The 72,089-nt window shown below is 33.4% G+C and overlaps 2 protein-coding genes and 2 long non-coding RNA genes across 4 annotated transcripts; 3 read left to right on the top strand and 1 right to left on the bottom strand.

Annotated features, from left to right (window-relative positions):
* Positions 1-18,948: 18,948 nt before the first annotated feature.
* LOC143071425 (uncharacterized) lies at positions 18,949-20,470 on the top strand. The gene is made up of 2 exons (XR_012976898.1): positions 18,949-19,634; positions 20,063-20,470. It is a non-coding gene; the product is annotated as an uncharacterized LOC143071425 (long non-coding RNA).
* Positions 20,471-32,549: 12,079 nt separating this feature from the next.
* On the bottom strand, positions 32,550-44,847 carry LOC143071424 (DDB1- and CUL4-associated factor 10-like). The gene is made up of 6 exons (XM_076245691.1): positions 44,516-44,847; positions 41,292-41,405; positions 39,953-40,150; positions 39,099-39,402; positions 36,731-36,790; positions 32,550-35,806 (listed from the first exon to the last, which is right to left on the bottom strand). The coding sequence occupies exons 1-6, from the start codon at positions 44,722-44,724 to the stop codon at positions 35,015-35,017; spliced, it is 1,677 nt and encodes a 558-aa protein (XP_076101806.1). The 5' UTR covers positions 44,725-44,847; the 3' UTR covers positions 32,550-35,014.
* A 12,291-nt stretch (positions 44,848-57,138) lies between these two features.
* Positions 57,139-64,371, top strand: LOC143070979 (uncharacterized). Its single transcript, XM_076245076.1, has 5 exons — positions 57,139-58,069; positions 58,352-58,529; positions 58,982-59,133; positions 59,370-59,474; positions 64,363-64,371. Exons 1-5 carry the CDS (start codon positions 57,170-57,172, stop codon positions 64,369-64,371), a joined length of 1,344 nt encoding a protein of 447 aa, XP_076101191.1. The 5' UTR covers positions 57,139-57,169.
* Positions 64,372-68,169: 3,798 nt separating this feature from the next.
* Positions 68,170-68,649, top strand: LOC143071434 (uncharacterized). The gene is made up of 2 exons (XR_012976901.1): positions 68,170-68,387; positions 68,599-68,649. It is a non-coding gene; the product is annotated as an uncharacterized LOC143071434 (long non-coding RNA).
* The last annotated feature ends 3,440 nt before the right edge of the window (positions 68,650-72,089 follow it).

Here is a 72,089-nt window from a genome sequence, read left to right as displayed (position 1 = left end):
AATGAACCCGTTAATAGTAAAAACTGGTCTAAAATGGTCAAATCGTTATTTGGAAGGCAACATAAAGAAATTCCTTTACTGAAAGTAAATGACGAATTAATAGATGATCATGAAAAAATGGCTGATATTTTTAATGTATATTTTAGTGATCAGTCCTATATCGATGATTCTAATGTCCAACTTCCAAATTTAGAAAAGTTTACTTCAGAATTAACCACAATAGAAATTACAGAAAAAGATGTTGAAGACATATTGTTAAATTTAGACACGTCGAAAGCTATTGGACCCGATTGCGTAAGTCCTCGGTTATTGAAAGAAGCGAGTAATATTGTTAAACGTCTTTTTTGTAAATTATTTACCATGTCTCTTTCTGTTGGTAGGTTTCCCAGTGACTGGAAACTTGCCAATGTTATTCCTGTTTTCAAAAAAAATTCTTCTACGGAAGTATCAAATTATAGACCGATTTCTTTGATAAGTGTTCTCGGTAAAGTTATGGAAAGATGTGTATATAAGCATATTTACAACTACTTACTTGAAAATAATATTTTGACGGACAACCAGTCAGGATTTACACCTGGTGACTCGGCTATCAATCAATTATTATATTTGACAAATGAATTTGGGAGGGCTTTGGATGAGGGTAAGGAAATTCGGGTTATATTTTGTGATATAAGTAAAGCTTTTGATAGAGTTTGGCATAAGGGGTTGATTGGTAAATTAGAAGCAATTGGCATATCAGGTCAGTTGCTTCACTGGGTCAAAGACTTAAGAGGCAGGAAGCAACGAGTGGTTATTAACAATAAAACGTCAGGATGGCGAGACAGTAATGCCGGTGTTCCTCAGCGATCAATCCTTGGTCCTCTATTCTTTTTAATATTTATTAATGATATTGTAGCTGAAATTCAGTCAGAAATAAAACTTTTTGCAGATGACACAAGCCTGTATCTTATAGTGGACAATCCAGTAAATGATGCATTAAAGTAAACTGAAGATTTAAAGAAAATTCACTACTGGTCTGAGAAGTGGTTGGTTAATTTTAATGAAAATAAAACTGAGACCATGACCATATCCCGGAAACTTAAAAAAACATTGCATCCACAGCTTTTCATGAATAATTTCCCCTTAAACTCTGTAAATGAACACAAGCATCTTGGTGTGATCTTGTCAAACGACGGTAATTAGCACAAACATATCGATATGATGGTTAAAAAAGCTTATTCCCGCTTAAATATACTTAGAAAATTTAAATTCCTTTTAAATAGAAAAACTTTAGAACAACTTTATTTTTCTTATATAAGGCCGGTTCTTGAATATGCTGATGTAGTTTGGGATACATCTACATTGATTTTAGTTCATAAAATAGAAAGCGTTCAAATAGAGGCTGCAAGGATTGTGACTGGAGGAACACGGTTAACATCTATTAACTTACTTTATAAGGAAACGGGATGGGAAAACTAAAGGATAGACGAGAGGCCCACAGACTTACATATTTGTACAAAATGTCTAACAATATTACTCCATCTTATCTTAATAATATTTTACCTGAACGGTTCCGTAATATACATGAATATAATACGTGTAATGCGAATGATTTTCAACCTATTGCAGCTAGAACATCATTATACTCTTAACTATTTTTTGTCATCAACAGTAACATCCTGGAACTCGCAGACAAATGAATTACAAAATAGTCCTTCCCTCCTCGCTTTCAAAAATAATTTTAGAAGTAACTGTGAAATTAAGCCGGTATTTTATTATTGTGATTCCAGATCCGGTCAAATATATCATGCGAGAATAAGAATGAACTGTAGTGGACTCAACAAACACCTCTATGACAGAAACTTGATACAATCCCCGAAGTGTGTTTGCGGAGACCCTGAAACAACGGATCACTACTTATTAAAATGCAAAATATTCAATGTACCTCGCCAAAGACACACTCACAACCTACAGATTCCAATCAAACTTTCTACTAATGTCTTACTTTTTGGCTCCGATAGACTCTCAGCAGAACAAAACATACTGATATTTAAAGCTGTGCAAAACTTTATTATAAGCAGCAATCGATTCACATCCACAATCAAATAATTCTAATTACTCACTCCTCCCCTATATAAATTTTTTTTTTCATTCTTTAATAACACTCATTTTTCTAAAAACACCTTTCACCCCCTTCCTTTGCTATATATTATTTTTCGTATGAATATTCCTTTTGTTATTGTAATCATTGACTGTATTTTGTTACATATTTATTTGTTTGCTATTCAGCATGTGTTCATAGCTTGTAATTTTATTTTCGAATTTAGGGAGACGGATTTATATAAGAGCATTGCTCTTGTTTCCTAATCCCAGTTATTGAATCTTTTGTATATTTCGTATTCATGTCTTTACCCTTGTAGCTATATATATAATGATTTCTTTAATAAAATATGTTTACAGTATTCGTAATTGGGTTAAACACGTCAGAAATATATACCCCCTATTTTCACAAATATTTTTCCTTTTCAACAATGTCATATGTGTTAATGTCAGAATCGTTAAAACGCCACCGAGGAAATATTTGTGCTGTTGAAGACATTGATAGGACTTATCTATTTAGATCAATACAATAGATTGTAAAAAGTTAATGCAAGTTCCCGCAATACAATAGATTGTAAAAAAATCATACATTTCGTTTATCAATCACTTGTTAGCCTTACTATGAAGTATTTTTATTAAGGAAAAAATAGTCAAAACAGTCAAAGCAGACCCATTTGCCATAAATACATTTTTGTGCTTTTCAAAGAAGTAACAAAACCTTGACTGCCAAACTGAAAAATAGATTTCATGTTCTAGGATCGTTACTTTATGTCTTTTAATTTTTTGTTTTTGTTTTTGTTTCTTTTTTTCTTTGTTTCTTTGTTTCTTTTGATATTCTAATGAGAGAAGTCCTTTCCTACTGTGTTGTAGCACAACGGTTCTAGTGGAGGATTGAGCGCTTTTACTCCGCCGTATATGAAAGGATATAAATTTGAAGAAACAAAGGGTCACCAGTTCGTGTTTCAAGACGTCCAAGGACACAGAACTAAAGAAAAACCATAGATTGCAGGCTGGACAAAGGCCAACAAATTTAAGTGTCATAACTTTACGGGTCACAGATCTGATATTTCACGCTTTCCTGATGCAGGACATATATTTGAAAAGGATATTCGAAAATATGCATCTATAATGATTTTAATTTGTACGAATTGAACCATCTGCTGTTGTTTTTTTGTATCTTCCTAAAACAAAATCCAACCGAATTAATGAAGTACAGTTTAAGCAAATTATAATGCATCATTAAGATAACACAAAAGTCTATCGTATACAATAATTGACTGCAAAACACAATTAAAATGTGCATCCTTTTGAATTAAAACTATAAGTATCTTTTTGAGACCTTTTAAAACGATTGGCATGTGTTATCCTGACTCAACTTATATAGTTAGCAAATTCACACAATAATACCGTCTGACGATAAATTCAGTTTCTTGCTTCATGCATACACACCATAAAACCATGACAAAACATCTTTTTTTAGCATCTCACAATTTATCTTCTAGATTCCATTTAAAGTTTATGATGAATTGTGTGTTCTATCTCATGTACATGTAGGGTCATTTTACAATACAGTTGTGAAAAGACATATATAACAAAACAATTTAAACATAGGATGTTGTTGCTTTACATCATCCTTTTTTGTCTTTACAATACAACGACACGGACATATATTACATGAAGCATATCTAGAATATAAGTCAATCATATAGTAAATATTAAGAAAATACGACCTGTGTTTCCGAGAACTTCATTAAGAAATTTAGTTATACGCAGCAAAGGTTACGATAACCATTATAACTGTGTTGATCTTTATAGTTTTTCACAATGTCAACATGACCAGATAATTTTACAGACGCCATCACGAGTTGGTTGACCGTTATTAACCGTTTCACAAATGATATCGGATATGTTCCTTATGTCGTAACTACTAGACCCTTCCATTTTCACGAATGTGACCTTTCGAATTAGACTATTTACCAGAGTTTTATTAACATAAGCAACACGACGGGTGCCACACAACGAGCAGGATCTGCTTACCCTTCCGGAGCACTTGAGATCACCCCCAGTATTTGGTGGGGTTCGTATTGCTTGGTCTTTAGTTTTCTATGCTGGGTCTTCTATACAATTATTTGTCTGTTTGTCTTTTCTGTTTTAGCAATGGCGTTGTCAGTTTATTTTCGATCTGTGAGTTTGACTGTCCCTCTGGATTCTGTTATCCCTCCTTTACTTTACCACAGAATCATTTGCTTATTTGTAGTATTTTTTTTTTTATCTCAACGTATCTTTAACAGGGGATGATAACCTCAGAACTTTGGATACCAGTAAAAATATGAAAACGACATGTTCCATTATTGCATACATCCGAAGCGCTTTTTCTGGATTAACTTTCATCAGGAACGATCAAAGCTAAATATTGGAAATCCTAGAATGTATAAGTACCGAGACAATTCTAGAAAGGTTTGTGAAAAATCATGTCAGTTCCAAAGTACAAACCACCATGTTGATGATACCGTCGGAGAGTGAGAGTCCACCAGCAGAGGTATCGAAGGTAAAAATCGTCTTTATCAGTTGTGTTCTTTTTCCGACTATGTCATTGTTGACTGAGTGATAATTTACATGGCGGGAGATGCATGTATAGCAGGAGCCACATGCCATGTCGACGAGTCATGTCTTGTTGCATTGTTACCCTGATTTATCTCATCCTAATCGGTTTAAAAGAATTTAACATCGGTAAAATGTGCTTTAATGTATCTTTTCAATGTATTTGATAGTCATGGTTTCATGTATTTTGAGTTCATGAAATTGTTGTCACTCTGATGTTTGTGTGTTATCACTTTCATGTGTGTCGAATTTGTCACCCTCGTGTTTGTCTGTTAATATTTGAAGTAAGTATACTCAAATACTAATTGTCAGTATACTACTTTCATATTCATCGAAATATTCCTTCTAACATATCTTTTTTTTTTACCAGCAGTAAACATCTTTTTATCACTAAAACTGCAGTTAACAGTGTATAACAATAAGGCTAGGATGAGTCAAATTGAAACTTATCTTTAAATGTATAGAATACAGAAAGAGTTTTTGTGATGACGAAAAATTGAAATATTTTACTTTCGTAGCTTTTTAATCAACGTCCTCCTACAAACAATTACAGATCAGTCAAATGACATTCCTTATTTTTTTGTTCTGGTATAACTTACAATTTTTGAAAAAAACGATTGTTCGTTGTTTTAAGGAAGTTCGCTACTTAGTTAACAAATAACAAGCTTTTCATAACACTTTTATGTATTGACAGGGGATTAATAAAGGAACCAAAAAGAGTAAAAATAAAATATAGGTCAAAATGCTTGTTTTCGAGATATAAAGCATTGAAAATTTGGCGGGAAAATGTTCTCTCTTGACTTTTCATAGCTTTATAGTTGACAAGTTTAAGTCCTCAAAAAGTATTAAAAATAACAACAATTTTATAAGACTTTAACAGATGGATTATAATGATACATGTAACAGATTTATGAATAGAAAAATGGGGGTCAAAATTTGTTAAGGCATTCAAATGTATAAAACCAGAGGATTCGGAAATCTGACAAAAATTCCAAAATACGACAAGCGAACTTCCTTAAAGTTCTGTGCATGTTACATTTGAAGTTCAACTTCATATTCTTGTTCCGGGTAACTTTGGATATTTAGAAGAAAAAAAATCTATTTGTATTTTTTGACTTCTTTTACTTTTAAATGAAGAAGCTGTGCATTTTCATTTTTGTTTTTCACAGATGATAGTCGATGATAGTAAACGGGGATAGAAGCGCATGAAAAAATAAAAACATTTTTTTACGATGAGATCACATTCACGACTGCGACCCGTAATATAGTATAACGTCGAACCATACTTTTGTTTAAAAAAAAAAGGTATAGCGATGTGATGTTGGTTGGGTCTTATCGAGATGAAATAGATTCTCGTTCGTCGCATGCTTTGAACTGTCGAGTCTAGAGTACCAGTCCTAAAAAAGATAGGAACATTACCACGACTTTGCAATCGAAGTAAATGTAATCAAAATAACTGCTGGACCAAATACGCCAGAATGCAAGATTGGTTCTATGACAACATTGAAACATCATGCAGTTCTAAAGGTTAGCAGCCTATATTCAGCTTCATCTTTCATCTTGGAAGTTGAAATTGCATTTATGTTCTGATTAAGGAATAGAGGCAACAGTAGTTAACCGATAGACAAATCCAATTAAGACTATACAAATGAAGGTAAAAGGTATATTGAATATGTGCGATCATTCTCTCATGTAAACAGATATCATAAGTTGTCCTTCACGTCACATAACAATACATACTTGGAAATAAATCTTATGTTAGCGTCAATTGTAGGTAATGTTAAGAAATCATGTCCATTCAGCGGTGATGTGAAAATTAGCATGTAATAATTAATTATTATGAACTAGTATAGATGAGCAAGTTTTCGATAATTCTTCATTTAATTCCTGAATTCAGAATGTCAAATGATAGAACTGATAATTAAGATGGGGTTTTTGTTCAAATTTTATAAAATATTAATGCATCTAATAAATCACAATTTTAAGCTTATCAAAATGATTATATAGACTCAGCACATTCCAGTGTAGAATGTTGTATTCCTGATGGGATACAAATAATACATTAAAAAATCATGAGATTACAAATTTCACAACTAACAATCTTAAGAAGACGAAAGATTCATATTAACCTTACTATATTCCTGCACATGGTTCATGAGGTGCTCATTTGTGTTTTCCATTTATCTACATTGCAAATGAAAGGGGAATGAACACGTTAACTGGCAAGTCACATATGAAATATGTTTAAAACTTCATAGCAGCTTCGTCTTCATGTGATAGAACAGGATGAATTAATGCGATTATCAGCAATGGTATAATTTTAGAAGGAAACAAGCGTAGTCTTAAGATTTAATCAATGTTTAGTTTTCAATTCACATATTTATTACAGTACCATTCAAACCATTCCCAGATGTATGAATGAAATATCATGATTTCCATTAACATATCTAGGTAATAAATATGTGCCTTTTTCAGTTTTAAGCAGTTCTTCTCTTGACCCCTTATATATAGCATTGTTAATTATGTTAAAAGAAGAATATTATTTCGTCTGTTTGACTTGTGTCTTTACGTTATCACATTTGTGTTTCTGCAAATAAAATATGTTTAAGCTTAGTAAAAAGTTAAATAACAAAAAAAAACCTGATCTACGAGGAAAATTCCAAATAGACAGTCCCTAATCAAATGGCAAAATCAATGGGTAAAAGTGTCAAATACCTGACTTGGTACATATTTAAAATTGAACACGGTATACGTTCAACGATGAACAATTTTAAGCGCCACACGAAAAGCCTATATACACACAAAGGAATTTATTGAGTTCAACTGAGACTTCAAAAAATCAACACATCTCTAAATAGACAAGAAACATTATTTAGGACAATCTGGACTTCTATTTTCTATTCGGTCAACTAATTGTCCTTTTTCCATTTATTGCTTCTAATTACACTCTTGGTATCATCAAACTAAATATTTTATTTATACCAATCCTATCTTGACTTCGTTACGTATGAAGGCAAATTCTGAGTCATTGAATCAAACAGTTTCGCAATTAAATTATTGAACATGAAATTAATGAAGGTCATTACAGATGAATTTGATCTACATATTGCTACTGTAGAGCTACAAGTAGTGGCTTTGAAATATCGATAACAACGGTTTATGACACAATAAATTGTTAACCAAATAGATATGAGATATTATGGTAGTTGAAGACAAACTCAGATAAAACTTTTACTTCTGGCATACGCAACATAGTTTTGCTGCTAGCGATATGAAAATAAGAAGATGTTGTATGATTGCCAATGAAACAACTCATCACCAGAGACCAAATGACGTACAAGTGAGCTTTTATTAGATGTCCATATCTGGATTAACTTTTACGTTTGTTGCTGAGAGCCTGATTTTGGGGCAGAAAAGCGAGATAAGTTTATAATTATTGAAACAGAACCAAGAAAGAAAAATCATTTTAAGAACTATTTTAACGTTAAGATAGGCTACACTATCAATACTATACTGGAAGTATACCTTTCTATCTTTATTTGATTGAATAAGTACTTTAAATGGATTTCATAGAAATGTCATGCTACACTTTCTGTTCATTACTGCTGATTCGAACATTTATATTGGACGGTTAGTTACTTATAATTTCAGTACTGATTTCAGTCATGTGAAACAGTGATGACTGCTGTACCCATATTTTAACTTTTGTTTATTATGTGTGTTTTGTTCACGCATCGGTGTAAATACGATGGAATTTGATGCGACTGTCATGCAAGTGAGAGGTTTAGCGCTATAAAACCAGATTCAATCCACAATTTTCTAAATTTGACGTCAGGATTATGACAGTTGTTGTCCATTCGTTTGATGTGTTTTATCATTTGATTTTGTCATTTGATTAGGGACTTTCCTTTTTGAATTTTCCTCGGAGTTCAGATTTTTGTGATTTTATTTTTTATAACTTTCAAGTTTCATTAATGATTAACGTTATTTCCTATCCAATGATAAAGTATTTAAAAACCGATTCAGCTGTGGCTTTTCAGTGCGTTTTCATTACTGATTTTTCATTTATTTATGTCTATGTAACGTTTATATCTGCGGCCTACTAATTATCTGCCAGAAACTATTTTACTTAGATTTTACTTATTATCCACAAAACTTATTATCCACAAAATAATATTAGTACTTGTTTGTCAATCTTAAATACAGCTTTTCGAAGATTGGAGTTCTTTTCACTTTGAATAAAAATGCATTCTGTGCTCTGAAAACAAACTCAAATAGGAGAATAAATGTTATACTAAATAGTAAGGCGTTGGCTTTGACATCAATTTGTTTGGTGAAATAACAGTTGATAATATAATTAAAAAGGTTGATTGTTGTTTAAGATTGATATATAGAAAAGAAAAATGATTGATATATAGGAAAGAAAAATGTTTAGTTTCCTTCTTGGTTGGTTTTATAACTATTTTGAATTTAGCGTCACTGATGAGTCTTATGTAGACGAAACGAGTGTCTGCCGTATTTAATTATAAGCCTGGTACCTAAATATTTAACTCATGAAACGGAAAATTTGAGAATGGCCCTTATTCAATGTCATTTTGATTATTTGTTCCTATTGTGAGCTGGTCTAGCTTGGAAGAAAAAAAAACAAATTTAAAGTGGCCCAAAACAAAACGGTCTTTTAAATTAAAATCATAGACCGATGAACTAGTAAAAAACACACTGACACATAATATCAGATTATTAGATTAGCGTCTGAATTCAGCTCACTCAGATCTTAAAAAAATACAGATCCATCTTATTCAAGTTATGATTTTATAACAATTAACGAATAATTCAAAGACGGTACAAGACCATGTTATCGTAATCATATAACGCCTTCATTTAGATGCATTGAATCAACAACACATTGCATTATCATAATTATAGTGCAAATCAGAATTATAATTTATTACATGATTCAATCAAATCAATAAAATCAATCAGACAGCTTCATATGTTAAAACGGTCAAATGTCATTTGAAATGTACCAGTTAAAAAATGTCATCTCTCAAACTCGGTTGTAATATTTGAAAAAAATTTCTTATTTCAAAATCCCTTTCTCCCACTTGTACTTATAACAGAGCCCATTGATATTTAATTGTATGGCTGTCATAAGATATCCTTTGTTTGAAAAATATTAAACATTGTATTAGAATATTAGAGATTCTGAGATCAATCAAAATTTTATGTTTTGATTTTAATTGAGTCATGAATTATTAATCATGTTGATATTTCTAACATAATACTAAATATATTTGACCTTTTTCTTTTTATCAAAACCGATACTTTTAGAAATGACCAGCCATATTCACCGATGCGTTAAGATTTTCCCTGAGTACATACGCTTGCGTGGAAATGTCAAAACATAATATTTAAGTTTGAGAGGTGGTCATTGGGGTTGGAATTAGCATGTTTTGTCTGTACTGAACTTTATTGTGCTTTAATATACTTTATCTTGCTTCATTTATGAAGTTACGCAAGGATATTTATCTTGATTAACAAATATATATATATATATATATATATATATATATATAACTGATAAGGTACTTTGTATTATATTAACGAGAGCAGTTTATTAACTGTTTGATAAACGAATTCGGTATTGACAATTCGCTTGGAAAACCAACATAAACCATCACGACACTTACTAAAGAGGAAATCCTTGATAATCATAGGTCTGTTCTATTTTCCTTTTTTGAATTTCAACTAAAGATGATGACCTGGATCTTCCATCACTGTATTGGATACCTAAACTGCATAAGTGTCCTTACAAACAACGGTATATTGCTGGGTCTTCCAAGTGCTCCACGAAACCTCTTCCTAATTTATCAACATTTATTTTATCAGGAATCTGATATACAGTAGTTGTCGTTTGTTTATGTAATCTATAAGTGTTTCTCGTTTCCCGTTTTTTTTATATAGATTAGACCGTTGGTTTTCCCGTTTGAATGGTTTTACACTAGTCATTTTGGGGCCCTTTATATCTTTTTATTCTTATTTTTATCTTTTTATCTTTTTATTCGATGTGAGCTAAGGCTCCGCGTTGAAGGCCGTACATTAACCTATAATGTTTTATTTTTATAAAATGTTATTTGGATGGAGAGTTGTCTCATTGGCACTCACACCGCATCTTCCTATATCTATTATATTGTAATATATTTCTATTTGCAATTGACTAAAAATTATTTGGATTTATAATTTATAAATGTATGTATTACAGACAAATTAAACTAACAAGTACTAACAAAATTGATTATATACTTCTAACAGTTAACAAGGCCGGGATAAGGTACCGGTATTTGATGTATCCACTAACAAATGTGAAAAACTATCAATAAAACATAATTTACTATAAAAAAAACAACATCTTTTTTATCAGTAATCAAAGACGGGCTTCAAAATTATTTTGAAACTGCATATTCTAGAGGTGGCGTGAATCAGATGTGGATACTTAAAAATTCCAAAGTTCTTTTAGAGTACATACCATCTAATTCTCTTTCATCTTGTAATAGTATTTAAACATTTGATTTTTCTACACTTTATACAAGTATTCCACATTCCAAACTAAACGACAAATTGAAAAAGTTGATATTGCTTTGTTTCATAAAAAAGAATGGACAACGAAGATACAAGTATCTTGTCTTAGGAAGGGATAAATCCTACCTTATAAAGGATCACTCTGATTCAAACAAAAAAATCTCTGAAACTGACATTATCAAGATGCTTGATTTCTTGATTGACAACATATTCGTTACGTTCGGAGGACGTGTTTTTCAACAGCCTATCGGCATTCCAATGGGAATGAATTGTGCCCCTCTTCTTGTCGACTTGTTTCTTTATTATCATGTGGCTGACTTCATACAGGAACTTTTTCTTTACGACAAAAGAAATGATTTCAGCTTTCCAATTGTGAACCTTCCATTTCTAAGTAGCAACATTCCAGCAGCACCTGCATACAGTGGATACGATATTCCCGTGCTTGCATTTCCTATCATGATTTTCTTGATAGAGGGTTGTTGCTCACAAGAAAGCTATTAAATCAAGAGTTCCAAGTGGTGAAGTTGAAATCATCTCTTCGGAAATTTTACGGACGCCATTTCGAGTTGGTTGACCGTTATGGAATAACCGTTTCACAAATGATATCGGTTAAGTTCCTTACGTCGTAACTACAATCCCCTTCCCTTTCATAAATGTGACCTACCGAATTAGACTATTTACCGGATTTGTTATCTCATAAGCATGTATTTTTAGTTGGGTTTCGTGTTGTTTATTCTTTAGTTTTTTATGTTATCTCATAAGCATAACGACAGGTGCCACATGTGGAGCAGGATCTGCTTACCCCTCCGGAGCACCTGAGATCACCCCTAGTTTTTGGTGGGGTTCGTGTTGTTTATTCCTTAGTTTTCTATGTTGTGTCATGTGTACTATTGTTTGTCTGTATGTCCTTTTCATTTTTAGCCATGGGCGTTGTGAGTTTATTTTCAATCTATGAGTTTGACTGTCCCTCTGGTATATTTCGTCCGTCTGTTATTGTTTTGTTTGAATGAGTACTAGTGTGAAATCGAGTATCGTACTGATTTTGATGTAATTCAATAAAGATGCATGACTGCACTCAGTCTTCATGGAAGTTATTTTACTTATTTCCCTAAATCTTATTAATAAATGTTATATTTTTGAAACACAAAATAACAACAACAAAAAAAAAATAGTTATTTTACATGATAAGTGAAACAAATTTTGTATCTTGATCAGTGTTTCTGTTGTTCCTCCTCTTATAGTTAATGTGTTTTCCTCGGTTTTAGTTTGTAAACCGGATTTGTTTTCTCTCAATCGATTTGTGATTGTTGAATACTACTGTTGCCTTTATTTGTATCTCGATCACTGTATAAAATACTATTTTTCTTTCGAAAAAGTGAATTTTATGTTTATCGTATAAAAGACCATAATAATACAAGGCAAACTAAAAATCTGAATATCATTTCCTACGCTAGTGTAGATTCCTAAACTAATGCGATTGTTTCTAAAACTACATCAGGAGAAAAGGGACAATAATTACAAACATTCCTCAATTTAATTTTCTAGCTTATTTTTTTCTTACAATATGCCTATCAACCGCATTATTAAACACATATAACACCGAAATACAAATTATTGAAAAAATTGACATTTGAATTGTACTAGTTTTTAACGTGAAAAAAAAAAGTATCTCTCAAACTTGATGTTAATGTTTCAAATTGAATAACTATTCTTAATTTTATAATTAAATGCTCCTGCTTATACTTATAAAGAACCACTTGTGGCTCTCATTAGTTATTCTCTCTTTTTTTTTTTTTTTTAAAGATATTGAGCATTGTATTATGATATTGATGTTTCTGTGATCAATTAAAAGTTTTATGTTTTACTTTTAATTGAGTCATGCATTTTTAATCAATGTTAATATTCCTAACCTTTATCAAATATATTTGACCTTTTACTTTTTATCATAAACTGTACTTTTAGAAATTACAAGTCATATTCACATGTTCACGATGCATCTATATTTTTTCCTTGAGCACATATGCTTGCATCGAAACGTCGAAACATAATATTTAAATTGACAGGTGGTCATTGGGGTTAGAATTAGCAAGCAGCATGTTTTGACGACTTGTCTGTACTGAACTTTATTATATTTTAATATACTCTATCTTCCTTCATTTATGAAGATACGCAAGAACCTTCATCTTGATTAACAAAAAATCTAATGAATTATTTATATATATAACTGTTAAAGTACTTTGTATTAACGGCAGCAGTTTCTTGTTTTGTGTGAATGAGTGTGAAATTGAGTATTGCAGTGATTTTTATGTAATTCAATATAGATGCATGACTGCACTCAGTCTTCAGAATTTGCTATTGCATGTGAATTTTATAAACACATGGAAGTTATTTTATCTATGTGTGTAAATCTTAATAATAAATGTTATAGGTTTTAAGCACAAGGATAGCAACAACAAAAAAAGTTATATATAATAAGTTAAACAAATTTTGTATCTTGATCAGTGTTTCTGTTGTTCCTCCTCTTATAGTTAATGTGTCTTCCTCGGTTTCAATTTGTAAACCGGATTTGTTTTCTCTCAATCGATTTATGATTGTTGAACAGCGGAATACTATAGCTGCCTGTATATGTATTTCGGTCACTGTATAAAATACTATTTTTATTTCGAAAAAGTGAATTTTATGTTTATCGTATAAAAGACCGTAATAATACAAGGCAAACCAAAAATCTGAATATTATTTCCTACGCTACTGTAGATTCCTAAACTAATGCGATGGTTTCTAAGAATGCACCAGGAGAAAAGGGACAATAATTACAAACTTTCCGAAATTTAATTTTTTGAAAATGTTTTTTTACAATATGCATATTTACTGCTTTATTAAACACATATACTGAAATACAAATTATTGAAAAATTGATAAATGTCAGTAGTTTATCACGCATTTCGTTATGAATAGTGCCTTAATTGCATAGTTAATTTAGCAAAGGCCAATCAAGTTAAGAGTAAAATACTAGAATAATTTAATAAAAAAATAGATAAAAAAAGACAGAAAGAAAAAAATATTTATTCAAAGTAACTTAGAATTGATATAATTGATTCGTATTTGTTATTAATTAATCTGCTGAGACGTAGATGTGTCTCCATTGCTTTGCATCATAATCAATAACAGTAATTTGATAATCTGCCATACAACTGCATCCCTTTGGGATGTGTTTTCTCTTTTAAAGTACAACTGAATCTGACGTGATCAGAACTGAACAATGAACATTTAATTACTTCAAATCAGAACAACATGATGGAAATGTTGGAACAAGTAATATTCTTGCAATACCTTGAAAATGCCTGTACCAAGTCAGGAAAGTGACAGTTGTTTTCCATTCGTTTGATGTGTTTGAGCTTTTGATTTTGTCATTTGATTAGGGACTTTCCTTTTATTAATTCTCCTTGGAGTTCAGTATTTTTGTGATTTTATTTTTGATTAGATGGTAACATTATGTTTGTATACCAAATATTATAATCGTCAATGCAAGTACTACAAATCCTAAAACAACAAATTTATACATTTAAAATGAACTTAATATATAAATCCAAAAGTCACTGCATCAAGCTAAGACAAAGGAGAAGCGTTTCACATTTTAAACGAAACCGAAGTACATGTTTGTTAAAGCAACAGTATGTAACGAACTTGAGAGTCAATGGTGCGTGACCAACAGGACATGGCAGCCATGTACTTGCTTGCGTACCGATTGAGCTGTTTCCAGTTGATATGATCTCTTTCTGGGCATATATAACCATAAAATTGTAATAGTAGGTGTTAATGACGATGGAAATAGTCATGATAGTTATAATATTAATAAATGCGCGAATTGCCAATCTTTTCTGAATCATTTCGAAACGAACAAAGAAATGTAACTCAAATGGATCGCACATATTTAGGTAAATAAATGCTACAGTAGTTAACCGATAATTAAAAGTCATAAATCGATAAAAAGTAAAACAAACCCGGGTTACGAACCAAAACAAAGGGAATCACATCAGTTATAATAGGAAAACAAAGGAACCACAGGAACACCGAAAATATTAACATACATTGTATAAACCATATTTGATTGTCAAAGTTTGTCAGGGGATAGTCAACTAAACTAATAGTAAACGAGAAACAATTTGAAAATTTTGTATGAAAAGTTTTTTATATAAAGAGGAGAAAATAAAAAAGATACACAATAATTGTACATACACAGGCCCGAAAACGTAGTTTTTAAAAGACCATTCAAATACATCAAGATGATCAACTTAGAATGAAAGACAGAAAAAAATGGAGATTTTATGAACTGTGCCTGTCAACTTGGACAGACAGCATCATACACAAAGGTTTTAATCGACTTAATCCAATAGCGGTAGCACACTATAGTAATAACAAACATTTCTTCTTTCTGCATTTAACTTATACCAATATCTATTGTAACTTGTGTCCAAAAATGGCTGTTTCTTTCGACGCTTTTATACACAAATGCATATATCTCAGAAATTGAGGTTTGTAATTATTCTTATTCATATCAACTGTTACGTCAACAGATGGTTATTGATTATTGTAGAGGCATCGTTTAACCATCTTACAGGACCAAATATTATGAAACCTGTCCATAACAGACGAATGATATTTTATCAGACGAACACTTCTGTGGTGACAAAAGATTATTATTGCGACGTCCTGATGATAATTGCTGTTTCGATGATAATTCGACCTTAATATTCATAAAGACTTACGATGCCAGTTGTACTACTATCTTAGAAACTCTCTGAGTTAAGAATATGCTTTAAAATGAATCTGTTTTATAGTGATTAAGATTATTACACAATGTTCACTAATATACCCCTATTTTTTACATTTTTGCCTCTCATGTTTGTTTGTTTTGTAACACATCGTTGTTAATACAATGGAATTGTATGCGACATTCATACAAGTGAGGGGTTAAACTAGCTACAAAACTAGGTTTAATCCAGCATGTTCTCCATACGAAAATGTCTGTACCAAGTCAGGAATATGAGAGTTTTTATCCACTCTTTTTATGTGTTTGAGATTTTCATTTGTCATTTGCTTAAGGACTTTCCGGTTAGAATTTTATCAGAGTTCGGTATGTTTGTTATTTTTCTTTCGAGTAAGTCATATCCAATAAAACCGATTACGCCACTATCGGCGATAGTAAACCAAACAAATAAAGTGGGTTATATCTTTGTGATGATCTATACTATGCAAGTTACCAGATATCCTAGACCTAACCTTTTACAGACCCAGTATGTCGATTAACCCAACTCAACAATTGCTGGCTGGTCCAACATAATTAGCATTCTTCTCCTTGACCATAGAGTTGTTATGCATTGCCTTTACTTTGCAATGTTTCACAATGGCTGCAAAGCGGGAGATTTGGTGGTGATGACGGGTCAAACCGAGAGTTTCTCCCTTGGTTAAAGTATCAGCTGTAGACTAAACATAATATAAACTGTTCGACATATATTATAGATGGTCATGGTGAATAATCGTTCAGCTTGGCTACCATAAGTATCACCTTTATACAGCAAGACTCGTGGAAGCCTCTCTGGTTCTTTGTCCAATTACATAATCTCTCATAATGAGCGACCAGAAAAGTGGTAAGTTGGGATATCTGATATAATAGGTACTCATGACTTTCAGAGGTTTGGCCTGCCACAAAACCAAGTTCAACCCACCATTTTTTTTTTTTTTTTTTTTATCAAAATGTCCATTGTTATATTATAGTTCGTTTCTGTGTTTGTTACATTTTAATATTGTGTTTCTGTTGTGTCGTAGTTCTCTTCTTATATATGTTGCGTTTCCCTCAGTTAAAGTTTGTAACCCGGTTTTGTTCTTTTTTTCTCGATCGAACACCGGTATACAACTGTTGCCTTTATTCAGGTCTAAACTATACGTGATGATGCATGGGTAGATGCAATTTTTCCTGCGTCTACGCCATGGCTGAAAATGAAAAAGACAAACAGACAAACAGTAGTACACATGACACAACATAGAAAACTAAAGAATAAGCAACACGAACCCCACCAAAAACTAGGGGTGATCTCAGGTGCTCCAGAAGGGTAAGCAGATCCTGCTCCACATGTGGCACCCATCGTGTTGCTTATGTGATACCAAATCCGGTAAATACTTAGTAGTCTAATTTCGGTAGGTCACATTCATGAAAGGGAAGGGGATTGTAGTTACGACGTAAGGAACATATCCGATATCATTTGTGAAACGGTTATTCCATAACGGTCAACCAACTCGTGATGGCGTCCGTAAAATTTACGAAGGGATGATTTCAACTTCACCATTTGGAACTCTTGGTTTAATAGCTTCCTTGTGAGTAGCAACCCTTTATGAAGAAAATCATGATAGGAAATGCAAGCACGGGAATATCGTATCAATTGGGAGATATATACCCCGTATGCAGGTGCTGCTGGAATGTTGCTACTTAGAAATGGAAAGTTCACAATAGGCAAGCTGAAATCATCTCATTTGTCGTAAAGTTTTGTTTTCAACCGACCCTCATTGTCAATTTCTAGATGTAAGTCAAGATATGAAGCCGACTTAACTGTATCTGTAGTATCTTTTATCTGTAGTTCGATGGGATAGATGCTTTCCACACAGTCACCAAATTTTGAATTATTTAGTGAAAGAACATCATCTATATAGCGGAAAGTAGAGTTACGCAAATCACTACCTTTTGAACTGTGGGCAGCCTGGAAAAATATCAGTTTGCCTAATTGACAAAAAAGGAACCACTTATTTTGCATCCCGAATTTTTTTGCATAGTTTAGTCAATTCGAACCAAGTGGCATATATTGTACCTTCGTGATCTTTATGGCACGCGGGTTTTGGAGTTTTAATTTGATACAGTAAATACTAAAGGACATGTCAACCTATACCTTTGGTATGATTATAATCCTGAAAAATCTTGACAAAGTATGACCAGCTGGCAAGTGTCATGTTGGACTATGTTTCATACCGAGTTTATGTAAAATAGTAATTTGCACGTCAATATTTTTGAGTGAAATTGTTAACTATTTTGTTTTGTAATAATGTTTTAAGGTTATAGTTTTATATATATAAATATAAATAAATTGTTTCAATTATATGTGTAGTAGGTTAAAGTGTACAATCATATATGATAAGATTTTTTGTGGAAGATATCATGTATTAGCTTCACGGGATTAGCTCCACTGTAAACAAACAAATTTTATGGTGTATGCAAGTTTAATTGCTTTAGCATGTGTAGATTAGGGAATATGAGACTTGCAGACGATTTTCCAGAATTAGAACGGATGCATTATAGTAAATTAAATATTTATAAAATTATTATTTTTTTGTTGTACACTTAAAGTAACCTTTTGATAAAAAGAGATTATTAATTATGAAATTCAAATTTATTTTTATTTTAATTGTTTCATTAAATAATTTTCCCGGGAAAACATCACGTCGTTAAAGTATAATTTTTCTTGCATTTGGACCTTTGCGGCACACGCACGCTGGCCACTGTATTATACAGACGTATAATTGTCAGCAGGATAAATTCATATAAAAAGGTCAGTTTGAGTATTTTTGTATGTTACTTTGTCATTTTAGTATATTAAGAGTTTACATAGTGTTTTATGATTTCTTAAATTATGTTTTAGAAATTGTATGTTATTTGTTAAATTTATAGAAACAATGTTTTTGAAGTCTTATAATTAATTGTTATGTAAATTTCATTTTTAGAATATGTTTCTAAAAACTAGTGAATTATATTGTACTTTACTTTGCTCAAATAGTTAACAGTAAAATTGGAAATTTCATTTATATAGATCAATGAGTTTTTTATAGTAATTAATCAATTTTAATTACTTTTAATTAAGTGTATTGCCAATTAAGCGGAATCGATTATTTTCACTTCTTAACGTTACAATGATAGGTATTATCTCCCGATGTTCAATAATTATTCTGCATCTTTATTGTTTCTCACGACCGCGTGTTTGTAATGATTAATGTAATCCGATTTCATGCGCACAGCATGTGATAACACTGAAACCTTCTCTGAACTCTGGTATGTTAGGAATGTGATACGTCACGATGGCTGTGACGTGCATCAGCTGATTGTTGTAAACATCCGGTAACTTGTAAATAAACGCACGTGCGTTTGTTGTTAGGAATTTTTATGGAAGTTTAAAGATTTCTATTGTATTATTTTATCAGCTATGTAATTTAGTTGGAATAAATTATGTTTAGTTTATTAAGATTTGTTGTAATTATTTAAACAGGAAAGAGTTTTTAAGTTATGTAAGGAGACCAGGAATCAGTTGAAACAACAATTGTACCATACGCTGAGGGTATGTTTTGTGTTCAACATATTGGTTATATCACTTATGTTGTAGTTTTATTTCATGATTTTATGATAACTGTATGAAGTTGAGTAATTGAAATAGGAAGAATTACTTTTATTCAAATTAAACAAATAATGTGTGTTTGTTTATATTTTTCGTATTTTGTGAGTTAAGAAATGGATGCTATTATGTACTTGATATTCACAATGATTTCTTAAGTTTATAGTTAGTTTAGTTTAATTTTAGTTAGAAACAAAATATTTTATGTTGACTCAAGGAACAGATAAACCGTTAATTATATCGATGATTATTTCACGCTAATTGATAGTTGTTTATTGACACATATGTAATGTTTATATTATTTGCTACATGTAATTTTGATACTTTCATTTCATGTAATTCTATTTTATATTATTGCTATTGTGTCTTTGTAGGATTTTTCTTATTTACGACTCGAATAAATGATGTCAGCATAAACAGAGTTGTATAACTGCCATGATAAAACCCACCTTCACATTTGGCGTCGTCGACAGGATTGGCAGAAGTCCCTTAGCAGTAACAACTTGTATGGTACCGTTCCGGATAGATGTTAGATACCAGATCTATTGAGATGGCCAGGATGAGTTGGTAAAGATAACTGTGATATAATCTAGTGACAATGACAGTGAACTTTTGTTAATTTTAACCTGTATTACGATTTTTTTTTCTATGTACATGTATTGATATTAGGTAATATAAATTTGAAAGGTAAACATGGTTAAAGATTTGAATTAATTTCGAGATGTTCAAAAAGTTAATTGTTAAATTTTAATCAATATTTTTATAAATTTTTGAAAGATGGATTAATTCAATTGAAAAAAATATAAAATAAAAAGAATGGCTGACGCGGAGGACTTAAAGGCTTTGGGCGAAGAGGTTGAAAGATTACGCATTGCGATGAAAGAGCAAAATGAATATATACAGAAGCAAGAGCAGTCTTGGAAGGAGGCAGAACCAAGGCCTGTTGTTATGATGAGCGGAAGGAGATTGGATAGGTTTAGGGATCGATCAACATCATCGTCTGAGCCATCTATAACCGAATGGGTTTCAGACATGCGAAGCCAGGCGAAATCCAGAAAGTTAACCGCCCCTGAATTTTCGGTTTTCCTGTTAGACAACTTAGCAGGAAAAGCAAGACAAGAAATTTTAGGGAGAGGAGAGGCTCTACACCAGGATCCGGAGGGCATAATTAAAATACTGTTCAAGGTTTTTGGTGATGGGGACAGTTTACCGATCTTACAGCAACGGTTTTATGCGTATAAGCAGAAGGAGGAAGACTTGATTACCTGTTCTTTGAATATGGTAGAACTTTATGACAAAATTGTACAACTGGACCAGTCTTTCGCTGCCTGTAGGGACGCTTCCTTAAAGGGAAGATTTGCTGAAACCGTTAAAGACGAGGGCCTTAGACGAGAACTTAGACGATTGAACATCGAGACGCCTACCCTAGAATTCTTTGAATTGAGAGATAGAGCAGTGCACTGGATGGGCAGAGAGTTTGAAAGAAAATCAGCTATTAACCAAGAGATAAAGATTGACAAAGGGGAATCTGATTTACTTGAAGTGGTTAAACGCCAGGAGTCTCTTATAGAAAGACAACAAGAACAGATAAATCAGATGTTGCTGTCAAGACCGGAATCGGAAGTAAGAAGACCTCGAAAGTGTTGGAATTGCGGATCATCTCAACACCTTAAATACAACTGCCCTAAACCAGTTAAAGACCGGCATCAAGGCAGTTCGTTAAACGGGTAGTGCCTGCCGTGGAGAGCCACACTGCAGGGAGCAATAACATAGGCTCATGCTTAACTAAAGCAGTAGGTGTTTGTCCAGAGGCCATGATTGCATTAAATGATATCGAAATAAGATGTTTGTTGGATACGGGGGCACAAGTATCAACAATTACGGAGTCCTTTTATAGGCGCCATGCATCGATCTTGGGGAATTTTGTAGATATCACCGATATATTGAGAGTATCAGCTGCAAATGGTGGGAACATACCTTATATTGGGTACATTGAATGCGACCTGCGGGCTCTTGAACATACTTTTAAAGATATGGGATTCCTGATCGTCAAAGACCCTGATGATAATACATTAAAACAACGAAAAAGGAAGGTACCAGGCGTTATTGGTTCCAATATCTTTAGAGGTATGCGAGACGTTTGTAGTAGTATAAAAAAGTTACCAGAAAAATGGGGACATATCTTGACCTTGTATGAAAAGATGAATGCCACTGAAATTTCATACAAAAGCAACATTAGAATTCCGAATGATCAAACAGTTATAATACTAGCAGGTACTATTAAGATGATAGAAGCTCAAGCAAGGCCAGCACCAAAGGGGCACGTTCTAGATTGTATTGTAGAGGAAAATACTACACTTACAATGCCGAATGGTTTTCAGTTAGCATCGGCTGTCGTTTCGGTAAGACAAGATGGCAGAATTCCTGTCCAGATTTGCAACTATAGCAACACAAACATCAAATTAAAACCCAAAACAATGATTGGATGTGCAATGACCCAAAACGACTCCGCACATGACAAAGAGACAGCAGAAGTTAACAGTCAAACAGTGTGTCCTGTTACCAACAATGATTATTTGGGAAAGATGGATGTCTGATCTTTAACAAGCGAACAGCAACTGAAATTGAAAGACGTAATATCAAAATACAGCGACACATTAAGTTAAGGCGAAGATGATATAGGATTTTGTAATAAAATAGAACATCAAATACCAACGGCAGATGACGTACCCATCAGAGTACCGCATAGACGGATTCCTCCGAATCAGTGGTCGGAAGTCCGAGAATACCTACAGAATGCACTGAAAATGGGAGTAATTCGCGAGTCATCCAGTCCGTATGCAGCACCTGTTGTTATAGTCCCAAAGAAGAATGGAAAGTTAAGAATTTGCGTAGACTACCGAGGCCTCAATGCTAAAACTAGAAAAGACGCCTATCCGTTGCCAAGAATTGAGGAAGCTCTTGATGCTCTGAATGCTGCAAAGTACTTTTGTAGTTTGGACCTTGCCCATGGATATTATCAGTTGCCTATGGCTGCGAAAGATGTAGAGAAGACAGCGTTCCGAGTAGGAACAGGAGGACTGTATGAATATCTTCGGATGCCATTTGGACTTACCGGAAGCCCAGGAACGTTTATGCGACTGATGGACAAGATTTTTGGAGATCAAAACTTCCAAACCATACTGACTTATTTGGACGATATTTTGGTATTTGGCAGAACATTTGAGGAGACACTTGAACGTCTAGAGATGGTTTTATCAAGACTCCGAGAGAATAACCTTAAAGTTAAACCTGAAAAATGTCAGTTATTTAAGGAAAAGCTACGATACCTTGGTCATTTGATTTCTGCCGATGGTATGTCACCAGACGATGAGAAGATCAAGGCCGTCACGAACTGGCCAAAACCCAATACAGATACAGAATTGAGGGGATTTTTAGGATTAGCAGGATATTATCGTCGGTTTATTGCAAATTTCGCCAAAATAAGCGGTCCTCTTCATGCGTTGTTAAAAGGGAAAGGCAAGTCGAAAAAGGGAAAGCGCAGAAAGAAACATAATCCGTTAGGTATCGGAGCATGGGATGAGACATGTGATAAAGCCTTTGAGGAGCTGAAGGCTAAACTAACCACTACACCCGTACTAGGACATCCAGATTTCAGCAAACCTTATATCTTGGAAATTGATGCAAGTTTTAACGGGCTTGGAGCAATCCTATCACAAGACCAAGAGAATGGTAGAGTAGTACTATGTTATGCAAGCCGATCATTGCGGGAAAATGAACAAAATATGAACAATTACAGCAGTATGAAGTTAGAATTGTTAGCACTGAAATGGGCCATAACCGAGAAATTCCGAGACCTTTTGATAGGATCTGAATGTATTGTCTTCACCGACAACAATCCATTAAGCTACATAAATTCCACTGCCAAGTTAGGAGCTACAGAAACAAGATGGGTAGCCGAGCTAGCACAATTCAAATTCACAATGAAATATCGTTCTGGTCGCACGAACGTTAATGCGGATGCTCTTAGTCGTAAAACCAACCACACTATAGAGACAGTCAGACTTGAAACAGTGGATGTTCAACTTTTTGAAAGTCCCAGCACATTATTTCCAGTTGAGCTACAAACTGCTGTCCTAAACGAGCACAGAGTTGATGAGGAGCAGCCTGACGTGTCATTGCTGCGATGTCCACCGTTAATCGCCTCATCATTGCCAACTTTTGACCCAGTTGAAATGGCAGAATTGCAAAAGGCTGACCCAACTATAAAACGACTCATGCTTTATCTCAATGGTGACCAAACAGCAACAAAAAGACAATTCGCTAGAGAAACTAAGGAAGTCCGAAAATTGGTTAATATTACGAAATATTTGAAAAAGGAGAATGGAATATTATACAAGGTAAATAGAAACGCTAAACAGCTGTTACTACCAAATGCATTGAAACAACAAGTACTAAATACTGCGCATGATGGAATGGGACACCAGTGTTTTGAACGAACATTTGATATTATCAGAGGAAAATGTTATTGGCCGTATATGTATACTGAGATAGCAGACTACTGCGATACTTGCGAGAGATGCAAAGTTGGAAAATTAGGCAGGACAGTTAAAACTACTTTTAAATCCGTACTTGCAAAGAGACCACTTGAAATAGTAGCTATTGATTTTACCGTTTTGGAACGAGGAGTTGGTGGATTAGAAAATGTATTGGTAATAACCGACATATTTACAAAGTATACTCAAGCGATTCCGACTAGAGATCAGAAGGCAAAAACAGTTGCAAGGATCTTATTGAAGGAATGGATAATCCGATTTGGGGCTCCACAACGCTTGCATAGTGACCAGGGCAGAAGTTTCGAAAACGAGATTATACACGAACTTTGCAAAATTTATGGTGTGAAGAAAACCAAAACATTGCCGTATTATCCAGAGGGAAATAGCGTTTGTGAACGTTTTAATCGAACCATGCATAATTTACTACGAACCACCGACAAGAAAAGCAGATGGCCAGAACTACTTCCAGAGTTAGTTTATGCATATAATTGTACACCCCATTCAACAACTGGTTATTCACCGTATTTTTTATTCTTCGGAAGAGAGCCAACAATTCCATTAGATCAACTTCTAGGAACAGAGCAAGAAGTAACTTTTGAGAAGGAAGAATGGATAACTGAGCATTTTAACAATCTAAAACAAGCATTTGAATTGGCAGCTGACAGAACTGAGAAGCAAGCATTATCGAGGTAGACCACTTTGAATAAAAAGGTCGATAATAAAGAACTTCCGGTTGGAAGCAGAGTTTTTCTGAGAAATCATCCGAAGGGAAGGGCCAAAATTCAGGATGCGTGGAACAGCAAGCTTTTCCGCATTATTGAGAAACATGAAAACATATACAAAGTTGAACCTTTACTTGGGCGTGGCGATCCGAAGAATGTTCATCGAAGGGAAATGTTAGATGCCAGATATCTAGTCAGGAAAGATAATCCACTCATAGAACCTCCGCAGGATATTCGTCGTGGTACATGTAATGATAAACGTTTAATAAACGGTGAAGAGGAGGATGACGAGGACTACGTGGTCGTCATGCAGATACCTCCAGTAGAAGACTTAGCTAGTGAAAATGTTACAGAAGACGACGATGAGGTGGAGCCTCCAGAAACAGAGAACCCATTACCGGGACCTGTTGTCATGGAGGATAATGATGAGAATTTCCTGGATGATATCAGCATTGGTATGGATGATGATGTGGAAGGTCAACCTGAAACAACGGACGTGGTTGAAGAACCTCCTATATTACGCAAAAGTACAAGGATAACTGCAGGGAAACATTTAAATCCGCTTAATTTGCCTAAATCCGTCCTGCAAAACGAAATTTCGATAGATACCACAACAGTCATTGATAAAAACGTTATTGCAAATTTTTGTCAATCACAATTGCTTTTGGCTCATATTTTGGCGAATTCTTTACCAAAGTAATATGTAAATCGTTTTTATGTAAAATGAAGTTTCAGTAAAGATTTCAATTTTTTTTTATTTTTGGTCAATCGTTTGTATCTAATTGATATTGGAAACCATATCTTGGTGTTAATGAGTATTATCATTTTTGTCAGAAGCGTTGTCGTGGACGTCAACACAAAGTAGGGGAGTGTAAAATAGTAATTTGCACGTCAATATTTTTGAGTGAAATTGTTAACTATTTTGTTTTGTAATAATGTTTTAAGGTTATAGTTTTATATATATAAATATAAATAAATTGTTTCAATTATATGTGTAGTAGGTTAAAGTGTACAATCATATATGATAAGATTTTTTGTGGAAGATATCATGTATTAGCTTCACGGGATTAGCTCCACTGTAAACAAACAAATTTTATGGTGTATGCAAGTTTAATTGCTTTAGCATGTGTAGATTAGGGAATATGAGACTTGCAGACGATTTTCCAGAATTAGAACGGATGCATTATAGTAAATTAAATATTTATAAAATTATTATTTTTTTGTTGTACACTTAAAGTAACCTTTTGATAAAAAGAGATTATTAATTATGAAATTCAAATTTATTTTTATTTTAATTGTTTCATTAAATAATTTTCCCGGGAAAACATCACGTGGTTAAAGTATAATTTTTCTTGCATTTGGACCTTTGCGGCACACGCACGCTGACCACTGTATTATACAGACGTATAATTGTCAGCAGGATAAATTCATATAAAAAGGTCAGTTTGAGTATTTTTGTATGTTACTTTGTCATTTTAGTATATTAAGAGTTTACATAGTGTTTTATGATTTCTTAAATTATGTTTTAGAAATTGTATGTTATTTGTTAAATTTATAGAAACAATGTTTTTGAAGTCTTATAATTAATTGTTATGTAAATTTCATTTTTAGAATATGTTTCTAAAAACTAGTGAATTATATTGTACTTTACTTTGCTCAAATAGTTAACAGTAAAATTGGAAATTTCATTTATATAGATCAATGAGTTTTTTATAGTAATTAATCAATTTTAATTACTTTTAATTAAGTGTATTGCCAATTAAGCGGAATCGATTATTTTCACTTCTTAACGTTACAATGATAGGTATTATCTCCCGATGTTCAATAATTATTCTGCATCTTTATTGTTTCTCACGACCGCGTGTTTGTAATGATTAATGTAATCCGATTTCATGCGCACAGCATGTGATAACACTGAAACCTTCTCTGAACTCTGGTATGTTAGGAATGTGATACGTCACGATGGCTGTGACGTGCATCAGCTGATTGTTGTAAACATCCGGTAACTTGTAAATAAACGCACGTGCGTTTGTTGTTAGGAATTTTTATGGAAGTTTAAAGATTTCTATTGTATTATTTTATCAGCTATGTAATTTAGTTGGAATAAATTATGTTTAGTTTATTAAGATTTGTTGTAATTATTTAAACAGGAAAGAGTTTTTAAGTTATGTAAGGAGACCAGGAATCAGTTGAAACAACAATTGTACCATACGCTGAGGGTATGTTTTGTGTTCAACATATTGGTTATATCACTTATGTTGTAGTTTTATTTCATGATTTTATGATAACTGTATGAAGTTGAGTAATTGAAATAGGAAGAATTACTTTTATTCAAATTAAACAAATAATGTGTGTTTGTTTATATTTTTCGTATTTTGTGAGTTAAGAAATGGATGCTATTATGTACTTGATATTCACAATGATTTCTTAAGTTTATAGTTAGTTTAGTTTAATTTTAGTTAGAAACAAAATATTTTATGTTGACTCAAGGAACAGATAAACCGTTAATTATATCGATGATTATTTCACGCTAATTGATAGTTGTTTATTGACACATATGTAATGTTTATATTATTTGCTACATGTAATTTTGATACTTTCATTTCATGTAATTCTATTTTATATTATTGCTATTGTGTCTTTGTAGGATTTTTCTTATTTACGACTCGAATAAATGATGTCAGCATAAACAGAGTTGTATAACTGCCATGATAAAACCCACCTTCACATTTATCCCCTATTATTTCTATTCAACAAGACAAGGGGGAGTGTATTGTACACCATCTACCACATGCCTATCTATTGTATGCTGATTTTGAGTATCTGAGGTACGGTGCACAGTTACAGTTCTTCTATTAAAGCATGCAAAACAAACAATTGATTAACTTGCTTGCTATATTTGTTTGGATGTTTGTAAACAACAGGTAGGTAGTCTATTTCAGTCTGTTTACTATTTACAGGAATATAATTAGACAATAAACATTGAATTCATTTCAGGTCAATTCTTATTGTCCAATCAAATACTAGTAGATATAAAAAGAGACTCCACCTACCTATTGTTTGCAAACAACCAAGCAAACATAGTAAGCAAGTTGGTCAATGATTTGTTTTTGATGCTTTTAAAGGAGAACTGTATAGAAAAGTCTATCTTTACCCTTGGTACTATGACTGAGGAAAAAAAAATGCTAAGAATGGCAATAGTCACATTGAATTTTATCACATACATGGTACATCATATTCAGAAAACACCGTTGAGTTCAAGGCATCTGAAGTACGTGGTATAGCAGACGCAATGCCTGCCGCTTCTTCTTGAAGTATGGCCAAGTTGCAGAACCTCTTAGGATCCCCTCCAAAAACATTCTACTCAGCAACTCTTAAAGGTTGAAAGAATGTCAGGTATTGTACACAGTAGAGTCCAAACGTTTTTCTTTTACTGAATGTTAAACGCTCAAATATAACCACATATCAATAGTTATATCCGGGTCAGCAGACGGAGTGAAACTACGACTAAACCTGATACATGAGATAAAAGTAGTTCATTTATCTCCTTTCCTTGCATTCATATGAAATATTCATCATTGGACATGAAGTAAACAATCAATCATTCAAAACTCCTGTCTACTACCTTTTCACATTTAGTATGTTATAGTTTAATTTTGGATGTAATGCGTCTTCTGATTGGCTGACGTCGTTTTGTTTATCAGCCCACAGACACAATCCTGTCATGTGACCGTGACGTCATCAACGTTTTTTCATGATTTACGCCGGTTTAAAATCAAATTTAGTATTAAATTCTCAAAAATGTGTTGCACACTGAATAACCCGTGTAGTAGGTTATTATTAAGTGTCCACCACATTTTTTATGTTTTTTTGAATAGACAGAAAAAATATTACAGTCATTCCTTAAATAATAGTTTTTGAATGAGGTTAATAAGGTATATCATTGTCTTTTAAAATTCAACCAAATCAACCACCAAATACTTTTCAAAAATTAATTAAACCAAAAGTTGCCTCATAAATAGTCAGTAATTGTGTTATTGTGTTATTATTCTGAGAACTAAAAATTTGTAAGGGTTCCGCGGAACCCAGTGTCTCGCCTACTTTTGCTGTTAATCACACACTCATCAAAAATGATGAAAAACATCAATAAAATTATTCCTCTCGATACTATCTTTTGATTGTCAGAAGCTTCTGTCCAAGTTTGGTAAAAATCCAGGCTAGTTTAAGAATCTTAAAAATGTTTTAAATACTTTAACTGTAGACTGTATGTAATGTTAACTGGAAGAAAAACTAAGTCCATTTATAAGTAAAATACGGGAAAAATGGAATTTTATTTTTACAAAATTTACTTCTGGATACTATCTTCTGATCATAAACAAGCTTCTGGCCAAGTTTCTTACAATTTCAGGATAGTTTAAGAAAGTTATTAAAATTTTAAAAACTTTTAACCAGAGTGAATGTAATGTTTCCTGGCAGAAAAAACTAAGTCCATTTATAAGTAAAATACAGAAAAAATGGAATTTTATTTTTACAAAATTTACCTCTGGATACTATCTCCTGATCATAAACAAGCTTCTGGCCAAGTTTTGTACATTTCCAGGATAGTTTAAGAAAGTTATTAAAATTTTAAAAACTTTAACCACAGAGTGAATGTAATGTTTCCTGGCAGAAAAAACTAAGTCCATTTATAAGTAAAATACAGAAAAAATGGAATTTTATTTTTACAAAATTTACTTCTGGATACTATCTTATGAACATAAACAAGCTTCTGTCCAAGTTTCGTATAATTCAAGGATAGTTTAAGAAAGTTATTAAAATTTCAAAAACTTTAACCACAGAGTGAATATTTGTGGACCCCGCCGCCGACGCAATGTAGGATCGCTATGTCTCGCTTTTTCGACTAAAGTCAAAGGCTCGACAAAAATGTTTTGATGACAATTAATTTTTTCCAAAATCAATTGCTTCTCAAATATTCATGCTGACCAATGTATAAATCCTATTGTGTTAAACATTTTCTAATTAACTGTTTCTCTCTGTTCATTTAAATATTGTTAAATTTTTATGACAATTAAAAAACAATCAAGAACATGAATTTAAAAACAACTGGAGTCCAATAAACACAAATCCAAACACTATTTTGCTTTTATTGTTGCATATCAATAAATGAACAGCTGATCATACTTATTATCAGTGGTTCAATTAACACATAAATCATCATAGGGCATCTAACATTAAATTAGTTTTGTATCATTTTTAAAAATACATTGAAAAATGAAATGTCAAAAATCCAGAACAATAAGTAAATACTTCAAAACTATTGTGTAATTAGGTGATGTGAGGATGGAGAAATTATTGCTTAGCAGCTAAGAACTTTTTGCATTTTCTGGGCATGAATTGTCCTTTCTGAACATGATATATCTGTACAGGTGGATATTTATTACTAGTGTCTATGTGCAACTTATATTCATAAACAGATCGGTCAAGATTAAACCAAAGAACCATTTGGAACCAAATTTTGAAACGTGTGGGCAAAGGTCATTCAGTCTAACATAGGTTGTCTTTGAACTATTCAACTATCTGCATCCATTTTTCAGTGGTGTAGTTTTAAACTGAAAAATGAGGAGGAACATACATAATCCTTAGTCAGTGTCATATTTTAATTCAGTGTTTTATCAATGAGAGGGGGACAAAACAAAAATTGTCCACTTGCACACTCTCCCACATCCACACATCTGCTAAAGATGGGGAAAATTGGAAAGACTGCCAGGTATGGAGTTTGTCTGAAAGACATTTACCAATTATACAGCTTAAGAAAATTTGTGACATGAATTCAGAATTAAAACTATTGAAGCTACTATATCACAAGAACATGTCTTGACAACACATGAAAAAATAATCCACCCCACCTCTTATCTAATCAAAGGCACTGATTATACAGCATACCAAGGCTCTGGAACCTCTAATTATATAAAAAATTATATTGAATTTGGATTGTGATTAAATAGTTGACACAGCAAAGGTTTCTGACAAAGAGGGAATGTGGTCTAAAAAAAAAGTAATGAACAAAAAATTTTTTTTTTTGCTGTTGTGCAATACACTATGCTGTTGAATATAAATCCCCACAAAAAAAATCTTTTTAATATCTGAAATCTGAAATGAGAAAAAAAAAATTTCACCTCCCCTAATCCCTTATTCAAAAAATAATCTCAATTCAAATTTCTAATTAATTTGGCAACAATAACTACTCATTTAAATACATCATGAAGTATTAAAATATAAAATAACCTAGTCATGGTTAAAATTAATATAAATTAACAGTAACTTCTAAAAATAAATTTACAGCTACACATCTCAAGACAATTATCACTTCCTTTAACATAACTTTCAAGCAGTGTAATGGGGGGTAAACAAGTAATCATATATATATATATATATACATATATATATATATATATATATATATATATATATATATATATATATAACAGTATTCTTTAAATTTTAATTGGAATTGGATTACCTCCCTTACACTGCTTTTAAATTGTCTAAATTGACCTTTAACCAGAAAAACCCTTGTTCCCCCCCTTTTTTTGCCCCTAATTGCTTACTGATTTAATCCATTCGCCCTGTAACCATCCGTCTGTAGTATGGAACTTTGTGGTATAATTTCAGAGAGATTTATCCACTTAAACACAAGTTATTGACTGAAAACTACAAAAATGCTTATTTGGGCCCCCTTTTTGGCCCCTCACTTATTGAAACCCCCCTTGGAGCAAAAAACCCAAAACTCAATTCCAGCCTTTCCTTTGTAGTAACAATCCTTGCAGTATTATTTCAGAGAGATCCATACACTTAAACACAAGTTATTGTCTGTAAACTAGAAAAATGCTTCTTTCTGGCCCTTTTTTGGCCCCTTATTCCTAAATGTTCAGGAATATTAACCACAAACTGACACCAAGCCTTCCCTTCATTATATGGAACCTTGTGGTACAATGTCAGAGAGATCTATACAGTTAAACATAAGTTATTGTCCCAAAACTTCAAAAATGCTTGTTTTTGGCCCCTTTTTGGCCCTTCATTCCTAGACAGTTTGTCCCATAACCCTTCAAATAAATCCCAACCTTCTACTTAATGGTATGAACTTCAGAGTAATTGAAATACGTATACACAACTTATTGTCCTGAAACTAGATAATGTATGTTTTGGGCCCCTTTGGGCCCCTTATTCCTAAATCTATGGGACCATAACCCCCAATATTAATCCCAACCTTCCTTTTGTGGTTATAAACATTGTGTTAAAATTTTATTGATTTCTATTCACTTATACTAAAGTTATTATCCGGAAACCATCCGTCTTCGGACGACGCTGATGACGACGACAACAACGACGTGATACCAATATACGACCGCATATATTTTTGCGCTCATATAAAAAAGTTATCTATATATTATTCATGATGTTTAAAAAGACAGCAGGCAACTGTCATTTCAGAAATTCAGACAGTAAAGTAAATGAAATTAAACAGCTGTCAAAATTGATTTGGTATCCTTAATTTATAATTGCACAAGTCATGACAACATGGAAACAAATGCATTGTTTAATTCTATAATGTACAAAATATCACCACAATATTCTCTACAATCATTGAAAAACAGAGCACAAGAATATTATTTTCAAAAATAGTTAGGGAAGGTCATAAGGTCAACAGTAGGTCAAACAAAACAAAGCTCATTCATGTGTATTGGTTATTGTATACTAGTACATGTACTATTTTATACTAATTATCAACCCCATATACACATGGTTAGTAAAAATTTAGTACTTTTAGAAATTATCTTTATCAATTATTTTTAAGCCAAATGTTCTTAATAAGGACAAACATGTATCAACCAGAACAAAAATATATATGATACTGTACTATTCATTTTAGAAGACTGGCAATGAAGGTGTGATCTTTTTTTTGTTCATGACATCATCAAAGACCTAGGCCTGGAGTAGGGCTGTGTTGAAGTGGACCAATGAACAGAAATTGTGAAGTTTGTTCCTACTTTTTTCTTATTATAGAGGAAAAAGACAAGATAAGATATACATTGAATAATAGATGCAATGTGATGGCGATTAATAAAACTAACTCTCATAGTCAAGTCTGCTTATAAAATATCAAAAATAAGCAATCTTTTCAATAACAAGTCAAAAATTACAAACTGGATGATTTACTGTTGTTAACATGAGGTATGGTTTACTCCACAGAGAAAACAATCACTGCAATAAGTAACGTAAAGATTATTAGTTATAATACAAGTTAATTAAATGTAACTATTTTAATAAGTACATGTACTTGATATTTTATTTCAACTTGAAATGCAAAATGACTACAACCATGTGTACAAATGTAACATGTTCATATGAATCAAATATACAAATAACCTTTTGGGATAATTTATAGCTCTTCATAGGAAGTATATTGACATAAAAATGTATAATACAATTTTAACGATTCTGTAAAAATTTAAATAAAGTGTTTATTTTTGTAATATATCATATTACCTTTTTTCGTTTGCCAGCTACTAATATTTCACACTTGACAACCTAAAATTGTTAAACACTTCTTTTTTTCTTATATTTATTTCTTAAATATTGGTGTTAACATATACAATTTATATAAATTTTCCTGTCAGAGTCAATTTGATAGTTTAAATTTTTCTAGTATTATCAATACATGTATACATTTAATGTAAGTCAATCATTTACATTATATTTCAGAAATTGTTTCCCATGATAAAAAGCAGGAAAAAGCAATGTATATGATTTACTGCTGTGGGGGTTATTTTGGATTTCATAAAAATATTTTGAATTTTAAACTTTCAAAACTTTGCCTTTATTAACATACATATCATGGATAAAATGTCAACATTAAGCAAAGGGGATATTTTCTGATAGTTAAATAAATTTCTATGTTAAAAGTACACATTACATAATTATTAAGTATTTTTCTATCTTAGACTCAATACATTACAATGAAAGTGTTGTAAAATTTTAACTCTAATTCATAACACAGATAATGTATCAACCAATATGTGACTGCTATCATAGTGAAAAATGACTTAATTTTCTTTTAAATACAATTATAATCAAAAGTTGCATGCCAGGTAGCATGTCAAGGATTTTTAACTTAGTAGTCTCTATATAATTCAACTCTTTTCAGCAGTCACCTACCTGTCTTATGCCCTGAATAGTTGTCAGTTATATATATATAATTATTTCTGTACGAAAATATCATTTCAACATTTCACATGTGTCATTTAATGTTTTTATCTCCCATATTATCATGATGAAAATATACACATTTAAAAGTATCAAAGTCAAAATGACAATCAGAACATATCACCTTATATCAGGTCTACTCCTTATAGTTTCCATTAAAAACAGTATAACCCACTATTTCTCCATGAATATTGCCATACTTTCGAAGTTTTCTTCAAATTTTAACATGTTTAATGCTGGAATCAGCCTTTTTTTTTATTGAAGTACAAAAACATTATCAACTGAAAACACTTAAACAGTTTCCTCATTCCTGGCAAGGCTCATTGTCCAAATTTTATAACCTCATCTAAAATTCTAATTTTTTGATTGGTCACTTTTAATACATTTATAACTATATTCATAACACAAAATGATTTCAAATTTTCCTTGAATATGCTTGAACTGACATTATAACATCACATATCTATTACAAATCATGCATTCATCATACTCAAAACTTTAATGAAATAAATTAACCATTGTTTTTGTACAAATTTGGTTTTTTTTGTTGTGACTGAACAAGATTTGCTGAGCTTCACCATATAAACATGTATTCTGCATCTCTCATGCAACCCATGAATGTCTAAAACAAAATCATTCTGCAAGTCTTTGGTGTATTATTTAAGTAGAAAAATGGTTTTGGTACATTCGTCCTTCAATTGTCAAAGCCAGACTATTTTCAAAACAGTTGACTTGTATTTCTAGTTATTGGTATGAGATAAGAAACTTGATGTATTTAATACTGTTATAAAACTGGTTGATGAAAGGCCACTTTACCACTGAGACATCCTGATACAAACATACAATGTTGTGGTGAAAACTTACAAGTCACTACCACATTACTATGGGAAAGACAGTTCTCAACCTCATACATTCTCAATGGTTGACCAGGACTAGACATAGGTGCTATATCACAAAGTTCACTACAATCAGGGTCAAAAGATAGCAACCGCACACCATACCCGAAAGGTGAACAAACAAGTCTACCATCGTTACTGAAACATAACTCCTTTATAAACCCTCGTCCTACATTAGGTTCCTCAATATAATGCAGAAGTCTGTTTCGTGTTTTGTCTCTATTGCCTAAGCTAAATCCTGAAAGTCTCTGATGAAAAGTAAGAGGTGGTTCACCATTTTCAAACTCAAAAGCACCAATCATACTTAATATTTCAAGTGATCTGTTATTAAAAAGTGATAAACCCGTGCCCTCTGTTTCATCAGAGGAAGATTCTGTTTCACTATTTGAAACATTGTCTACACTGATCCGTTGTGGATGGAATCCATTAGCAAGTGTTTGCCTTTCAACAGTACCAAAAGAGGCATCATTGCTGTTCTCCGATCCTGGAGAGAGTGGAGAATCTAGTTCAGAGGTCAGCAGTAAGTATGGAACACTGTTTTGTTGTACAGACGGTGTGGGATTTATATCTGTATTACTGGTTTCCTCTACTGGTACTGCATTATTTTGACTAGAGTCAGACTCCTCCTGCATATCTTCCTCTGTGTCAGGATAATCCTGAATATCATGAACACAGGTCCACTTCAATATATAAATGTATTCAATTTTATATCAGTAATTAATTCAGGAAAGACAGAAATTTTGTTAACTTTAGGTAATTTTTTTAATTTTCAAAACATTGGAAAGAATTTTATATGCTTCCTTTATTATGTGTCTGCCGTCCACAATGCTCTTCAACTTCATAATCATATTTCATTTGGGCTTTTAATTTATTTTTCAATTTGAGTGTTAGTGATGAGTCTTTTGTAACATGTGTAAAGGAAACGTATATTTGGCAAATATAAAAGTTATAAGTTTTGTATCTTTGATGTATTCATTTATATTTGATAAGATATAATAGTTTTTGTTAACAAGTTATCCTTGATGTTTTATTTTTAAGTCTAAATCAATTAAATCTTTAATACTCAGCCAATTGGCTGTTTGGGAATCTAAAGAATCATTGGTTATTTCATTGTTTGTACCCCAAAATGAAAATAACGTCATGTCATTGGTTGAATTTCCATTGTTTATGGCATTATTAACCAATCACTACGTTTTGGTGTACACTTTTGAAAATATTACCCAGGATGCATTAGATTCTGAAAAGTCAAATTTGGAATTTGCATCATTTTGTTTTCAAGAATAGAATGAAAAAGATATAGGTACACCTTTTTTCAAACTATAGGTTGTACAAAACTGTCAATTTTTTTCATGGTTATACATTAAGTGAAAGAATGATTGATTGATTGATTGATTGGTATTTAATGCCACTTTCAGCACTATTGTGCTATTTCGTGGCGGTGAGTTTTTAATGGTGGAGGAAGTCGGAATGAGAAGAGTACCACCAACTTTGGTAGAAAAACACACTACTCTTAATGCCCCGTTCACCCTAGCTTGGGGCAAAAAAATATGCAGACCTCTGGTTATGAGCTTAATTGAATTGTACTAGAGTGTTATATATCTTACCTCCGACTTGTAATCTCTGCTCACATTACGTGACAAAACACACCATCCCTGAGGGTGAACCTACCAAATAAATATACAGTCAATTACATATCTACATGTTTACATGACAATTTTGATCACTAAACTGCTTTTAGTGGTGTTACAATTCCATGTGATCCAATAGTATTTAGTGGGGTTTGTATTGCTTATTTAATTAGTATAACGTAATGATACACAAATTGCACCGAGTACGCAAATTGCACCTATTAAGCAAAACTAGCAGCGAAAATCTTACAAGATTTCATAGAGACTAAACAATTTGTATTTTTATGATTTGATACTAAGCACATCTTTCAACATAGGTAAAACTATTTAGATATGCACAAAACGTTCACAGTATTTATCAACAGATGAAGTATTTAATGAAAAAGCAAAATGTACTGAAACGTCACCATGCGACGTCATCAAAACGTCATCTTTTTAAAATGAGCAAATACAATATGTTACAAGTATCCATTTAAAAAATAATGAAGAGTAAGCATGGACTATTATCCAATTGTTCAAAATATTTGAAGAAATTAAACAAAAGCTCTGTTATTAGACTTTTGACGATGTGAATTTAAGCATGGATGCAATTTGGGTACTCCTCATTTCAGAATCATTGATGGTTTGGAGGTCAGTTTAGACCAATTTTTCTATGATTCCATATGGAATAAAAATCAAATTGGTGTACCTTTATAATAAAGAAGGATACGGCTACAAAATAAACATAGAATGGACATTTTTGTCTTTATCATAAAAAAAACGTAGATGAAAAAACTGTCAAAATAGGTGCAATTTGGGTACTGTCAAGTTATACTTTTCTATGATGTCTTTTGTAGATTGCTATTTTTCTCTTCATCTTTTTATTTACCGGTTTTTTATTTGTTTTTCTTGACTTGTGGTTTCATACTGTCTCTTTGGTAAAAGTATCTCCCACCTACATTGTAACACTGTTTTTCTGTGAAAAATTTGCTATTCAAACATATTACTTAAATATTTAAGTATTCATAATTTGAGAATCTTGGATAAAAACAATCACTGCTGTTGTGTTTTCTTTCTCCAAACAAGCAAACATAAATCCTATTCCATCACATCATTCAATAATTTAGATTCCCAGTTTATTGTGCTGGTGTCAATTCTTTCTGATTTGTTGTTAATAAACTTTCAACTTCAATATATCAACTGTCCTAATGTTTACCTGGTTATCAATAAAGCTAAGTGTTTATAGTTTTGTGTAGGTAACAAATTTAAATAAAAATTTATTATTTAAAGTGCACTATTTTCTATTAGAGGAAAATATTAAACATCTCAAACATATAAGAAATCTTGACAGGGTTGCAAAAAGTCTATTAAAAGTACACTTAAATTTAATAGTCTATTAATATTACTTGTGTAGCACTAACATTAATAGTCTATTAGCTCACTATTGAATTTAATTGAAAGAGGAGCTCTATTTTTTCTTATTGGTACATTTAAAATGGATGCATAACAAGTGCTAGGCTTTGTTGTACCTAAAATTCAGCTGAAAAAATACAGACAGGCTACTTACCATCGTAGAGCAGTATTCCATAATGTCCTGTCGAAGAAAGTTTGCTTTCTTCTCTTTTGATTGCTTTTTTTTTAATTCATATGGGCTGAATTTAAAATAAATGAGGAATGTGTCCATGGGACCCAGATGATGCCTCCACTTCCATATCATATAAAGTTATTAAGGGACATAACTGAAGAATAGTAAAAGTGACACTACCCAAATGTGTACTTAATTTAAGCTTTGTGGTAATAAGTATTATGTATAACTTTCATAAAATTTGGTTTAAACAAACTTAAATAAGAGAAAGGAAACCAAATATTTTGATTTTTTTTCATTTGTAAAGGGGTATAATTCTAGAAAGGTTTAAGTGACACCACCAAAATTCAAACTTGATCTGTGTTATGCGGTAATAAGCATTGTGTATAAGTTTCATAACATTTGATTGAGGCAAACTTAAATTAGAGAACGGAAACAAAATTCAGCAATTTTTCCCATTTGTAAAGGGGCATATCTCAAGAATGATTAAAGTGATGCCACCAAAATTCTAACTTGATCTGTGTTATGTGGTAATAAGCATTGTGTATAAATTTCGTACCATTTGGTAATGAAAAACTTAAGTTAGAAAACAAAAACCAACTTTTGGATGTACAGATGTGTACAGGCAGACTAGTGTAAAACTTAATGCCCCCTCCGCCACGGCGGGGGCATACAAAAGATTTTTGTATATTGACAGGTTGTAGTATAATAAATACATAAAAATAAACGACACATGTAGTTGCATAGAAACACAATAATTTAGCAATTTGATATATGTACCTGTATAGAGGCTATGTCACCAGCCCCATTGCCCATTGGCCAATCATTGATCATCTCAAAATAATTCCTTTGTTTTCTATTTCTGATAATAGAACTATCCCGTTGAACTCTACGCGTAAAGAGTCTTTGAGGTAAAAATTCTTTCATGTCTTCGGCAAGATGATTCAGATCCAGATTGTTAATCAAAATTATTTTGCCTTCCTGCGTTGAAACTATTAGTTTTGAACCATCTGGTGATAGTTTAGATCTCATTAACATTTTATGTGAAAACACTTTTTGTCCCTGAATAGCACCATCACAATAACTAAAATAAAAGTGAAATCTTGATATAAATATTATACTGATGATTTAGAAAAAAATCATGTTTACAAATAAAACAGATCAGAAATTGTAAGATCTGGCACACAACTAATTAGAAAATCGAAAGGTTAAGACATTTTACTACCTGTTCTTTTTTATGACAATTGAGGATATATACAAGAAACTGATATGAACAATACATATATAATCAAAATTTCTAGTAAAAAATATATATATATATATATTTATCGCTATTTTAGGAAATTTTCTATTGTTCTTGCTGACTGATAATTTCCATTCTCAACAGAGTTGAGTGATATGAAAAATTATTACTAGAAACTCAGGCGCACGTGGTGTTGCTAATGAAATTGACATGAAATTAACAACATCGTCATAAGTAAAATAGCGATAAACAGATTATCATTGGTTATCTCAACTCGATTACTTTTCTTACTTTCGCCTTACCGGCGTAATCGCAAAAAGCATTCTCGTTGAGATGATCAACCATAATCTATAAATACACATTGAGCCTTGAGATGTAATATTGTGCTTACCTGTTAATGTCCCAGGTGAAAATATTTCCATCAAATCCTGAAGTAACAAGTTTACCACAATCTGATGCATATTCAATGTTTTTAACCCAGTTTGTGTGACCACATAAAAGATGGAGTCTGGTTTTTAAATAACGAATATCCCATAACGCCACATTATTATCATCAGAACATGTTGCAAGCAGCCTAGAATCGAGAAATCTACAATAAACAATTAATTCATTTTAGTTGTAATTTTTTTTTATTTCATTATAATTACTAGTGTGATAATTTTGAAAGTGTCATTAATACATGGTTTGCCTTACATCTTTGTACATGTTAAAATACAACATATAAGATAAGCAGATTAAGTACATGTTTTATTAAACTGTAGGTCATGATGACTTTTTAACAAATTTACCTTTACAATGACAATTTGCAATTCAATAAAAATACCAGACCTTGAAGTGTAGTGTTAAAGTTGAACCTCCAAAAAATTAGATTTTTTCTGATTTTTTTTTTCCATTTATAAAGGGAAATAACTCAAGAACCTTAAAAGTGACACCACGTGAATTCAAAATTATCTGTGTTCTGTGGTATTAAGCATTGTGTATAAGATTATTAAAATTTGTTAATGTAATCTTGAGTAGATTAGAAGAAAATGAAAATTTTAGAAATTTTCCATTTGTAAAGGGACATAACTCTAGAAATGTAAAAGTTACACTACCTGATTCCCAAATAATCTGTGTTTTGTGTTAATAAGAATTGTGCATAAGATTTATAACATTTGGTTATGGCAATCTTGAGTAGGAGAAGAAAATGAAAACATCAGCAATTTTCCATTTGTAAAGGGGCATAACTCTAGAAATGTAAAAGTGACACTACATTTGTACCTGAATCCAAAATAATCTGTATTTTGTGTTAATAAGCAAATGTTATAAATCTTATACACAAGTACACAAGTATAAGATTTATAACATTTGGTTAAGGCAATCTTGAGTAGTCAGCAATTTTCCATTTGTAAAGGGGTATAACTCTACAAATGTAAGAGCGATGCCTCCTAAATTTAAACAGTGTATAAGTACCAAAATAGTGTAGAGCTAAATGTATATGACCAAAAAGTATCTGAAAATAATACAAATCCATCTTCAGCATGTTCAGTCATTTTTGCCAAGGTGATTTAAAATCTTAGTTTCTTAACATTTTACAAATTCATAAATGGACAGTTAATGAAAGTATAATCAAATCAGTACAAGAACACTGACTTCTTAACGTATTTTACCCACAGGGACTAGTAGTCCACCAACAGTGGTGAAACCCTAATCCCCTAAATAGTATAATTACCATCAAGTTAAATACAAACCTTACACAGTTTACACAATCATCGTGAGCCTTGTTGACTTCTTTGACTAACTTATGTGTGAAAGGATCAAACATTAGGACACTGTGACCTTCACATGCAGCAGCTAATAGAGATCTGAAATGAATACCAATATATTCATCACTTGCATATTTATTACATGAATCAAAATATTTCTATTAAAATTACATTGCACCAAAAAAGGCACATACTGACATAGGAATAATACTAGTAATGGGCATTCTGTACAAATTGTTAAACATTTTGTACATCATGTTCATCATGTACATAGAGCAGTAAATTACATCAGCAATGCTCAGCATCTATCCTATCACAAAAGTTGGCAAAGATATATCTCTGTTCTTTTCTGAGGAGATAACAGTACCACATTAATTAGCACTGTTTTTTTAAGTGGGGTGTGCTTACAAAATGATGCTTATGTACATACTTTGCTAAAGTCAGCTTAAGGTGGTACCCAACACTTTCACTAAAATTAATTTGGCTCGTTTAATTTTCATAAAATTTTGTCAAAGTATTTACTTTGACCCTTAAACAAAAATATAAAAATTTTAAAAATTTTGAACCAACCGTTTTGTCAGAAAAATTACACTGGTTATATAGCACTTTGACAAAAAACAATTTTGATCATTGAGAAGCTTAATATTCCTTTTACAACACAATGTAATTAAAACGTTTAGCTGACTTTACAGAGTTATCTCCCTGTAGTGTTAGGTACCACCTTAAATACTTTTACAACATAATTAAACCTTCAGAATTCATATATATCTTTTTACAAAGATATTACTTTCAAACATATACATGTATCTTTTTTTATGTTATAAGCACCAGAAAGCCTCTTTGCATTTTAGCTTACTAATTGTGAAAACCTTCGAATTCATGATTGTTACTCTTTTCTATGCCTGTAATGTGTAAGCTGCAGTGAGTCTACCTGGATCACAAGCTATATGTAGAAACATGTACATTGCATTTATAAATGGAATCTTTAATAATATACAAAGTTTTTCCATCATTTTTTGAATATATATGCATAATGGTTTTTCTTTTACATATCGTAACTTGGTTTGAGAGTTGTCTCATTAGCACTCATACTACATCTTCTTACATCTATTATATATTATGTAGATCATAACCTGTATACATAAATTTACAATGATGTATATATAAAGCTAAATAATTCAGGAATGAATTTTAAATATTTTTTGTTGTGAAGACATAATTTAAAATTACCCTTATTTGCATGAATTTTAAGAAAAGTGGACAGTTTGTGAACCCTGTTTTCTTGGTACTTTTTTCTCAATTTCAGAAATCGACCTAGAACATGTATTTTATAAAATTCTTATTGTTTTAATGTAGTCTCATTTTGGGATCATGTAAAGATAAATTCAGAAATTCTAGTTCAATAAACTTTGTGGAGTTCAGTTTTTAGATTAATTTTTATGGAAAGGATTTGGAAATTATTGTAACTAATTCCATCACTACATTCATGACATTCACATATACATGTATATGATACCGTGGATTTATTTATTTTAGGGGGTAGCAATTTATTGTGGATTAAGGAAAACGAACATGTTCGTGGATATTTCATTTCCTGGTTTTGACATAGTGTGACTGTATACATGCCAATACGGCCCAATAGGAAATTCGTAATTCTTGAATATTTCATTTTGTGGTTATCAATAATTTACAATATTATCTATAAGAAAACAACACCTATATACATAATATATATAGATATATTGCTACCTCAAAATTTCAGTATTGATGTGACTTTATCCAAACTAGCATAGTTGAAGAAACGTTATAACCTTCAGTTTGTAAGTTTTCATTTGTATGAAGTCTTTGCTAATCATTAAAATTGAGAAAGGAAATGGTGAATATGTCAAAGCGACAACCACCCGACCATAGAGCAAACAACAGCCGAAGGCAACCAATGGGTCTTCAATGTAGCGAGAATTCCCGCACCCGTAGGTGTCCTTCAGCTGGCCCCTAAAATATGCATAATAGTACAGTGATAATGGACGTCATACTAAACTCCGAATTATACACAAGAAAGTAAAATTTAAAATCATACAAGATTAACATGATTAATGAAGTTTTAAAGAATTTTATTTTATTTCAAATTTATACATTTTTTGAAGACTTTATATATTATTTGTTTTGTAATGCATTAGAATCAGAATTACAGTACTGTATTTAAACTTTTGAAGAGTTGCCACCATCAATTTTGATTTGAAAGTGGCAACTCTTCAACTACAGTACTAGCTGTTTAATATTCCTTTACTTTAAGTCTTATTTAGTTCACAGGGACTTGGTTAGCAATTGTAAGCAGATCAAAATTTTGTTTATCAGGGTTTTTCAAATCTTTTTTTCCTATTTGCTATCTACATGATTTATTTGTATTAAATTATTTGCGTTGGCATCAATATTTCTTTAATATGGATAGTAAACTGCACACTGTTAGAAAAGAAAAAAAAAATATTGATGACAACGTTAAAAACATAAATAATGTACAGTCATGTGACAGTTGAGTCTCTGGTGTCTGGCCAGTGATATCCCATATAAACTGATTTCATCATAACCACAAACAGAATCATTCTTGTAATTGTTTAAGTCTTCCGAAGTGACAGTTACTAAAGGGTTATTCCCGTGCAAAGTGTTATGCCATTTTTATTTCACGTGCAGCGGTGAAAAAGGTTTTTTAATCACCATGTTTCCTAAAATCGTTAAAAAGATAACGTGCAAAAATTTTTTAATTGTTTGTTCATCTTGAAATGAGAATTTTATTTCACGTTCTTCTGTGCAGATACCTGCCTTTACGTCCCTCTTAGGAGCATAGATACACCGGACTGCACTGTTAGTGTTATACAATTCAACAAGAAATACAAATAAAAAAAATGAGAAAACATTGATAAACATAGTCAATAATTTAAATCTGCTAACGAAGTCCCTGTGTCTCAGTTTACAAGATGTCATATGTATGTACTTTAAGATTCCGCCAGTGTAGACGCACCCCTTGATTGACTGCAAGGGTACAGCGGATCCATGTACACTCCCTAAGGATTAATGGAGATGTGTCCTTTACAATAAGACATAACTTGACCTGTTTACCATGTTGACAGGTCAAGCTGACTTTCAGGTGGGACTGTTGTGTTAACATTTTCAATATTGGTTTAATCTATAGAGCATAAAGAAAAGATTCTGACCCATTCGGAGAAAAATCAAAATTAAAAATTCCACCATGATGACAACTATCTGATTTTGTGGGATCCCAAGTATAAATGGATTGAAAGTTTGAAAATAGAGACGAGCATGTTCTGTTTAAATCTCCTTCTTGAACGTTGTCACCAAGTTGTCTCGTTTGCAAAAGAGAATAGAGTGGTCTTCGTTTTCTGTGTTGATGTCGTAACGGCATAATATCAATTTCTTCTGCAAGAGATTCCAGTTGGCAGATTGTATAGTCTTGAAATTTTCACAAAACAGCAAGTTGTTAAATTCGGAACATTTCGTTTATTTTCCACTGTTTTCCGAATAGAAAAAGTTGCGGACTCTAAATACAGTATTCGATTTCCTGCTCTGTCCCGTATATTTACCAACCTGTCTGATTAATTGACACATCATAAACTTTGAGTAAATTGTGATTGTGGTGAAAGATTCCATGTTTTCAGGGTAAATCGATGTAGATTTACAAAAGACTGAAATAATTGGAGGTTTAAGAGGATAATAGTTCTATTTTTTCCCCATAAGAATCGAAATAATTCTTTCATGTTCATTTTAACTGCTGTTTTGGAAAGTGATAAACTTTTTGACTCATGATTTACAATGAAACCACAGAAGTCTTAAATTATTTTAGAGCTACTTTCGCAGTTATATGAATATTTTTAGTTTTCTATGTTGTGTTTTGTGTACTCATGACTGTTTTTCTGTTTGTAATTTTCTTTATTAGCCATTACGTTGTCATTTTATTTTCGACTTCTGGGTTTGAATTTCCCTGTGGTATCTGGTTTTCAAAACAATAGTGTTTCAATATCAATCGTGTGTCCCGATATTTATATAAGATTTTAAATTCACCAGATATATTTTGGAGTTGTAAAAAAAATTGTTGGCACTCTACTAAAAAAAAATTACTAGATAGATGTTTCGAAATTATTTTTCATGAATTCTTTGTCATAATGATATTTATGTGTTGAAGTTGTTGTGTTGTGTTGTGTTTTTTTTTTTGATATTTCGATTAAAAAAAAGTGAGTAAAACTTATACATGGACCAATTGATAAAACTTTATATTGTTTTCAAAAACTTTTGATGCGTTTTCCCGGAATAAAGACACATGACGTCAATAAGATTACAACGCCTTCTGGAAAATGTCCTGTCGACATTTATTATAGAATCTAGTTTGCAAACCGACGAATTAACATTCGATATAGCCTCAGGAAACAGTTATATATGAAACACAAATAGTGAAGCATTGATGCATCGTAGTTCTGAAAGACATTTACATGATGGGAAATTCGCCTACAAAAGAAAATAGACGAAAAACTAGTAACGAAAATGAAAAATGGGATGAAACGACATCGACAAATACGGATGAACGTACATGTGATGACCCAAGAAATTGCAAAGAAGACATTAAAGCACAAAACAAAGAGACACGAAAAATGAAGGCAAGTTTTAATTTAGAGAAGGCTAGTGTTTATGACAAATTTAAATCTTTGAGAAGCAGCAAAGTCCATCAGTCACCAACTCCAGACATAAAAATCAAAAACAAAATGGAAACTTCAAATGTTCTACAGCAGGATCAATTAACAAACGGCAGTATCACACAAATGAGATTGAAGTCACCACATAGAAAAAGGAAAGACGATCAATTTCCCAAAAAAGAAAATATATCATTGCACGAGAAACTGAAAAGAAAACTAAACGTTGTGCGACGAAAAAATACCACAAAACCACAGATAACGGAAAAACTAAAACAGGACGAATTTACAATGAACGCAGAAGAAAAGGTTAAAGCCTTTTTTGAACAAAACTGCAAATGGACAACATTACACTGGTATGAAGATTTGGATAGTGGGGTATCCCTCATTTCGGCAAATCCTGTTTTATGGAAAATACACCAGAGAGCCAAAGCATTGCAACGACATATTTGTAAGCCAAGAACGAGTTTAATTGAAAGCGAGAAACAAATGATGTCTTTTGAAAATGAAAATACCAATGATAAATTATGTCAAACAGATATTCGACCAGAATATTGGATAAACAGAAAAACTACTGTCAGATACGGAAACAATTTCATAAATGTAGTTTCTGCTACCATGGCTACTGAAGAAATAGTGGAAGAACGATATAAAAAGAAGAAACACGACGCACTTGTGTCAGCTCAGATTTCATCGATTCGACTAGCTGTTTTAGGCGTGTTAGGGAGAAGTGGATATGCAGAAACAACAAAGAAAAAATTAAAACGAGAGCTGCCTAATTTTGACGTTTCTAAACACAAAAGCAAGGTAATGGCATTATGCAGAGAACAAGTAGATTCGTTTACAGAAAAATTTGAAGAAGAAATGGGGATTTTGCCACATGAGGAAGACGTCTTTAAGGATAAACTTAGAATGTATGTAATTTCAATAGCAAAACCATTCATGTTATATGCACAACACGCACTAGACGATGAAAGTAATCATAATAAGAAGAAAATTGAACCGAAGCTTCCTACTCAGATTCCAGAATTGAATGAAATCAGAACGGAAATAGTTGAAAAGCACAATAAAAAATTAAATAGTATTGTAAAGGAAATAAAGGATGACGCAGAACAAAGACGTGTCGGCGACAGCAGCCATCACACAAAAACGTCCGAGGTGAATAAGATAGAACATGGATGTGGAGACACCACTGAACATGCACGTAGACCATCCGATCATGAAAATATTAAGTACTTTTTGAAAAAGAAGGAAGAGAAAACATTTGAGTGTGACATTAATCCAGTGGGACCGTTCGCCAGAGGAACGCATTACCGAACTGATGGAGAAATCGCGATTGAAAAATGCAAAAAAGGTTCAAGAAAAGGATTCACCGAAAAACCAAAGAAGTTAAAGACACGTGGGATTCCGAACAAGCATTTACACCACAATCCGAACAATATTGATTCGATATCAGAGTGTTCAGGAAAAGACGAATCAAGAGACAGCCATATATCTGACGAAGTCTGCGAGTCTGTTAATTCTAACTGTAACAGTGACGAAGTCATAATAGAGGATTTTGAATTTGCGCTGTTTGCTCATATAGACAGCGTGATGAACTCAGAAGAAGTAAAAGAAAATGCGGACATGCGACACTTGAACGAAAAACCAGCCCAGGTGATAACGGGAAAGAAGAATGACTGCGACCTTTTGAAAGAAAAGTATGCTCCTAGAGTAAATAAAAAACGTCAGAAAGGTGACAGGAGGAACCGTCAAAGAAATAATTCGAAGCTAGCTACACTTCAGTTTGGACTAAATGCAAATAATTCAGCTGATAACCAAGATGATACATGGTGTTCATTCGACGAACATGACGAGGAAACGTACTTCTCCCGCCAACCTACAATGTTGTATGCAGACTCCCCGTTAACCGACGAGCATTCAGTTGACTACTTATTTCCTAGTGTGTTGACATTTTCCCCACGTCCATTGCCTGATTATACACAATTTATGTAAATATTTAACAAATAAAATTCTTATTAATTTAAGGTGTCTTGTGGTAACTTTCGAAGTCGCTGCATGGTGCAGGATCTTTATATCTATATATAATATTATTAAGAAAAAAACCAGCTGAATGTCATTGACCAGTTGGTAACTATGTTCTATATTTATTGCTTATACTAACCATGCCAAGAAATTGCCTCCGTTGAAATTCTGCAAACACCCCATAGAGCAAATTACATGGATGATTAATATTGACCATTTGGTATATGGCTGTGTTCTAAGCGACACGTACATGAAGGTCATAAATTAATTTCTTCAATGAAATCAAATCTTTAGCTACTAATGACTGCCGTAGGGGGTCGACCGGAATTTTTAGCGAGGATTTCTTGGCATGGGCAACTCCAATACTTATCATTCATCAATCATATTCAGTTGCTTTGAAACAAAGAGGCGGAGGATTGTTATACTTTCTGTTGATAGGTCACACGATATATTAGACTGGAGATAATTGAAGTCTTTCTGCAACTTCAGGACTTGGACTTAAAGTACTGAATTGCAATGATACAATTTGAGTTGGGTTTTGTTACCGTCAAACGTGGGACTGTAAAATCGTGCTTAAAATGATCTAAAATATAAACATGAAAAAAACTTTCCGATAAATCAATGAGACAGCAACTAAACATCATATAAAATGAACTCAAACAGACATTTGCACGTGATTATATGTTGTGTAAAAACAAGTTTGAAAAGAGGCTATATATCTTTCGTACTCTAAATGATATTGTTACCAGTTTAGAAAGATATGTGGTATGCATTCCAATGAGACAAATATCTAACAGATTTCAAAAGAGGCGGATCATCTAAATGACATGGGTTAGGCCTTCAACAATGAACATTACCCATACCATACAGTACGATATACAAATACCTTGCATGACACATTGTGATTCAAGTTCAATACTTAAAAACAAAAGAGTCAATATAGGACAATTACCCAGAAAAAAGTCAATTGACATTTTCATCACTTTTGTAGTGACTACTTGAAAGGATTTATGTCAGTTTTGGCAATTCCTGTATATAAACAGGGAAAACACAGAATTTCATGTGAAAAAAGTTCTTTTGATTTTCACGTGCTGTTCACGTGAAATCATTTCAACCGAGTTTACGTATAAGAAATAGAAACTGTAAAGTTTATCAATAGAACCGGGTGTAAACTCGTTTGAGGTTATGTAAACGTAAATACACGGGAAATTCATGCTAATGATAGAGTTCGTACATTAAGGTATATACTGTATCAATTTTATAGCTATAAATACGTTACCATCATAAATTCTGAGTATAACCCCAATTGCGTCATAGGTCAGATGGAAAATCCCTACTAAAAATAAACGTACTCTCACTGGTCCGGACATATACCCCTGTTTGCCCATATTCTTCCATTCAATTTCCATCTGCGACATCGGTCACACGTGCACATCAAGTTTTACAGATTCAACAGAGAAGTGTTTAGTTTGTTTTGAATAGCTTAATTGCTTTTCATATATATATTGTGTATTTTATTGGAAATATATTCCCTTGTTTGTTTAAATTTCTAAACAAATTATTTGTGTTTTGTTTACTAAAGTAAAATTTATTATGGACTTTAATTTGAATAGTCCGTATGTAAGTATTCCTGGTTCGGACTATCTCTTAGATGGGTCACTACCTTTAAGTCCCCCCCAAACTACCAGTACATTGACCGGAGTTTCGACAACGGTGTCTGGTAATGCTACCTATCCGACCCTTTCACAAGGTTCGGCCATGCATTTTGGGGGGGTACCTACGTCAACTTCGGTGACTCATACTTTATCTAGGCCTGTTAATTCAGCGGGTACTATTAGTTCTGTCCCAGGTACAGCTATGGGCTTGAACTTGCCAGGTTCTAGACCCCCATTATCCTATTGTGGGTATATGCTTCCCAACACGGGCACACAACCTTTACCCTCATGGTCTCAGCCACCTTGGCCACAGTCTTACCCTTATGGTGGGTTTATGCCAAACCAACCTGGTTTTTGGCCTTATAGGGACAATTTCTATGGTCCCCCTTCTGGGGTAGCTACTGCACCACCTTTAGCTCCTGCTCTACCCGTAGCAGTATCTTTGACTTCTGCAGTAGCTCCTTCTACCACCGTACCTGACTCTCAAGCTTCTAGTTCTTCTCATGGTACTCAGGTTTCTGATCATGCATCACCTTTGGATGGTTTACAGAAGTTACTTTTGGACTTTGGTGAGTCTTTCAAGGCTGAATTTAGCACTCTATCCAGTCGTATGACTCTACTGGAGAATAGAGTTTCTTCTCATCAACCTTCTCCAGCTAAGTCTGTAGAATGTGATGAGAGGGAGGATGACGAGCTTTCTGTTTCCCCTGGGAGTCATGAAAGGGCTTTCCTCACTGATGAGGATGTTGAAAGTTCTTCTTCTCCCAAGGTATCGAAGACGGCCCCTGAGCCTTCTTCTAAGTCAGCTCAACAACCTCCCACCAAGGAGACTGAGGATCCTCCTTCCTTGAAGGATCTTAGGGATAAGGTGTATACCTTGATGAGGGATGAAGCACATATCCCTTTTGCCTCTCCTTCCAAGCCGAAGAAACCTTCTTCAACTTTTGAAGCTTCCTGTGGTATTTCTCAGGATACTGTGACTTCTCACAATTCTTTTCCTGAATCTGGCCATATGGCTTTTGCTTTACAATTTATTAATGAAGGTATCGCTAATTCTGCTAGTGAAAAGGTTGCTAATAACAATATCTCAGGATTTGGAATGTCATCCTTTTCTGATCAGGTTAAGTACAAGGATTTTGATATCTTTGATTCTTCACTGGGTAGACTTGTTCCCAATTGTGACAAATCTATGTCATCTTTATTGGGAAAAAAGCCAGTAGATGGTCTTCGTCTCACTCAACCTGTTTGGTCAAAGACTGAGAATCTCCTTCGTAGTGCTTCTCAAGTTCTTGGCACAGCCGAACATTTTCTAGCTGCAACCGGACATTTGCTTAACAGCGAAGATTCGGTTGTTCCAGCAGAAGTACGATCCTTCTTACTTCAACTGGATAAAGCTTTAGGTTCATCTCAGTTGCTTTTAATGGGTTCTATTGCTAATTGCACCCTATCTAAAAGAGCAGAGTTTCTTGAAAACATTTCTATCGCTGAGCCTTTGAAAGATTCTTTACTGAAATCTCCACTCTCTGACAAGATGTTTGGTTTACCCTTACAGAGGGTTCAAGAGGAACTCAGCAAAAACCCTCCTCCAGTCAAAGTTAGTGTACAAGTTACTAATGGCAAGAGGTCGGTTAATGCTACATCTAGTTCTACTAGTACTTCTGCTTCAGGTGGTCCTCCTTCTTCTGCTAAGAAAAGGAAGAATAACTACGGCAAACCGCAGAACAAACCCAATAACTCAGGAAAAAGCTCAGGTAAGCCTTCTGGTGGTTTTAAGGGTTCCAAGAAACCTGGGTCTAGTACCTAGGTTCTTGCCCCCTCGTACGTTATTGACAGCTTCCCCAGGGGAAAATTTACAACAAGTTCCTCAAAAATCAATACCAGTAGGGGGGAGGTTAAGTTTTTTCCTAAATCAGTGGAAGAAAATTACCTCAGACTGTTATGTGCTGTCAATAATTCGAGGGGGATTAACACTTCAGTTCAAGAACCCACCTCCTCTGTCTGCAGTTCCAATAAGTTTGTCTCATACTCAAGACCCAGTAAAGTGTCAACTTCTATCAGTAGAAGTGGACACAATGTTACAAAAAGCTGCAATAGAGGAGGTGTCGATCTTAACTCTGTCTCCGGGATTTTATTCCCGTCTTTTTCTGGTTCCAAAGAAGACTGGAGGAATGAGGCCGGTCATAGACCTATCTATTCTGAACAAATTTCTTATTGTTCCCCACTTCAAAATGGAAACAAACAGATCCATCAGGGCTTCAATCCTTCCAGGAATGTGGACTACTTCTCTGGATCTTTCAGACGCGTATTTCCACATTCCCATTTCCCAAACTTACAGGAAATACCTTCGCTTCGTTTGGAACAACAAAGTTTTCCAGTTCAAGGCTCTCCCTTTTGGCCTGTCTACAGCCCCTTTGGCTTTTACAAAAATCATTCAGGCAGCTATAGCTCACCTACATTCCCTGTCTATTCAGATTCATTCCTACCTGGACGATTCCCTTCTCAAGGAATTTTGCCCAATCAAATTGAGGGTTCAGACAGATTTGGTCATCAATTGTTTTCTGTCCCTAGGTTTCCTTATCTCTTGGAAAAAGTCAGAGATAATTCCGTCTCAAGACTTTGTTTTCCTGGGAGAACATTTCCTAACCAGTGTAGGCCTAGTTCTCCCACCAGAGGAGAAATTTACAAAACTATGTCAGAAAATACATTTATTCCTGACGGTTCAATCAGTCACAGCACGTCAATTCTTGCAACTTCTGGGTCTATTGAACTCTCTGGCAGATGTAATTCCATTGGGACGACTTCACATTCGTCCGCTTCAGTTTTATCTGCACAAGTTATGGATTGCAGCTTCACAAGAATGGGAAGCATTGATTCCAATCACTCAGCCTTTATTTCCACACCTTCAATGGTGGTTAGTACGGGAAAATGTAATGAGGGGCCTATGTCTGTTCCCTCAAGTTCCCAGTCTAACATTATTCACAGATGCCTCCACCCTCGGTTGGGGAGCATATCTGGAGGGGCTTACAATCTCGGGAGTCTGGAGTCCAGATCTTTTGGAAGAGCATATCAATGTATTGGAAATGAAAGCAGTTCTGTTTGCACTGAATCATTTCCAAATGTCTCTAAAGAATCAGTCTGTCATTCTGGCCACGGACAACACAACAGTTGTAGCTTATCTCAAGAATCAGGGAGGAATAAAATCAACGGTACCAATTTTGTTGCACCAGATGCGCATTTCGACAATATATGTCTCTTCAGTGATGCTCGTGGCCAAAATATTTCATTCACCTTCTCTTTATCAGATAGCCAGAGACATTCTCCTTCTGTGTTTTCAACTTCAGGTTCATCTAGTGGTGAGACATATTGCGGGGCACCTCAATATTCTAGCCGACACTCTCTCCAGATCCCTTGCTCCAGTAAACACGGAGTGGGAACTACTTCAAGTAGTTTTCAAAGCTGTGACTCTTCATTGGGGGTCACCTCAGATAGATCTGTTTGCGACCAGTCTCAATCACAAACTTCTAACATTTGTGTCTCCGGTTCCGGATCCAAAATCTTTTGCGGTAGACGCAATGAGCCTATCTTGGAAAGGAATGTTCGGGTACGCCTTCCCTCCTTTCAGGTTTCTCTCCCCAGTACTTCAGAAAATAGCAGGGGAAAATTGCAAGATCATAGTTATTGCTCCAGCATGGCCAAAACAGTCTTGGTTTCCAGACCTTCTGCGCCTTTCATGTGCTTGTCCTCTAGTTCTACCTCTGAGACCAGACCTTCTGTCTCAAATCAAGGGCAAGGTTCTTTATCAAAATCCAGAAAAACTTCATCTACACGCCTGGCTTCTCTCAGGGTTAGCCTCAGAAAGAGAGGTTTTTCTGAAGGAGCAACCAAGCATCTCACAAAGTCTGTCAGAGACTCCACTAGCATTGTCTATGATGCAAAATGGTCAATCTTCTCAGATTGGTGTAGTGAGCGGGAAATTGATCCTTTCCAAGTCACTGTACAACAATTAGCAGACTTTCTAGTTTTTCTTTTTGAATCCAAAGGATTATGTCCCTCTACTATTAAGGGATATAGATCAGCTATCTCAAGAACTATTCATATTTCTGGTGGCCCAGATTTTGGAATCAATGAGCATATTTCTCTTTTGGTTCGTAGTTTTAGTCTTGAAAGACCAAGACAAAAAACTTTAGTTCCTAAGTGGGACCTTGGACTAGTTTTATCCTTTTTAAAACTTCCTCCTTTTGAACCAGCAGAAACAATAGATTTAAGGTTTCTTTCCTATAAATGCTGTTTTCTTTTAGCTTTGGCTTCTGGACGGAGAAGGAGTGAAATCCATGCCTTCTCTATTTCTGATGCTTGCCTTCGATTTAACAGGGATAAATCTTCTGTTACTCTTTTAACGGATCCTGCTTTTTTGGCAAAGAATCAGATTCCAGATAAGGGTGCAGAACCAGTTGTGATTCCTGCACTCCCTAGCGATTCTATTTCTGTACTTTTATGTCCAGTAAGAATCCTTTCTATTTATCTGGAAAGAACGTGTAGTTTACGTTCTGTTTCTAACTCAAGACTCTTTATTCCTATTAAAAAAGGAATCTCAGATCTTTCTGTTAAAACTATTTCTACTTGGATATGCAAATGCATATCTTTAGCTTATGGTTCTTCTAAGGCAGAACTTTTAAATAGTTTTAATGTTAAAGCCCATGATGTTAGGGGTATCTCTACATCCTGGGCTCTGTTTAACAGTGCATCTTTAGAAGAGGTACTGTCTGCAGGTTTCTGGAGAAATGAGAACTCTTTTATATCTCACTACCTCCAATCTATGGCTACTTTTGCCGAGAGTTTATACTCTCTTGGACCTATAGTTTCAGCACAAAGATTGAACTTTCCTCCTGTTTCTTCTGTTACAGGGGATTCAGCTTTACGTTAGATTCTGTTACTCAGAATTTATGATGGTAACGTATTTATAGCTATAAAATATTCAAATTTTAAAGTAAATTTGGATTTTATTAGATAAATACTTACCATCATAAATTATAGGTCCCACCCACCTCCCCTTCATCCCCTTTCCTTATGTTTCTGTCTTGAGGAAATTGAATGGAAGAATATGGGCAAACAGGGGTATATGTCCGGACCAGTGAGAGTACGTTTATTTTTAGTAGGGATTTTCCATCTGACCTATGACGCAATTGGGGTTATACTCAGAATTTATGATGGTAAGTATTTATCTAATAAAATCCAAATTTACTTTAAAATTTGAATATTTTTGTACACTTATTGGTCCTGGGAATACATGTATTCTTAAAGGTTATCAATTCAACACCGCACTTAAATGATAATTGCATTGACTTTGTTTTCAATAATGTTTAACCAGTGGTATACATCCTGTCGATATCTTTATATTAACACTACAAAATGCAAAAGCGTTTTTAGACTACAGATATAAGAAGATGTGGTATGAGCGCCAATGAGACAACTCTCCATCCGCAAGTCATAAATTTTACAAGTTTTAAAATCATTATAGGTCAAAGTACGGTCTTCAACACAGAGTCTTGGCTTACACCCAACAGCAAGCCAAAAAGTGCCCCGAAAATGCCTACGTAAAACCATTAAAACGGGAAAATCAACGATCTAATCTAGGGGAGAAAAAAAAAGAGAAACGAGGAACACTTATGAACCACATTAACACAAAAAAAAACACTGAACATCAGGTTCCAGACTTAGGACATGTGCAAACAAATTCAGCGGGTGTAAACGTTTTAATAGGTACCAACCTTCACCTTTATCTGAAACAATAGTGCTATATCTCAATGCCTCCAAATAAAATTATATCTCAATACAGAAATACACCGTGACCATCATGATAATATATCAATTTAAATTGCTTTCCTCAATCAAAAGGCATAGTTTAAAAAAAACATACACTGAACAAATAAATATGATCTATGATTCAATGTAAATACAAAATTGATCAAATAAGGGGTAATATGATTAAAAATATCAGATATTGGACAACCATAACACTGGGCAAAATGCCTCCAAATAAAATAACGTACACAGGTAAATGAAAAAAAATTTGTTGTAAGGTATACAGTCATGGAGTACGGAATTATTTTTTACGAAATAAATAATTTTGTTGTTCATAATACGAGAACATAAGTGAAAATTTATAGTCATACCAAAAGCCCTTTTCAACCAACTTTTACAACTTGCGTTTTTATGTTGTGCAAGCAAGGAGAGATGGATTGAACACGTATTAACGCAATAGGCAGCGCCATATTCTTTATGTATATTCAAATAAGGAGATGTGGTATGAATGACAGTGAGACTACTATCCACTAAATTTCAAATAAGGTGGATTTCAGCAATTATAGCCAACCGTTCGGAAGGCCCCGACATGAAAAATATGAAACAAGTCCATGCAGAAAACATACGGCCTGATTTATAACAAAACAATTAAGATTAACAAATATGACATAAACCAATGACAACCACTGAACATCAGGCTCTGAGGCTATGGAACAGACACAGGCGATATAATATTTTACTGTAAACTAACAGGGGAAGTATTATTAGTTATCAGGGATTACCAGAATGTAACACCGGTGTTTATAATTCAAACACACTGCCAGATGCCAGCCGAATGTTGTATGCATTTTTTTACAATGGTGTAAAATTCCGTACACCCCTGACTACACCAATATAACGGTCGAATTTATTTCTTATGAGGCGCTTTTAAAACCAGGGTGTATAATGGGGGAAAATCGTATGAGGAATTTGCAAAACATCTTTATGAACACCGATATTGTTGTGTATTGTCTATATATATGTAAGCCTCAAATCTATGTCCGGCCTCAAATCTATGTCCTTTCCCCAAATCTATGTCCCTTTTTAATATTGCGTCATAGATGTTCCAAATCTATGTCCTGTATTGTCTCAAATCTATGTCCTTTATTTACCCAAATCTATGGCCATTTTTGGCTCCAATCTCACGGGGGGGGGGGGGGGGGGGGTCTCAACATGGGATTTTGGGTACAGGTGTGCAGCTGGGATTTTAAAAACACCCCCCATTCATATATTGAATAATTGTGAAATCCCTACCTATACATATATTTCACAGCGAAATTATAAGCCATTCATATATTTATCACCCATTGATATATCACAATCGGTCAATTACTACCTATTGATATATTTCCTCGGTAAAATTGCACCCCATTGATATATTTGACGGATCAAAAAAGGGACCCATTCCAGCGGCACATATGTATATACCTTTATATAGGAAGAGACCCCCCAGTGTCCAATCTATGTCCTTTCATCAACGTAAAACATAACAAAACGTCATCAAGTATATGACGTCATTGCAAAAAAGGAATAATGGCGGAGCAGGACACTATTTTACTACTGTCCAAATGAAGGATACACTATATCTAATAAGCGCAAAAAAGGTATTTCAAAGGATCCAAATCCAGAATCGTTTTGGGCGGATATGCTGTACATTGTACAGATTGCAAAGGCCAAAGAAGAACATCAAAATTGGGGAGCAAAGAAAATTGTTGACGAATTGAAAGTACCGTTTTCTGACAGAATGGTAAAAAAGTTTTTGTCGCTTTACTTTTATGATCAAGAATCTAAATGTATCTACAAAAAATCTCAAGACTTAAATAGCAATCATAGAAAATGTTTAGACAAAGAGCAATTAATTCAGATAATTAACAAAAACCACATGAAAGACCATAGAAAATATGAGACAATTTATGACTGTTTAAGAAGTACAGTATTTCCTGTCGTTAGAGAAAGCATCAAGGTACTATTTAAATTAAACGTAAACTGCCAGGGCTGTAACAATGCAGTAGAAATTCCCAAAACAACAGTTTTAAGGCGCCCAATTCCTGCAACTTATGCTAACAGTCGTTGGCAAATAGACTTAAAGAAAATGCCACCAGTCCGAGGTTACAACTACATTTGCAACATAGTAGATTGCTTTTCTCGCTTGGCATTTGGTGGCCCATTAAAAGGAAAATTTGCAAAAGATGTAGCAGAACTAACTTTAAAATATGTATATCTGTATGGTCCGCCAAGAATATTACAGAGTGACAACGGCAAAGAATTTACAAATGTAAACTTGGCTGAAGTTGTTTCAATTTTTAAGACTAGGCAGATACATGGACGTCCCTATCATCCACAAAGCCAAGGACGCGTAGAACGCTTTAACAGAACACTTACTGAATATTTTAGAAAAGAAATGTCGTTAGAAAAAGACTGGCCTTCAAAATTACCAGAATTTTATTACAACTACAACAACAGGGTACACAAAAGTACAAAGCCTTCTACACCATATCAACTTTACTTTAAAAGACCTAACTTTGCACCACCTATTGATGAACAGGTAACTATAAACTTAGCTTAATGCTTTATTTTAAAATATATGGCGAATTAGAAAAGAAAAAAAAACAACACAACGCAACACAAACAAAGTAACACACACACATACACACATCTTGTGAAACTATATGAAAGTTTTACACTAAATTCATTCTATTTCATTCATAAATTATTCTAAAATATCATAAAATGCCAAAGTGATACATGTACTGTATGTAAATATAACTTATCTATTGTAGCATTGGTGAAAATATTACGGGCAATAAAACCGTTTCTTTTTTTATAGCTTCCGTTTGTGCTCCTAACTGAAGATGAAAGAAAGTTCCTAGAACAGGCACACTTAGATGTAGAAAATGAAGAAGAAGAGATTGGTGAAATGTTACCTGAAAGTAACATAAATGAAGATGAAAATGGAAATTTGGAGATGTTGAGAAACATAAATGACAGAGATGTAACGTTTGAAGGTAAAAATACAAGTCTTTATTTACTCCAATAGTAATCTAAAAGGTTTTACTTTTTAAGGCCCTGATATTAGTTAAACAAAGTTATTTTTAAAATACAATTTTATGAGAAATATAAATGTAAGTAGATAAAGGAAGATGTGGTGTGAGTGCCAAGGAGACAACTCTCCATCCAAATAACAATTTTTTAAAAGTAAACCATTATAGGTCAATGTACGGCCTTCAACACGGAGCCTTGACTCAACAACAAGCTATAAAGGGCCCCTAAATTACTAGTATAAAACCATTCAAACGGGAAACCCAACGGTCTTGTCTATATAAAAATAATGCATATTTTAAATTTACTGTGTTATCATGTTAATATTTTATATGTTTGCGTTAAATTTGCCACTGGACGTTACACAACCATGCATCGACTATACAGTTTAATTTGTTTAAACTTATTTTTATTAAAGAAGCCATGGATATTGTGTCGGAACCTAATGAAGAACACCAAGAAGTTCAGGAGACAAACAAAGGGAGGCAGTTGGAAAATGATCATATAGTTACAGAAACCGGAGATACATACTTCACTACGGAAACAAATGATATTGCACATTTAGAAGTCGTAAGTAATGTTTTAGTATGATAGAGTATTTCTGCTACTTTGCACATGTGTGCATAGTGTATGTGTGTTTCGAAAAAAAGTTATACGCTAATTTAAAAAAAATAGGTTTATCCGTTTTACACGTTTTCACCTTTGAATGAATTAAAACAAATCGAAATGAAAAAAATCATGTAAATTAATGATGTTCTTTTTAAATTAATTTTTTTTCCGACATATTTTACTTTATGTTCTTTCAGATGCAAAAGAATCTCGATCCCATGGAAGGTGCAAGTCCGTATTACAAGGAACTTTACAAAAGACGCTTTGTAAATGATGTCAACGATAAAGAAAATGCTATTCCCGTAAGTCATACATGTAGATATGTAAATAAAAATATAACCCGAATAATCCAGTCGTTATATTACGATCACTTCGATCACTCCATTAACCTCGAGAAAAGTAGTGGATAGAGGGCACTGAATTATTCGAGTTAATAAAAATATCAAATGTTAATTTATATAAAAAAAAATTCTTATCCTTTTACTTTTTATGTATCTATTCATTATCAGTGCCAATGTGGTTTATACGACAAAAGTAATGTTAATATTTTATTTATTAATACAAATGGTTTAAAATTGCTTTATGATTTGTTTTTTTAGACTGAAGGAAAATCTGTTATGAATAGTGGGCTGATGGATTATTTTCAAAAACGTCAACTAGAGATATATCCTCTTGAACTGTTTTCTGACAATTATCAGGATATTTTCACTCCTGGGCGTTTTTCAATAAAAATGTATTTTCTTGTCCCAGCCACTTTAAAAAAAAAAATGTTTGATCTTTGCAAGTAATTTTTTGTGCAGTCAGTACATTGAATTAGATATAACATTTTTAAGCAAAGAAACAGTTTATTTTTTAGAGGGATTGATAAGATATTGATTCCTGAATGGTCCAAAACAACCAAAATGGCATGTCCCTAGACCGCCTGTTCAACATTCATACTCTAAAATATCGTAAAAAAATGTAGAAATAAATATTAATTTTACTTAATATAAGTTCTTTAACAATTCAAAAGTATGTTTAGAGCCAACATATTTTAATAATCAGCTTTTAACATAGGATTTTTTATTTCAGAAGATGTGTCCCTAACACAATGTCCACTACGAAACGAAGTCATTAAAACTTGCTAATAAACAGTTTTATAAAATCAATGTAATATTTTGTTTGCAAAACATATAAACATTAGGGTCTTACAAAGGAAGTGATGCTTTTATAACGGCAATTAAATTGTTGGTAAGAAAAATTGAGCACATCAAATGGACCAGAGTGATACCGTATTTTTGTAAATGTCCACTACGAAACGGGTCAAATCTCCTTCAGTATCTGGTTTTAAAATCATGAAAAAAATATCAGTGTACAGCTTAATAAATGCTTTGATGAATACAATCAGTCTTGTTACTATTGCAATATAGGGATTGTGGGGAAAAAATAAAACATGCGAATACGTCCCCTACGAAACGGTCCCCTACGAAACAAGTATGGGAGAAAAACGTTTCGTAGTGGACACTACCACTACCATGCAGTCTTTTTTTTAATCTGTTTTCAATTATATTCGTGCAAAACAAATAACAAGGGTTAGTTTCATGTAATTTTTATTATGTTTTTATTAACATATAATAGGGTTGATGTCAACTACGAAACTTTTTGTCCACTACGAAACGGTTTTGTCCACTACGAAACGCATCAAAATGTCCACTACGTAACATGAGTTGTACCTTCATATGTGAAGTACTGTCTAATCTTTATCGATATAAATGGTTTTCCAATTCAGAAAAAAAATGAGATTTTTCTAGTATTTAAAGTAAACAAACTGGAATGTCTATAGGAAACATTTAAAATTGCAAAAAATATGTGTATTTAGAAGTTTCGTAGGGGACAAAAGTCCCCTACGAAACAGTACACAAATTATGAAAATAATATCATTTTAAAGAATATTTAAGATTGCACTTTTTGTTTACAAACAGGTCTATAATAGAGGTATTCAAAATAACTCTTGAAATTAAATTTTAGACAAGTTGATTTTCCATTTTTTTTAGGTCTGAAAGTTACGCTTTTATTGAAAAACGCCCATCTACTATTGGGGAGTATTTGCAATTCAAAACAAATCCAGCTATGAACAAAGGGACGGCAGTGTTTACATCCGGTTTCTGGAGAGAAGGAATATGCCAAAACATAAAAAATTATCCTTCTCGGGGAAAGATTTTTGTTATTAAAGACATAATTACAAGTTTTACATTTGAACTAAATAGATATCAACTAAGACCAAACAATTGATATATGCTCTATTGTGATTCACAAATATTGTAATTAAAAATATAGATCACGTAACTTTTATTTTTATCAATTCAGAATGATTTTATTGATATTTAAAGTAACATATAATAGATCATGTGGTATGAATGTCAATTTAACAGCAATATGAGAGAATTTAGAGACAATTGAAGTACGCTTAAGTTGCATACAAATAGTAATTCTTTACTGTCTTTTTAGTAAAAAAAATGTCTAGTTTAATTCTTCAAGACGGCATACAATAAATATTAACACACACATGATTTTAACCACAAACATGGAGAAATTACTGTATAAAACAAAAATCATACAAGACCGTACTTAAAAAACAATATTTTAAATCAGGGACTTTCTTAGTCACTGTTTAAATACAAGCGAAATAATCTAGCAAGTATAAAAAAGAAGATGTGGTATTATTGCCAATGAGACAACTATCCGCAAAAGACCAAAATGACACAAACATTAACAACTACAGGTAACCGTACAGCCTTCAACAATAAGCAAAGCCCATACAGCATAGTCAGCTATAAAAGGCCCCCGATAAGACAATGTAAAACAATTCAAACGAGAAAACTAACGGCCTCATTTATGTAAAAAAAAAAATGAACAAAAATGTAACACATGAACAAATGACAACCACTGAATTACAGGCTCCTGACTTGGGACATGCACATACATAAATAATGTGGCGGGGTTAAACATGTTAGCGGGATCCAAACCCTTACCCTAATCTGGGACAGTGGTAAAGCAGTACAACATAAGAACGAAAGATTTACTGATACTTGAGCTCTTGTACACACATGTAAAACACATACCAACAAATTAATATTGACCTATGGAAAATGACTTAATAAAAAAAAACTATAAGGCCGAAATTATTAGACGGGCATAAATTTGCGCATGGTTAAAAAAAAATTAAACATTACATAGTTTTAAAGACTTTTCTTTTATAAGGCAGCAACCATTTGATTTTCTGGGGGGGGCTATGGTTTTTTTTCTGGACAAATTTTTTTTTTCGCCTGCGAAGTCGAAAACAATTTTTTTCTTTCAATTTTAGCATTACATATAGTGGCAGCTGATGGTGAAACAAACAATTTTTTTTTCTCAGAATCAAAAACAAATTATTTTTTTCTCCAAAAACTGGAAACGTCACAATTAAAAATCGGCCACATATTTGAGGTCGAATTATTTTTTTATGGACATATATTTGCGAATGACGTCATGATTAAAAATCGGCCACAGATTTGAGGTCGAATCCTTTTTTACGGACATAGATTAGCGATTGACGTCAAGATCGGGCATAGATTTGAGAAACGGACACAGATTTGAGGTCGTACATAGATCTGAGGTTTACATATATATATCTTTATTCTCAATAAACCATATACATTGTACTTAGTCAAATACTACCCTTCTTATTTTATGTTTGGGAATTTTACTTTTTCGAACATAACAAGAAAATTTTGCTAGGTCTTGTTAATCTGTTAAGACAGATTTGATAAAAGTATTTTTACTGCCTAACTAAATTAAATGCTGTCCCTGTTCAGATATGAAATAATGAGATTTGGCATGGTTGTGATTGTCAACCACTGAAGAACGAGGATGAACACAACTATAGGTAATGGTATCCATACGATCTTCGTCGATTAGGAAAACTCATAACGTATGATAAACTCATCATAGATAGATACCAGGATTAAAATTTTATATTTACGCCAGACGCGCGTTTCATCTACAAAAGACTCATCAGTGACGCTCGAATAAAAAAAAATGTTAAAAAGGCCAAATTAAGTACGAAGTTGAGGAGCATTGAGGACCAAAATTTCCTAAAAGTTTTGCCAAAAATAGCTAAGGTAATCTACTCCTGAGATAGACAAGCCTTAGTTTTTCAAAAATTTCAAAAAGTTTGGTTATCAGTCGATTTATAATTATGAACATATCAATGATAACTCAAGTCAACACAGAAGTGTTGGTTACCGTAACTTTTAACTTTGGAGTTATTATTTGTATAGATTATCGGGTTTTCTTTTCTACCCTCTTACATTCTTAATGTTAAATGACTTTTTGAATATCAATTTAAATTAATTAAATTGTAATATTGCTTTACACTTTATTAGGCAAGAACGTGCCCCATCAATCCGTATCAAGAACTTTGCAGTAAGTATAAAGTGAATATTTTTAAACAAATTTGAAATTTTATTTAGTACTTAGAAAATTATTTGCGATTTTTTATTCAACTTTCCGCAAAACTAATTTACACCCTATGATCGTTTACACGGAATTTAGATACTTTCCGAAAAGTTTTGATTTTCATTATCACATGTGCATACATTGCAAATGAAAGCTTTGTAAAATAGTGTATATCATTTTGTTTTATATGTAACACTTTTTGATACATTTTATTTCAAAGTTGTGTATCGTTTCTTTTGTTGACTAGTATAGTAACAGACCATGTAATTGGTCATTATATGTTACGTAGAGACCATGGTTTTGGTCGTTTGATATTATACATGTATATTATAGTAACAGACCATGTATTTGGTCATTATATGTTACATGAGACCATAGTTTTTGGTCGTTTGATATTATATTATAGTAACAGACCATGTATTTGGTCATTATATATTACGTAGACCATGGTTTTGGTCAATAGATATTAGTAACAGACCATGTATTTGGTCATTATATGTGACGTAGACCATGGTTTTGGTCGTTTGGTATTATATATTATAGTAACAGACCATGTATTTGGTCATTATTGTTACGTAGACCATGGTTTTGGTCATTTGATATTATTATAGTAACAGACCATGTATTTGGTCATTATATGTTATGTAGAGACCATGGTTTTGGTCGTTTGATATTATATATTATTGTAACAGACCATGTATTTGGTCATTATAGGTTACTTAGAGACCATGGTTTTGGTCGTTTGATATTATTATAGTAACAGACCATGTTTTTTATTTTTGTCATTATATGTTACGGAGACCATGGTTTTGGTCAATTGGTATTATATATTATAGTAACAGACCATGTATTTGGTCATTATATGTTACGTAGACCATGGTTTTGGTCATTTGATATTATTATAGTAACAGACCATGTATTTGGTCATTATATGTTACGTAGATCATGGTTTTGGTCATTTGATATTATTATAGTAACAGACCATGTATTTGGTCATTATATGTTACGTAGACCATGGTTTTGGTCGTTTGATATTATTATAGTAACAGACTATGTATTTGGTCATTATATGTTACGTAGACCATGGTTTTGGTCAATAGATATTACTTTTAGACCATGTATTTGGTCAATAGATATTACTTTTAGACCATGTATTTGGTCAATAGATATTAGTAACAGACCATGGTTTTGGTCATTAATTGTTTAGTTTAGACCATGATTTTGGTCATTTATATTATATATTATAGTAACAGACCATGGTTTTGGTCATTATATGTAAAGTAGAACATGGTTTTGGTCAATAAATTTTAGTAACAGACAATGTATTTGGTCATTATATGTTATGTATAGACCATGCTTTTGGTCATTGGAATGATGTAACAAACCATGATTTAGGTCATTATATGTCACATTCGACCATGGTTTTGGTCATAAGATATTCGTAACAGACCATGTATTTGGTCATTAAGTATGTGTTACAGAGATCATGTATTTGGTTAATAGATGTTGATAACAGATCATGTATTTGGTTTATATATTATTTACAGACCATGTATTTGGTCAAAAGCTGTTGGTAACAAACCATGATTTTGGTCAATATATATCATGTATATTACTTTAAGACCATGTATTTGGTCAATAGAGTTAATAACAGACCCTTAATTTGGTTAATATATATAACTTTTAGACCTTATTTTGGTCAATAGAATATAATTAAGTTATATAAATTATGTGTATGTATTTTTTTGTTCAATAGAATATGATTAAATGTATATTAAGTTTATGTGACCTAACATTTGTGTATAGAATATGATTTTTAAAATCAAACATGACCAGTTTACTTTAACCTGGTATTGTTCATTAGAATATGATTTTTAGATATATACATTTTGGTAGACATTGCATTTGTTCAATATATTATGTTTAGATACAAGCATGACCTTTTTATGTGAATCATGTTTTGTTTAATAGAAAATGAATTTAAGATCTATACATTTTATGTAAACCATTTTTTTTTTCATTTAAAGAGTGTACAATTTATGTAGACAATGTATTTGTTCATGTTGTTAAATAGTATTTATATTTTATATGTAAACATCAATACAATATGATTTTTAGATATATAGTAATAATATACATTGTACATATACATTTGATGTAAACCATGTATTTGTTGATTTTGTTCAATAGATGTTGTTTTTAGACCATGAATTTAGTTAATAGATGAACTACAATAAAATACCATATATTTATTGATAGACTTTACTTTTCATAGAACATGTATTTGGTCAAATAAAGTTGATGCTCAGTTATGCATTCAATATAAACCCTGTATTTGGTCAACAGAATTTGATGTTTGCATACATTTTTAAAAATGAACCTTTTCTTATAAACCATATTTTTGGTTAGTAGAATTTCATTTTCAGATATACATAACACATATATTGATCATACATGTTTCATATAGACAATAGATCAAAATATAAGGAATATAGCTTTAAAAATTTGTACAGCTGAGAGATGCTGGTCTGAGTTACAGTTATGCTGCAATGATAAAATGCTTTAAAAGAGACTCCAATAGACAATGTTTTGACATTTCTAATATAATTACCTGCATGGGACGGTAGTTAGTTTTAGAACTTTTTGTTTTTGTTTTCAAAAGTTCTACTTAAAGTAAGCCTTTCATAAAAATTATTTTTTAATATGCACAAAATATGAATGTGTCATAGCAGTAGGATATCATGCTAGTTTAACTAAACTTAACTGCTTGGGCCGTTAAGTCATTATTACAAAATGAATGCTTGATTTAATCTCTCATTCAGATATTTGCCTATATGTCTTGCTCATTTAGTTGTTTTGTTTAGGTGAAAACAGTCTTTTATTGAAGTTTGATATTGTAATATATATATAATCACTGAAAAGATTGTTGACAAGGACATTGTCTCATTGTTATTTTGCAGAACTTGCTTGGGCTGGTACTGTATTGCAACTTATTTATAGGTTTTTCAAATATTCTTAATCACATTCAGTATTTTCACTGTTAGTTACAAACATAGATTGAGCTTGAACTAATATAGCTAATATGAGAAATTGAATATCTTGTGAAGGCATTAATAACTTGTTAACATCAAATATGACGAACAGTTCTGAATTTTGCCAAGTGCTTGGCCTTTGTGGGATAGGAAAGATTTATTTTATTGCATCTTTCCTGGTGGCTTAGTTGACCCCTTCCTAGGCCAAGCTATTGTATTCTGTATTATTTTATTATCGTTTTATGTTTTGCATTCATTATTATCAGAGACATATAATACATTATATGTCTCTGTTATTATCTTGTTGGAAAATGTATATGTATATATTATATATTGTTTATTTTTGTATGAGAAACTGAATAAGTAAAAATATTGCAATTCAACTTCTTGTTTCTCTTTTCATTTATGCATCGCCCAAATGGTCCAATAAATGTTAAATACATGAGATACTCGTCGATTTATTCAAGTGAAAGGTAAACCTCTCGTTGTTTGTTTGGGTTGAAGGAGGAAAGCATAAAGGCAAGTTATTTTAATAACTTATTTTATGCAAACGACGAAAAACCATTAATTCATTTCTTTTTGATTATTTTCATAATCCTTTGGGGAACCCCTGCATTACGCTCTTTTGACTGGATGCCCATTGGTTAGTTTCTTCACTATGTATCTTATTACACTTTCTTGCTTATCTACAGATCGATAGTTTTGTAAACAAGATTTTTATTTTGAGATTTTATAAACTTTCCCACCCTCCTTCCCCTTTTCAACACCTTTAGCTTTTTATTTAAGATTGGTTAGATGTTCATATATATTTTTGGTCGATTACAAATGTATTTTGGTTATAATGCCAGTTTATTAAGTTTGTTGGCTACCATCTTCATTTTTGTATGCTTATGTAGCATGTGTTACATTTATCATTTTTTATCTTTATATGGCTTGGCTTAGTTGACCCCTTCCTAGGCCAAGCTATTGTATTCTGTATTATTTTATTATCGTTTTATGTTTTGCATTCATTATTATCAGAGACATATAATACATTATATGTCTCTGTTATTATCTTGTTGGAAAATGTATATGTATATATTATATATTGTTTATTTTTGTATGAGAAACTGAATAAGTAAAAATATTGCAATTCAACTTCTTGTTTCTCTTTTCATTTATGCATTGCCCAAATGGTCCAATAAATGTTAAATACATGAGATACTCGTCGATTTATTCAAGTGAAAGGTAAACCTCTCGTTGTTTGTTTGGGTTGAAGGAGGAAAGCATAAAGTGTAATACTACGCCGAATTTACGCTACATATATTGGACCGATAAAACTGCTCATTGAAAGCATGTCCCAGGGATATTCAATACATTGATTTAGTATAAAAATTATCATAATGAAGTCATCGAGACCGTGACAAATTAATCTGGGAATTTTCACATCTTTCAGTAAAGTCCAAAAGGTACACAATAAATAAGACATATCAAATACATGTATATATATTCTGTTACACCGTTCCGTAATTTATATAGTTCGTTTGATTATATTCTTAATCTATTTATGTGTTCCAACCTAGGAGGATTATTCATCTTTAACGTTAAAACATCGTACCGTCGCTACCTTTCCCTCTCTCAAACTGAACATTGCAAGGTCATACCAGTTCTGGAGAACTTTTCAAAGGACAAACGTCATCTAGGACACAATTCGTGGCTAACCACAGAGTGAGTTAACTTTACAACATTGTTTTTGAAGCCTTCAAATTACTCTATACATATTTGAACATTCTCTCTGTGAAACACTGGAAATTTAAATGCTCTTGAAAGTACAACATTTTCTCGGATTCAACGGACTGTGCTATCTATTACTTTTGACATTTCGTTTTAATAACATTAATTGAACACATTGTAAAATTGTATTTTATTTGTTTTTCAGCTTTTTACCATATGTCAGATTGGTTCATAATTAAAGTATCAGCACCTGATAGTCTTTTCTCCTTGAGCCCAATCGTCGGTTATACTTAATGGTCAGGCCAATACAGTAAAAAGTCTACAACTTGCCTGTTGTGTCTCACAGATAACGCCACTCCACGTTAGTTATACAGCTACATAACAACCTACCTGTTGAGCCCTGCATGTACGCGTCATCCCTTGACGTACAGTAAATTGACGACAACCTGTCTTTACATATCCAGACAAGGAACGACAACGTAGCAACGTACATACGTACATACCTTTACACTGACAGTGGACTACATATCTTGTGTGAACTCGACAGCAACCCAACAACGTTGAGTCAACATGGATCCCAGTCATGTGGAACAACAAGAAGAGATTCAGCCCCAAGATGGAGATGTCCCTGAACTATTAGAAAATCCGTCTAATACATCACAGTCAGATGAAACTCCCGAGGCTAGGCGAGTACGTGACCTCACGGAAAAAGGACAAGGAGCTTTCACTGAAAAACGTCACAAGCTCTGTCAGGAACTAGAGGCTCTCTGGGCAGACATTGAATCCCAGTTATTGGAAGTAACAACGCCTCCTAACGATCTCCAGCAACTCCTAACAGTCCAGGACAAACTTGTTAAAGCCTGTAATAATTATCGTAGGCTCACAGATGAATACCTAGACTTTCTGAAAAGGACCCGAACATTGGAGAGTCAAAAAGAAATTGATGCATGTAAACTCTCTTTGGATTTACGACTGTCTAAAGTGGAGCTAGTTATGGAAAAACTACACGAGCATCGCCTCGCTCTAACAAAGGCCAAATCCACTAAATCAAAGACCTCAAGGGGTAAGAAAACCTCGCACAGCGGTAGCTCTAACGCGTCAGACATGTCAAGCCTGGCACGGAGAAAGCGAGCCAAGGCAGAGGCTGCAAAGTCTAAGATAGCATTTGTCGAAAAACATGCCCTTATCCTACAACAGGAAGCAATGTTAGAAGAACAAGCCCTGTTCAGACAAAATGAAATGGAACAGGAAGCAGCACGCAAAAAGGCTGAGATGGAACAGGAAGCAGCACACAAAAAGGCTGAAATGGAACAGGAAGCCAGTCGTAAACAGGCAGAAATGGAGCAAGAAGTCGCTCAACGTAAACATGAGGCCGCACAGAGAACAGTTCAGCTAGAACAGGAGGCCGCTCACAGAAAAATGCAATTAGAACAAGAGGCCGCTCACAGAAAAACGCAATTAGAACAAGAAGCTATGCGCAGAAAGGCTCAAATGCAGCAAGAAGCGGCACGAGTAAGCCGGGAAAAGGCCGAGCTTAAAGCCAAATATAACCTTCTTGAAGCACAGAGAGAAGCTGCAGCCGCAGAAGCCGAGGCTCGTATCCTGGAATACGATGATAGCCAAGCGTATAGCGATCTCCCTGACGAAAAGGAAGACCCGCTCCAGCGTGTGCAAGATTTCGTCAATAAACTTCCTGTATCAACTGTTGTAAAGGAAGTAACAGGACCTCAAAAGAAAAAACAAATTCCTGTTAAGATCGAGCTGAGTCACGAAGCACCAGCGTTCGTGCCGTCAGTGGCACTGAACTTGCTGTCACAGACATCTGCTGTCTTACCTTCCGATACTAAGTCACCGGAAGTTACCTTAATCCCAGATCTGGAATTAGTAACTGGCATACAGAGACTAGGCCTTTCGGATGAGAGCCCTACTGAACACCAAAAACAGGGTGTTAAAGAAGCGATCCCTGTCTTACGCACAAAACAAGACTTTATAGAAGAGATCCCTGTTTCACACCAAAAACAAGGCGTACTAGAAGAGATCCCTGTTTCACACCAAAAACAAGGCGTACTAGAAGAGATCCCTGTTGCACACCAGCAACAAATCAACTTCACATCGGAGATAACTAGATTCCTCTTACGTAAGGACCTGCTTTTCTCCCTGTTAACAAGCTTTAACGATCGGGCAGAATCCTTCCATACTTGGAAAGCAAGCTTCAAGAATGTGACTGATGAGTTACAAGTCTCTGACTCAGAACAGATCGATTTACTGATCAAGTGGCTCGGTCCAGAGTCTGCTACACACGCCATTAGCATAAGAGCGTCGAACGCCAATAATCCTACAATAGGTATACAGAGATTATGGAAGAGGCTTGACGAGCGGTATGGTGCTCCAGAAATGTTGGAAGCCTCTCTCATGAGTAAACTTGCCAAATTCCCAACCTTGACGAATAAGGACAACGCACGTCTCTACGAACTGTCTGACATTCTATCTGAAATAGAATATCACAAGGAAAATCCCAAGCTGGGCTGTTTGCTAGCATACTTTGACTCTTCGTCCGGGATAAATCCTATTGTGGAAAAACTACCATACGGACTCCAAGAAAAGTGGATCACAAGGGCTTCAAGATACAAGTCCAAATATGAAGTTGCCTTTCCGCCATTCACAGAATTTTCTGCCTTCATCAGGGAAATGAGCAAAATTAAGAACGATCCTGGGTTCATCTTTGGATCAAAAGTAACACCAAATACAAAAGACTCTACGCCAAGGTTCACACCTCAGACGTACTCCAAAGTCATCGTCCATAAGACGGCTGTTGAACAGCAAACTGAAGACAGCAGTCAACAACAAAATCTGTGTATCCTACACAAGACAAAGCATACCTTGAATGAATGCCGAGCATTCCGAGCCAAACCAATCGAGGAACGCAAGGAACTGTTAAGACAAAACAATGTGTGCTACAAGTGTTGTGAGTCAACCACTCACAGAAGTCGGGACTGCAACGCAAGTATCAGTTGTAACGAGTGTGGAAGTGAACGACATACCACAGCACTTCACATCACTAGACCACAACAATCTGAAAGTTCCCAGTTTAGCTCACCCAGACAAGCCTACGGCGGGGAGCTAACACAAGTCTACGGCGGGGAGCAGACAGAGTCAGCTGAAACAAAGTTAACCTCTGTAAGTTCGATCTGCACAGAGATCTACAAAGATCATAAGAGCGAGAAATATTATGCCAAGATATTACCTGTGGACGTGTACCACAAGGACAAGACAGACAAAATTATCAGGATGTACGCCATTATTGACGACCAAAGCAACCGGTCTCTTGCCTCGCCTGAATTCTTCAGTCTGTTCAACGTTCGGGAGAAACCTGAAAACTACTCTCTTACGACATGCTCCGGCAGAGTAGCTACTTCCGGGAAAAGAGGAAAAGATTTCGTCATAAAATCTGTACATAGTGACGTACAATTTGATCTGCCTACATTAATTGAATGTAATAATATTCCCAATAATCGAGACGAAATTCCTACTCCTGAAGTTGCAATGCATCATCCTCATCTGACAGAACTCAGAGGAAGTATTACACCACTAGAGGAACGTTGTCAAATTCTACTCCTAATTGGAAGGGACCTTATAGAGGCACACCACGTCCTTGAACAACGCCTAGGGCCATCACGAACTCCATTTGCCCAAAAG

This window comes from Mytilus galloprovincialis, chromosome 4, assembly GCF_965363235.1.
Source record: "Mytilus galloprovincialis chromosome 4, xbMytGall1.hap1.1, whole genome shotgun sequence".
Classification (NCBI taxonomy): domain Eukaryota; kingdom Metazoa; phylum Mollusca; class Bivalvia; order Mytilida; family Mytilidae; genus Mytilus; species Mytilus galloprovincialis.
This window is presented reverse-complemented; position numbering and strand designations above follow the sequence as displayed.

Bases quoted from the DNA above. Each gene is read 5' to 3' on its own strand.
- LOC143071424 (XM_076245691.1), bottom strand. From the start codon at position 44,724: ATGCCGTTACGACATCAACACAGAAAACGAAGACCACTCTATTCTCTT. The intron at 41,406-44,515 runs GTCAGAATCTTT...TATTCATTTCAG, and splicing joins TTTGATTTTTCTCCGAATGG to ATCTCTATTAGCTGCTGCAT. The intron at 39,403-39,952 runs GTAAGCACAATA...CTTTTATTTTAG, and splicing joins TTCACCTGGGACATTAACAG to TTATTGTGATGGTGCTATTC.
- LOC143070979 (XM_076245076.1), top strand. From the start codon at position 57,170: ATGCTGTACATTGTACAGATTGCAAAGGCCAAAGAAGAACATCAAAAT. The intron at 58,530-58,981 runs GTAAAAATACAA...TTTTTATTAAAG, and splicing joins CAGAGATGTAACGTTTGAAG to AAGCCATGGATATTGTGTCG. The intron at 59,134-59,369 runs GTAAGTAATGTT...ATGTTCTTTCAG, and splicing joins ATATTGCACATTTAGAAGTC to ATGCAAAAGAATCTCGATCC.